This window comes from Populus trichocarpa, chromosome 2 (assembly GCF_000002775.5).
Source record: "Populus trichocarpa isolate Nisqually-1 chromosome 2, P.trichocarpa_v4.1, whole genome shotgun sequence".
NCBI classification, from domain to species: Eukaryota; Viridiplantae; Streptophyta; class Magnoliopsida; order Malpighiales; family Salicaceae; genus Populus; species Populus trichocarpa.
The window spans coordinates 20,050,347-20,122,435 of NC_037286.2; the positions used below are offsets into that span (position 1 = coordinate 20,050,347).

The 72,089-nt window shown below is 32.5% G+C and overlaps 6 protein-coding genes across 10 annotated transcripts in view; 2 read left to right on the top strand and 4 right to left on the bottom strand.

Moving 5' to 3' along the window:
• The window catches only part of LOC112326476 (WD repeat-containing protein LWD1), a 2,587-nt gene extending 511 nt beyond the window's left edge, over window positions 1–2,076 (top strand). Inside the window, exons 1-3 of one of the 4 annotated variants that reach the window (XR_008058639.1) lie at window positions 1–661; window positions 1,313–1,362; window positions 1,851–2,076. The exon at window positions 1–661 is cut by the window's left edge and continues 511 nt beyond it. Coding sequence is in view for 2 of the 4 variants with exons in the window: in XM_052450870.1 (XP_052306830.1) it covers window positions 1–648 (648 nt within the window). In the remaining 2 variants the exon portion in view is untranslated. Of the gene's footprint in view, window positions 662–1,312; window positions 1,530–1,794 lie in introns of those variants that run through there. The other 3 variants (XR_008058640.1, XM_052450870.1, XM_024594281.2) reach the window with 3 other exon arrangements.
• Window positions 2,077–15,444: 13,368 nt separating this feature from the next.
• Window positions 15,445–18,172, top strand: LOC112326437 (glyceraldehyde-3-phosphate dehydrogenase A, chloroplastic-like). The gene is made up of 5 exons (XM_052450693.1): window positions 15,445–15,711; window positions 15,836–15,949; window positions 16,557–16,864; window positions 16,998–17,242; window positions 17,543–18,172. The coding sequence occupies exons 1-5, from the start codon at window positions 15,670–15,672 to the stop codon at window positions 18,043–18,045; spliced, it is 1,212 nt and encodes a 403-aa protein (XP_052306653.1). The 5' UTR covers window positions 15,445–15,669; the 3' UTR covers window positions 18,046–18,172.
• Window positions 18,173–23,703: 5,531 nt separating this feature from the next.
• LOC112326648 (pentatricopeptide repeat-containing protein At3g26782, mitochondrial) lies at window positions 23,704–26,466 on the bottom strand. Its single transcript, XM_024595916.2, has one exon. It carries the CDS (start codon window positions 26,341–26,343, stop codon window positions 24,181–24,183), a length of 2,163 nt encoding a protein of 720 aa, XP_024451684.2. The 5' UTR covers window positions 26,344–26,466; the 3' UTR covers window positions 23,704–24,180.
• Window positions 26,467–30,089: 3,623 nt separating this feature from the next.
• Window positions 30,090–30,961, bottom strand: LOC112326557 (ATP-dependent zinc metalloprotease FTSH 2, chloroplastic-like). The gene is made up of 2 exons (XM_052450397.1): window positions 30,434–30,961; window positions 30,090–30,356 (listed from the first exon to the last, which is right to left on the bottom strand). The coding sequence occupies exons 1-2, from the start codon at window positions 30,959–30,961 to the stop codon at window positions 30,090–30,092; spliced, it is 795 nt and encodes a 264-aa protein (XP_052306357.1).
• Window positions 30,962–49,095: 18,134 nt separating this feature from the next.
• On the bottom strand, window positions 49,096–52,618 carry LOC18096512 (ATP-dependent zinc metalloprotease FTSH 2, chloroplastic). 2 transcript variants are annotated; one of them, XM_006386761.3, is made up of 5 exons: window positions 52,449–52,618; window positions 50,869–52,059; window positions 50,478–50,791; window positions 49,824–50,064; window positions 49,096–49,655 (listed from the first exon to the last, which is right to left on the bottom strand). In XM_006386761.3, the coding sequence occupies exons 2-5, from the start codon at window positions 52,057–52,059 to the stop codon at window positions 49,314–49,316; spliced, it is 2,088 nt and encodes a 695-aa protein (XP_006386823.2). In that variant the 5' UTR covers window positions 52,449–52,618; the 3' UTR covers window positions 49,096–49,313. The 2 variants fall into 2 exon arrangements, with proteins under 2 accessions (XP_006386823.2, XP_052306375.1); XM_052450415.1 differs by lacking the exon at window positions 52,449–52,618 and having other exon boundaries at window positions 50,869–52,098.
• A 14,881-nt stretch (window positions 52,619–67,499) lies between these two features.
• Window positions 67,500–67,919, bottom strand: LOC7458247 (uncharacterized). The gene has a single exon (XM_002302790.3). The coding sequence runs from the start codon at window positions 67,917–67,919 to the stop codon at window positions 67,500–67,502; it is 420 nt and encodes a 139-aa protein (XP_002302826.1).
• Between the last annotated feature and the right edge of the window lie 4,170 nt (window positions 67,920–72,089).

Below are 72,089 nucleotides of genomic sequence, written 5' to 3' on the forward strand. Positions count from 1 at the left end.
AGCGAATTTTGCGGGCCTTTGACTTCCTTTGACTGGAACGAAGCAGAGCCAAGGCGAATTGGGACATCCAGCATTGACACGACTTGCACCATCTGGGATATCGAGAGGGAGACTGTTGATACACAGTTAATCGCCCACGACAAGGAGGTATACGACATCGCATGGGGCGGTGTTGGGGTTTTCGCTTCTGTTTCAGCCGACGGGTCGGTTAGGGTTTTCGATTTACGGGATAAGGAGCATTCAACGATAATCTACGAGAGTTCGGAGCCCGACACGCCTTTGGTTAGGCTGGGGTGGAACAAGCAGGATCCGAGGTACATGGCCACGATAATCATGGACAGTGCTAAGGTTGTGGTGTTGGATATTCGCTTCCCAACTCTTCCAGTGGTGGAATTGCAGAGGCATCATGCTAGTGTTAATGCCGTTGCTTGGGCCCCGCATAGTTCATGCCATATTTGTACTGCTGGGGATGATTCACAGGCGTTAATTTGGGACCTCTCTTCCATGGGTCAGCCTGTTGAGGGTGGATTGGACCCCATTCTTGCTTATACTGCTGGTGCTGAAATCGAGCAGTTGCAGTGGTCGTCTTCTCAGCCTGATTGGGTTGCCATTGCTTTCTCTACCAAGCTGCAGATTCTCAGGGTTTGATTGAATTTGCTAGGTAGGGATTTAATTTTTCTGCATAGAAGCTTTAATGTGGTTAAAAAAAGAGCTTAATTTTTTTTTTTACTGTTCTTTAAAAATCAAACTTTTTAATCTTTTTTGGTGTACTGCTTGTAGTTTGTGTAGCTTACCCTGTAGTATTTTTGTGTCTTGCCCCTTTGATTTGCTAAAATAGGAAACTGAACTCCTTCATTAATCTAAAGTAACTTGGACTAATAGCTTTAAAGCTGGTTCATGGTTCAACCATCAATTTTAGGATCTCGATAGGAAGATTTGAGAAATTGTTATATTGAAATGCTGTTCTTACCTGAGACTTTTGTAGAGTAGGTACGCATTATGGGCCTCTCTGCATTATAGTTTACATATCCTCCATTATGGTTTTTATGTCCCTTCCTCTCTGTTATCTTTCTGTATAAGAGACGAAATTTTGTGGGATACTACCATTATGATTTATGATTGTTATTGAGGCTATTTGGGAATTGAAGAATTCAAGATTTTCTTTCTTGTGGAAAGATGGATATTGGTTGCCGTTTCAAATGTAGGAATAATTGCTTGAAACTTTGTGCAAAGAAGTGATTAAAGATCATAACAAAACATAAATTTGGTTATGCAATAAATTTAGCATTTGACAGTCTTCTGCAATTGGCAGAAGTGCAATTAGGTAATGGATTGGAGGCTTTTCAATGTTGAGCAGCAGCAGTAAGTGTCACCTTCATGCCATCTGTCATCTCACTTGTTTATTGTTTCTCAGCACAAAAGCTTTCTGAAATGCAGATGACATTGTGTATGTGTACATGAACTTGTGGGTTTTAGCTAAAATGAGGCGGTTCTATGGATGGCATAGGAAGAATATTGTTTTGGATCAAGGTGGTGCAGCAAATATTTTGCCACTTGCACAATAACATTGTGAAAGAACAACCTTGTGGTAGCATCAATAGCGAATTAGATGAGAGAAATAAGGTTTGTTGGATATTTGCACGTTAGTCTAGTAATTTACTGGTAGAAAGGGAGTATACTGTGTTTTTTTATGGCAATGGAAGGTTATTTTGGAAAGCGCAAGGACAGGTTTTAGAAAGAGAGGAAAAAAGGTAATTGGGCCACGAAATTTTGTTGGATTGAATTGTTTCCCAGGTTACATCTTCAATGGTTTTCGGTTGCTGTTGTGGTCACTGGTTAGAACTTCTCAGGTGTCTTATACGGAGGCAGGAGGAAAACTTCAAGACGTGTATGTTGTTGGAAATGTTCCTTAGAGTCCTGCAATTAATAATCTAGGGTTAAGTTTATCTGGACCTGATTGTGAATTGTTTCTTCCTTCAGTTGACAGTATAAAACTTTGTTACCATCAACATTATAATCTGTGCCGCTTCTGCTATTGCTCTTGGCACTTGTGGAGTTGTGGGTAATCTTACTCTAGATTCTCCGAGGTTTATATTTTCTTTTAGTTTTGTGTCGACATCTACCAAAGCTCTGTTTCCTGTCATTAATGTAGTGTAGAAAGGTAGTGTATAGATCCAAACCAGAATGCGTGTAGCCATGGCTTGACCTTGCCACACGGATATGAACTGTTTGCCCTCTTTCTTAGTCAAATCTAGGAATGGGTAATCAGAATGTTGGCATATCATATTTTATGGTTATCTAGTTTGGTTTGAATTGCAACTCGTTCTATATTCTTCTGTTCTGCACAAGCCCCAAGTGCCAGAATTTGTTCCATAGGCAGATTAGTGGTGGAAAATGACCAGCTTCGTTAGTTAGATTTGGTACTAGTATGGCCTTCCATCCTAGCTTGTGTGCCTGAGTTCGGCTTTTTTTTTTTTTCTTAAGGATGGATGATATGTTGTTAGCTCTATTTATTTATTTTTCAAAAAAAGACTAGATTGTCTTCTACTTTTTCTAGAATCTGGCAATCCCTAGAAAAAGCAACGTTTTAGTTTGTTCTTTTAATTTCAAATTGATTTTTCAACTTATTTTTTTTTTGACTTGAAACACCTAGAAAACACCCTAAACATCTTGATAAATCTATATATGGCCACCACAAGCCTAAAAGAACATCTAAAAAAAAAACGTAATCAACTCGTCAAGATCATTCTCATAGTCAGATTTACCTTTTCGGCAAGGAGAATGAAAAAAAAAAACACTTAGGTTAAACTCTTATTGTTAAATGCAACTTAATGACACAAAAATAACTTAATGACATAAAAATCAATTATTTTAGTGGTTAGAATTATCACAATAAATAATTGTTTTTTTTATGTTGGAATCCGTCAATTTTCTCTCTCTCTTTCCTTTAACCAAAAAATGATTGAAAAATAAATTTTGGTACTAAAAATAGATTTTTAAAAATTAAAGGGACCGGATATCTAATAATTAAAAAAAATAGAGGGCTAAAATAAGCTTTTAACATGAAATTTAAAACTGTCATTTATTTTACCTGTTTTTAACTTCAATTTTCTTTCTTTTAATTCAATATTTTTTTTAAAAAAAAAATCCTGCAATTAGATGCTAATTTGATTTAAAATAACTTAATTATACTAAAAAAAACAAATTAAAGATCAAAACAAAAATTTTAAGAAATTACTATTATAATCAATACAGAATGATGTGATGATGAATAATAAAAAAAGCAAGAGTATTTAACCTTTAACCTCCATGTTCTAGTTTTTGTTAATTTGTTTATGTGGTAAAGCACCCATGGGGAACTTGAGCTAATAAAAAGATGGAATGTTGAGTGGAACTTGGGATGCCTCTAGCTGTTGTCTATACTCTATACTCTATACCAAAGGAATCCTCGATTAGTGTAAACCTCTCTGAAAGGACGGCCTCAAGTTCGTACAAATCCTGAACAAGTCATCTGTTATGTGCATGTATTACTTACTACAGAATGGTCTTGGGGGCTCGTGGGAGTGGAGCAGACAAGAGCTTGGTGATGATATGAAGTTCTGATAAAGCATGTAAAAATGTCATTCAAGAAAATAAGTAACAAAATATGGTAATAGACACATTCTGAACAAGTCATCTGTTGTGAATATGGTTGGAGAGACTCTCGGCTGAGGAGGAAAAGGTGACCTACTGGCTGCTGTGAACGGAGAAGAAGAAGTGGCTGCTGTTCGGTTACTGTGGTGCTTGCGGCGGTGGTGAATGGCCGTCGGTGAAGATGAGTTTTGGGAGAATGAGGAAGAGAATGAATGTGAGGTGACGACTTGTTTTGAAAGATACTATAACGCCACAAGACCAACGTCATAGAGCATAAGCATTTATTAATCTATAAAAAGATATAAACAATTTCCTAGTGTGTTGATTCATACGAAAATTCATTCAACTAAGATGCTAAATCAAGAGATAAAATAAATAAATTATTTTAGCTGTTTATTTTATATGATTTAAGAGAAGTGTTAAATAAAATGCTATTTTATCAAAAAAAATTTTTGCAAAAATGCTATTTCTACATGTTTTGTAAAAATGCTAAATCAGTATTCATTGTAATAATATTTTTTTTTCATTAGTTTTTTTTAATTTATGTTTTTTTTATTTGTTTTTTTATGAGATTAGTCTGGTTTTATGATCCATTTTATGAGTTTAATGAGTTCTCAAGTTATTGACTTACTCAGTTGATTGAGAATTGTCCTGATTATTTTTAGATTTATAAAATCAATTGAATTATACCAGATTGTTAAAATAGTTATGTATTAAATATATTAAAATATAATTAACTCTTTTAAATAACTTTTTATTAAGGGTGGTATATAAGCAAAAATATAAAACTATATATTAATTTAGCTCTTCTAAGTAGCATATGCCATTCAAGAAGCTTTTAATCTCCTGTTCAAGTTCCATCCACCCAATGAGTGTTTTGAAGATATGATATATATTTCCTATTAATTTCACCAACAAAAGTATGGTATGCCTCTGCTCTAAGATAGGTGCAGTCATCTAGAAAACAATTATACGTCTTGTAGTTTGTGTGTCGTCAACTTACTCATGTCAATTTAAGAGAAAAAAGAGAATTTAATTTGAAAAAAAATATTAAGTTAAAATTTCAATTTTTTTAAAAATATCTTTTTATGGTTTAATATAGTGAGTATAAAAATACTTTTAATTTTATGTGTGAAAATAAAACCTATATTGCAAGCATTCCCTTCTCGAGAAAGTGTATGTTTTTTTGGCTTGAAACTAATATGTATATCCACAGATAGGAGGAGGGATTTTTAATTTTAAAAAGGAAGAAAAAAAATATTTAAACAAGGATCTAATAAGAAATAAAATTTAAGAGGCAGGGAAAAAAATTAAATACTTTAGAAATTACATGGGCATAAATGTATATACAATTGAAAAAAAAAATATGATAATGGAGTCTGTTGCCCTTCCCAATCTCTAAGAGAATTTGCTCGTATTGCAAATTGATATTATGATAGTGATTAATTAAATATTCATATCAATATTTCCCTTTTTTTTAGCCAAAGAAATATAAAATTGATGATAGAAATCTTGTCCCAGCAAAATAGTTTTTATTAATGGGACTTAAAGATCATTCGATAATTAAATCAATAATTTTAAGTGGAAATGGTAATAAATAAAATAAAGAGTCTTAAATTCTAAAAACAAGAGTATTTGTTCTTGTTTCTATGCGATTAATGCTCTAAGGACTTGGCTTGTTTGAGAGTGTAGTAGAAGTTGATTTTCAAAGTGTTTTTTTATTTAAAAAAGTATCAAAATAATTTATTTTTGATATTAGCACATTAAAACGATCCAAAAATACAAAAATAATAATTTAAAGCTATAAAAAATTCAAAAATCTTCAAAAGCGTGGTTGGATCACAATGCTAAATAAAGTCTAAGAGATATAAATTTAGAGAGTAGAAAAAAAAAGTGAACCTTTTATCTAAATAACTCAAGGGGTATTTATACTCCCTAAACCTTGTCGTTCTGAGGGAATGGAGAGGTTGATGAGTTATTTTCTCCATATGACATTAATGAGAGATAACAATCTTTTACATATGATTAATAAGATAAAAATATGGGAGGCCTTTGGAAGACCTTTCAAATACATACATGTGTAAGGAGATGATTATTTCTGACCTTTTATATATCTAAAGGTATAGGAAGATGATTATTTTGACAAGAAAATGTCATGTCAATAATCTTAAGATAAAACCTTATAATCCTAACATGGATCTCTAAGGCCAATTGAGTCTAGCATGTAGCCAAACCTAGGAGAAATGACTTTGATAGTTCATCAAACTTATGATATCTTTGGCTCAGCCAACAATTGAATCCAAGGATATTGGATTTGAAAACTCGCTACACCCACGGTGACTTGGATTCAACTCGCGGCTGAACCCAAGCATATCAGGTCTAGCAACTTGCCAAACTCACCGTGATGTCTTTAGCTTAGCTCATGACAAATCCCAAGTATATTAGGTCTAGCATCTTGCCAAACACAGGGTGGCTTAGACTCAGCTCATAGTTGAACCTAAGCATATTAAGTCTGGCATCTTGTTAGATCCATGGTGACTTGGGCTTAGTTAATGGATGAGTCCATACATTCAATTAGGTTAACACCTTATTATATGTTTGTGTCTGACATCCTGCTAAACGCACATTCAATTAGGTTAACACCTTATTATATGTTTGGGCTCTTTCAAAGTATAAAAATATTGAGTCCAAAATACCAACTCATCATATATTACCTTATACTCTAAATTGCATGGGTTTTTCACTATTCATCCTCTCATATTTGTTGAGGATGGACTATGCAAAATTTTATATTTTTTCAATTTGGTCCTCAAACTTTTTTTAGGCGAATTAGTCCTATTTAAGAATCAATTGATTAGGAATTCTTATGAAAGGGTGGGATTGGAAGAGGGGGGGACCAAAATGAAAAACACGGCAAACATGGTGGCATACCATAAGTTTTGAAGAAGATGCATTTTGATCCTACAATTAAAACAATCACGCAAATTATACAATTTCGGTCATTCAAAATTGTTCCAATTTCATTTTGGTATAAAAGTTTATTTTTGTTATTTTTTAGCCCCTGGTTGATAGAGGAGAGAGAGAGATCGCTAGATTATAGTGGTAGAGAGAGAAACATGTCGTTGACACCGATTTAGGCCACCAAAATGGAGAATATTTGTGTCAAATTGTTCTATTTAATGAAGGAAGTTCATATTAGGTGTTTTTGCACCTTAAAATTTTATGAAAAAATAGATCCCAGCTTGGGTTGATTTTTGGTTTTGGGTTGATTTTTGGTTTTTGAGGCGGTTTTTTTTTTTTAGATCATGTATAGGTTTATCATGATTTCTAAGTTGTTTTATAGGTATTTTAGGTAAAAAAAAACGTGTTGAAAAAGAGGTCTTTGGGTAAAAAAAATATAAACCTTGATTTTCCGGCCACCACAGTAGCCGGAATCTAGGCAAAATAGGTGACACGTCATCTATTTTTTTTTTAAAAAAAAGGGGTGGACGTCATGTTGTCCGTCCCAAATGCAGATAAAAAAAGGGGTTAGTTGGGCGGGCTTGCCCTGGTGAAATGGGCCAGGCGAGCTGGCTTGGCTTGCTAGGCCTAACATCACCTAGCCCCTTTTTTTCTCTATTTGTTTTTATTTCAATTAAAACTTCTTTTATTTTTTAAAATAATTAATTATATTAATATTAATATCCCTTCTCTCTTTTATTTTGTTTTGAAAATTTCTTTTAAAAATTGGTGATTTGTTTTTTGTTATCCTTTTAATTATACTTTTATGATTTTTTTTTATCTTTTATATAGATGAACTATGTTTTTGAAAATAAAAAAAATTATTTCAGATGATATTTCTAATATGTGTAGCCTTATATATTATTTTTTTTCCTTTTATTTTATTCAATCAATTTAATATTTTTTTTCTATTTCTATTATCGTTTGATTAAATAAAAAAAATATTTTAATGCACAAAAATTAACAAACAGGACTAGGTAAATATCTTATCTTGTGAGATTAAATATCTTAATTTATATTTATCTCTTATTTTTTTAACTTTTATTTTTAGTTGTCATTAATGATTTCTTATTTATTTATTAGCGCACATGGTTCTTAGTTTATTTAATTACATGTGTTTCAAACCTGTATATATAATTTTTTATGAAAAAAAAATATATTTGACATGCGACAGCGTGAGTCACATAACTAGTGTCTGTATGTTTTTTATGATTGATAAGTGGATATGTTCTCGTGCTATTCTCCAATTTTTATATTCTACAAATTCCAGAAAAGATTGTAAAAAAAATAAAAATTGGTTCAGATATTTGATTTATTTAAAACTTGATTTGTTAAAAACTTGGGTATCAATACATGAAAAGCTTAGAGAAATAAAAAAAATCAATAGCTCCGGGTGACTGGATCGCCCTGGCGGGGCCGAGGTTGAGAAAACAAAAATAAAATAAAAGGAAACAATTATGATTAAAATGAAAAGAAGAGTATCATGTGATTCTTCTCACTCCAACGTAGGGGTGAGCAAAAAAACCGAGTAAATCGAGAAAAAAAACAAAAAAAAATCGAACCGAAAAAAAAACAGATTATTTTTTTTGTAAAACTTTTCGGTTCGGTTCGGTTTCTGTTTACGAAACCGGAAACCAACAAAACCCCAACCGAACCGAACCGGTTCGGTTTAAGGGGTACTATAAATATGAAAAAAAAAAAACACTTTCTAATTTCTAAAACCTAATTAACCCTAGATACTCTCCAGCGACTCCTTGCAGCCGCTCCCTCAATCCTCACGGCCGCACCTCACAGGCTCACACTTTCACTCACTCTGTAACAAAATCAAGTTAATCCATCTTTGATTCTTCATCCATATCCCTCTCTGGCTCTCCCATACCATCTTCATCTTCAAAACAAACAACCTAGCCAGTCAGCCACATCCCTCTCCCACACAACCACGAGTCGCATGACACACACCACACCGGCACACCGAACCTCCAGAGTCCAAATCTAGCAAACCAGTCCCTCCCTCTTTCACACCCGAACTTGAATCGTGTCCCAACTCACACCAGGTATGATTTATTTTTTCTGTCAATCTTTGTTTTTATTTTTTTCCTTTTTATTTAGTTTCTTGGTTCTTTTAGTTTGTTTTTGTATTTTGTTCCCCTGTTTTCGTGTCCCAATTCTTTGGATAATTGTCCTGATAATATGTTATTTAGTTTCGTGTCCCAATTTTTTGGATAATTTTCTGGATAATATGTTATAGAAATAACGAAGCTATTTCTTTATTTATAATTTAGATAATGTTTCATTATGTAGACTGTATTTAAGAATTGCTTTTTTTAGTTACTGTATTTGTTTTGTTGTTGCCTTTACTGTATTTAGTGTGCAGGAACTTGTCAGCCAAACTTTATATTGGTTGTATTCATGGAACTTATATTGTTATTGGCTTGCATTATTATTGGGTGAGAACTTTAGGTGAGAATAATAAAGTTTGAAAGTTTGCAATTGTAATAACTAATGATCAATATAGTTTACATATGCTTGTATTTTTATATAAATTATTGTTTCATGGATGATTACAATGTCGCTTCCAAAGTTTTTATTTCTTATTCATAAGTCAAACATTTAGAGGTTTAATATGATATTCTATTTTTTGAGCAAGAAAGTTTGCCTTTATTTAATGAATTATAATTGATAACTATGTTAACTATGTTGGGTTGTTTACTGCTGCAGTGTATTACTTTGTTTTATGTGTATTTATTATTTTTTTCTTCATAATTAGGGTGTATTAGTATCTGGGAGTTGCATAAAGTTTTTCTTTTGTTGCTGTTTCCCGATTGTTTGTTGATTTCTCATCCTATGTCTCTTCACAACATTGAAACTATTATTGGATTTTTTTGGTTGCCATCTTTGTTATTTTTTAAGGTAGATGCTATTTTCTTCATGCTGTTGTTTACAGTTCAAGTTCTGGAAAAGTATTGTGTGATTTCCTCTTTCGTTTTGATGTTGGTTGGAAGGAAGAGATATAGATGTTGTGAAATTGGTTATGTTTGGCAGCATGTTTCATTGTGCACAGATATTGTTAGGATTGTCCTCAAAACTGGTTTCTATGACTAAGAATCTGTTGCTTTTATAATATAGGATGTAAATTTGTTCTTATTACATCTCGAAATAGACTGTTAATCAGAATTTCAAGGACAATTTGATGCTGTGAAATGTGTATTTGAGACTTAGGCTTGGCAGATGGCAGTGAACTTAGGATTGGTTGGCAGTGAACTTAGGCTTGACAGATGTTTTGGCTGATATTACTTTCCATTTTGTTTTTTGTTTTTGCCTGACATTTAAGTTTCTATTAGTTTGATAGTTTCTTTGAATTTTAATACATTTAAGTCTATTATAAATTATGGGTTTTTAACATGTTTTCATTATGTAATAATAGATGGAAACTACTCAAATTCAAAATGCTTCATCCACGGGCACTGCACCAACATCAACCACTTCTCCAACTTCAAAAACTAACACAGAGTCAACCAATGCAGGATCCACCACAGATACAAAAGGTAAACAACCTCAAGTCTTTGCATCTAGGAAAAGAAATGCTGAAGATAGAAAAAAATCATAAATTTGGGATCACTTTACAAAAGCCCCTAGAGCTGAATGTAATTATTGTGGAAAACATTATGCATGTCATACTATTGTTAATGACACAAGTAATATGTGGAGTCATTTAAAAGTGTGCAAGAAGTTTCCTTTTGTGGTTGATAAGAAACAAAAGGTTTTGGTATTAGAACCTAAGATAGAGAATGGTGAATTGGGAGAACAAAATACGGGAAGTCTTAAGACAATAGGTTATAATTATGATGAATGTAGATAAACACTAGCAAAGATGGTTATAATTGATGAGTTGCCTTTTAATTTTGTGGAGGGTTGGGGATTTAAATTGTTTGCTAGGACTATGCAACCTAGATTTGACATTCCTTCTCGTTTTACAATTATGAGAGATTGTTTGAAACTTTATGTTGAAGAGAATGATAGATTGAGGATAGCTCTTAGGGGTCAACGATTGTGCTTAACAACAGATACATGGACATCAATCCAAAATATTAACTATATGTGTTTAACAGCTTATTGGATTGATAATGACTGGAATTTGCATAAAAGAATTCTTAATTTTTGTCAAGTTTCCAATCATATGGGTGAGACAATTGGCCAAGTTATTAAGAATTGTTTGTTGGAGTGGAGGATTGATAAACTGTTGACTATTACATTAGACAATGCAAGCTCTAATAATATGACCATTTCATATTTAAAGAATGTGATGAAAGATTGACCAACTAATATATTGTCAAATGAGCACTTGCATGTTAGATGTTGTGCACACATTGTAAACCTCATTGTGTGTGATGGCTTGAAAGAGATTAATGTTTCAGTAGTTAAGATTCGAAATGCAATTAGGTTTGTGAGATCTTCACCGTCGAGGCATCTTGCATTTAAGAAGTGTGCTGAAAAGTTGCATATAAAGTGTAAGAAATCATTGTGTTTAGATGTTGCAACTCGATGGAATTCAACTTATCTTATGCTAGAAGCTGTTGAAAAGTTTGAAAAGGTGTTTGTGAGATTAGGTGAAAAAGAACCTAGGTATATGAGTTACTTTTTGGAGGTTGATTCAAAGGGGAATAAAAAAAACATAGGGCCACCTGGTTTGGAGGATTGGGAAAATGCAAGAACTTTGGTTAAGTTCTTAAAGATCTTTTATATGGTTACATTGAGATTTTCTGGCTCATTGCATGTCACATCAAATGCTTTCTTCAATGAATTGATTTACATGCATACAAACTTGTTGCAATTGTGTAAAAATAAAGGTAGTATTTTAAGTGGAATGGCGATGAATATGATGTTAAAGTTTGAGAAATATTGGGGTTGTGAAGTAAATCAGAATTTTTTGTTATATGTGGCTAAAGTCTTAGATCCATGTTTGAAGTTGAAATATATGAAATTTTGTTTTGGTGATTTGTATGATTATGACAAAGCACAATTGCTAACAAATAAGGTGAAAGATACTTTGGTGAGCTTGTATGAGTTTTATTTGAAAATTGATGAAGTGGTGGATAATAATAGGCATAAACAGGATGTTAATGCTATTGATGATGTGGAGGTAGATGTTAACACTTTGGCTCGATTCAAAAGACATTTGCAAGAGGTGGATAATATGGAAAATAAAAAAGAGGTTGAGAGGTATTTGATTGATGGTTGTGAGGATCCTAATGATGATAAGTTAGATATTTTGGGTTGGTGGAAAAGTAATGCTTTGAAATATAAGACACTTTCAAAGGTTGCACAACATGTTCTAGCTATTCTTATATCCACAGTGGCTTTTGAATCAGCATTTAGCACAGGTGGTCGTGTACTTGATCAATTTCGAAGTTCTCTATCTCCAGCAACTGTTCAAGCACTCATATGTTGTCAAAATTGGTTGCATCATGGATCAATTTCAACTGATATTAGAAGCTTGATAAATGATCTTGAAACCTACGAAAACCTTGAGTCAGGTAATTTTTTTTTGAAACTTACACCTTTTATTTTGTAATTTATTAATTGAATTGTTTGCAATCATCTAACATGTCTAATTTTTTATTTTATAAAAATTTGGTGGAAAGTTACATATAGCATCGGATGATAATTAGTTCAGAAGTTACTTTGATGGTAAAATACTACATTTTATTTTTACATATTCTAATTTATTTTATCATGTTATAATTTTAGATCTTGATTTTCAGGTTTTGATGTCAATAGTATTACGGAATCAAAGTGCAATATTCTTGTCATCTTGATGTGCTTTTTGATTGGGATGATGTGCACAATGAAGATTTATATTTTTTGCATGAAGTGTTTTATTTTTTATGGCAATGTTATTTGTTGTTTCTTTTTAAGCCTTTTTGAAGGCAATGCTTTGTAATTTTAATTTTAATTTGGTGTGTGTGTTATTTAAACTTTGATGCAGGAGAGAAGTCCAAAACACAAATATTAGAAAGACTTGCAGCATATTAAACACAATATTAGCACTAATAATTTAATATAAGTGAATATTTAGTGACAAAAAATATTAAATATATTATAGAATTTTGTAAAAAATTTAGATAATATTTACATTAATTACAAGTCCATTAGAAAGCCCATCAGAAAACCCATTAGAAAGCCCAAAAAGCCTAAAAAAGCCCAAAAAAACAATAATACAGGTTTTCCGGTTTTTCTGTTAAAAAAACCGAACCGAACCGAAACCGGTCGGTTTGAACCGGTTCCGGTTCGAATTTTTCAGTTTTTCAAAATTTAATTTTTATTAGTTTTTTAGATAAAAACCGAACCGAACTGAATTTACACACACCTACTCCAGCGTCTTCTTTGTTTGTTTTCTTGGTTACTGTTCTCTCGTGTTCTTGTTTGTGTTGCTGGATTCGCTAATTAATGACCACAAGGATTCCACATTCGGTCCAAGACAATAATCAATCAAATTATATTCACTTAATTCCTCTTCGCTTTATGTCTTAATCATCGAATGATCATGAACGAGGGCCGTACACGTGGAATTATTGACCTAAAAATGAAGGAACAGATGAAGTCCAACTTCAATTTAATTATTCCCTAATAACTGCTCTGCCTGTCTCCATGATGTGAAATCTTCAATTGGTAAAATGAAATAATAGCATGCATAGAGTAAAAGGAAAACATAGAGGAAAAATAGAGCTTAAAATAAAAGGGAATAAGTTGAAAACCGAGGTGAAGAAGAGTGTAAAATATTCTATCATAATATATCCAGAAATACTATTCCTTTGGTTTTTTTTTTTTTTAATAAAGGATTTGGAATCAAAACTGATATAAAACTATCAAAATTAATTTATGCGATGATCAACCTTAATTACCCGTCACAAACCATAATTAGACTTGATATCTAGGTTGAAGAAACTTTTCAGACTCTTTATTTATAGCTTGGACAAACTAATAGGCTGCCAAAATATTTTTTATGCATTAAAGAATCATAAACTCAAACCTAAACCCGAAAATAGATTGATAAAAAATAATTTTTTTATCGTCTAAAAATTATTTTATGATAAACCCAAATCTAAACCTAAGCCCAAACCCAGGCTTAGGCTCGAGCACAGACCAAACATGTGTGTGTGAGATTTTAAGTCCAAAACCCACTTTACTTAGGTTCTATTTTCTCTAAAAGCTTTGGTGTAATTCTTTATATTCCCATTATATAAACTATAAAAAAATCTTGTTTCTTTTCTATGTGAGATAAAGGGTTTTGAATTTTTCAAATTGAACCTTTCTTAGTGAAATATTATTGAATTTACTATGCCAAATGGTGAACGTAATGTTTTTAACTATTCAACCTTTTATATAAACTAAGATAATAATATTCATATAGTTCTCTAAACAGAGATTTTATTTTGTTATCGTGGTTGTGTTTATTTGGCCTAAAACAACTTTAGGCTTCACAAGAGCTTTAGAAAAGTCAAACTTTTTAAAATCCTTAAAGAAATAATTATATTTCTTGCTCATATAGGTGATTTTTTCACTATAAGTATTCTGTTGTATTCCACTTGATATATCAAGATATGAAAATCATTAATAGTGTACAACTCATCTTCTATCACAGCACAACTAACACGTTTTTATCATAAGAATATGCAAGAAATAATAAATTGAAAATGTTATACAACTTAATTTTTCTATTTGAAGTTTGATAGTCTTCATTTAAATAAAAGTATTTTAAATTCATAAAGAAAGAAAAATATAATTACATGTTACTAATACCATCATCTTACTATTACTATCATGCCATCATAACTTTACTATCACTTCAACTACTAGCATAATCATATAGCTAGTATTACAACCATCATAATTAATATTATTATTTTTATAATTATATCCAACATTACTACTACTATTATTTCTAGTACTACCTAGTAATTTCAATAGAGATTTTTTTTAAAATATTTTTCTTAATCCTATAAAGAGATCATTGAAATATTAATTTATATTTCATTATATCATTATTGTTTCTTTCTTTATATATATTTGATATTGTGATAGCTTTTACAATTACGGTTGAAATTAGTAGATTTAAAAAGAAAAACACTTTTAGTTGTAGTTTTTTAAAAAATAGGTTTTTTTTTAAAATATATTTAGTTAAAATTTCTACATGCAAAATAAATGAAAGAAATGTCATTTTAGTTTTTATAAAATTAAAATTTGAAATACAATATGTATAGGGTCAATATAAAAAATATAAAATATTTACCGAACTAAATAATTTTTTCTTTATAGATAAATAAATAATAAAAACTAGCACAATACTGATCGATATCTTCGTGGTGATGGCATTCTTATACTCATCAACCATTCCCAAATCCCAATAGTACGAGGAAAAAGCCACACGCGGGGTGGGTCGATAATGGCCGTTCTGTAAATCATACAAGAGCAGAAGGAAATGACAACGCTGGCCATTAAAAGCGGCAGATGAGAACATGGCTGTAATTCATCTGGGAAGATAGCAATGGCTCAGAAAGATCATGCCATGCCAAACAAACACAGGCCATTCATCCCTTTCCCCTCCACTCTATCCAAAATTCTTTCCCCGTAATGAATATTCTATTGCAAGTGCCAATGCGACCTCGTTTGAAGAATGCAAGAGCTAGCTAGTTTGGCCCACTTACAAGAAATCAAAGGTGGAGGCCCAAAGATTGAAAACCAGATGCTGTAGAGAGTCTCAAGACTCTACAGTCTACACACGATTATGCAATTTTACATGATTGGAAAATGGAATGGTAGAGATTTGGAGACACAAACGCAAAGCATAACCACAGCCATACATTGAATGAGAGGCTATCCATAATCTAATCCTCTCTTATTTTTTCTCCAGTCTGTCTTCTCTCAAACCACCCTTCTCTACTTGTAGTGCTGCTACACCAACACAAACACTACTACTACTACTACTAGTAGTTCGAAGAGAATTTCTGCTTTTGTCAGTGTGTTTATCCTACCATAATGGCCTCGGCTACCTTTTCTGTAGCCAAACCATCTCTTCAGGTCCATTGCTCGCAACTCTTATGCTTCTTTACACGCTAAGCTTTATTAACCTGTTCTTGTACTTGGTGTGTTTTTGGTTTCCGGTTTATGTTAAAGTTTCTTAATTTCTTCGGTTATGATACAGGCAAGTGGAAAGGGATTTACAGATTTCTCAGGCCTCCGCAGTTCATCAGCTTTCCTTCCCTTTACGAAAAAGACATCAGATGACTTTGTTTCTGTCGTTGCTTTCCAGACCTCTGTAAGCTTCGTTACATCAATTTCCCATTTGTAGTCGTAGTAGTAGTAGCGGACGTAGACAAATAAACAAATGACAGGCTATCAATCATCAACCAAGCATTGTAGTTTAATCACAACAGTTTATTCATACTGTAGGAAATATTGTAATAGACATGAACTATGTCTAGCTGCATTAAAAGCTGGATGTACTGGGAAACTACATGAAATAGGCCTAATATATATGACGGATCCTTTCTGACAAAATAGTGGAAGAATGGAAATCTTTAAACGTGTAAGAAAGAAGAGAAGGGTCACTTTGAAGTTAAACATTAGAAAAAAGGGAAAAAAAGCAAAGGTCAGTAGCTAAGGTTCTTGGATCTTAGTAATTCAATAGTCTGACGTACAGACTGAAGTTTGTTATGCAAGTTCACATTTTAAAATTTTAATTTTGATCCAAATTGTAGATAGTATATCTTTAGCAATAATTTGCTCACAATTTTTTTTTTTTTTTTTTTTTTTGTCTAGTGTTTTAAATGTGGTAGGAAACAAACATATGCTACACATTCCAGTTAACTGCTATTCATTGATTTTGTTTTTTGTTTTTTCCTTATTCTGATGTGACTGTGAAGATGGGAAACAGCAGTGGAGGATACAGAAAAAGTGCCGCAGAGGCAAAGATAAAAGTGGCCATAAACGGGTTCGGCAGGATCGGCAGGAACTTCTTGAGGTGCTGGCATGGACGCAAGGATTCCCCTCTTGACGTCATTGCCATCAACGACACTGGTGGTGTTAAGCAGGCCTCCCACCTTCTCAAGTATGACTCCACCCTTGGCATCTTCGATGCTGACGTTAAGCCTGTTGGTGATAATGCCATCTCTGTTGATGGCAAGGTCATCAAGGTCGTTTCTAGCCGCAACCCTCTCGACCTTCCCTGGAAGTAAGAGTCTCTTTCGCTTTTGTTGTCTACTCCGATGAAGACTTGAATTACACATGATGTTCACATATTAGATAGTTGATCGTATGAAATATGTGTGCTAATGATGGGCTGGCCAATTCGTTTGATGTTATAGGGACATGGAGGTCGACCTGGTGATAGAAGGTACGGGGGTTTTCGTCGACAGGGAAGGTGCAGGGAAGCACATTACGGCAGGGGCCAAGAAGGTGATCATCACAGCCCCTGGAAAGGGTGATATACCAACCTACGTTGTTGGAGTCAATGCTGACGCCTACAACCCTGATGAACCTATCATCAGCAATGCTTCTTGCACCACTAACTGCCTTGCTCCCTTCGTCAAGGTCCTAGACCAGAAGTTTGGTAATTAAATCTATTGACACTTTCCCTTTCCTCATTAATCTGTCTCTTTGCCACTTTCCTGTCAATCGAAAAGCTCTAGCGTTCCATGTATGTTAAGAGCTGCAAACTTTAAATCCTGAGCTTTTGAGCAAACACAACTTCGCAGTTGTAATTGAGAGCTAGTAGGCAATATGTAGTAGCTGAAAAGAAGAACAGTCACAGACACAGCAAACCTTGTAATAAATTTGGTTGCGCATTTCTAGTAATTAACGAAACAAAAATGCCTTAATAACATGGAAATTGAATGACAACCTGTGACAGGCATCATCAAGGGCACCATGACTACCACTCACTCATACACTGGAGATCAGAGACTGCTTGATGCTAGCCACCGTGATCTCAGACGTGCAAGAGCTGCAGCTCTTAACATTGTTCCAACATCAACCGGTGCAGCAAAGGCAGTGGCCCTCGTCCTTCCCACTCTTAAGGGTAAACTCAACGGCATTGCCCTGCGTGTTCCCACCCCAAACGTCTCGGTGGTCGACCTTGTTGTCCAGGTCTCCAAGAAGACCTTTGCTGAAGAGGTGAATGAAGGTTTTAGAGAGAGTGCTGAGAAGGAGCTCAAGGGTATCCTATCAGTCTGTGATGAGCCACTTGTTTCAGTTGACTTCAGGTGCAGCGATGTGTCCTCAACAGTCGATTCATCACTAACAATGGTGATGGGAGACGACATGGTTAAGGTGATTGCTTGGTATGATAACGAGTGGGGTTACTCCCAAAGGGTCGTGGATTTGGCTCACATTGTTGCCGATCAATGGAAGTAGCGATGTAATGTGATTTCTGATTTTTGTATAATTAATTATAATTACTATATATATTTATATATATAATTGTGGAACCATTTTCTCCTTGCGGTTAAGCATCAATAAGAATCTCATTTTGAACATGGAAGCCACATGCATCCTGGATTCCTCATTTCCATTATTATTTATGGTGGATTAATAACGTTAATCTTTCTTGTTGATGTTCGTCGTTATTACTCATGTTTGTAGTAGTAGTAGCAAGTCTCAATTTTCCAGCAGATTAGAAATAAAAACATTTCACCACACTCATACAAGTTTTAAAGGGATTTGAGGCTTGACAATGAGAAATCCTCATGTCTTGTGAAGGGATGAAATCCCTCCATTTATACGTGTTGAACATGCAAAAGAGGAAAACAAAAAACAATAACCAGCAGGTAGAAGTCCCACAATGTATCTGTAATTATAACTACACCAATTTTAAAGAATTTTCCAACCGTTAAAATGATGTAGAAGGTTTTTTTGTTGTTGAAAAACTCCCTCAGCTCCTAAATATATAGCTTTAATTAACCCTTTTACTCATTGGTGGAAAATTCTTAAAATTGTTTTATTAACAAAAAAAAAAATAAAGAATTTTTATTGTACTCCTCACAAAGCACTACTTCTTACATAGCACTATTTATAAAATAGTGCTTTTTTTGTTTGAATTTTTTTCCAATCAATGCTTTTTTGTTTAATTTTTTCATTTAATATTATATTTATTTTTTATCAGGTTATCCCACTCTTTTGACATAAATCATAAGTTTGATGAATTAAATCGGTTGACTCAAGGTTTTTTTTAATTGCCTTTTTTATTTCAATTTCATCATTTAAAATTGGATTAATTGAGAATTAAGTTGCGTGATTATTTTATTTGTTTTTTAGTAAGTTATTCTGATCTCATGATTTGAGAATAATGCTTAATGGGTTAGCCCAAGTTAACTTGGGTAGTTTTTTGTGTCTTTTTTTAATTGATTTTTTTTTTAATTTCATCATTCAACATTAGGTCGGTTGGGAATTGAACATCATAATCTATTTTAATTTGCTTTATATAGGGGAATATTGTCTCATGATCAGGGTCGCAAGTTTTGGTATTTTAACCCCGGTTAAATCATGTTATTTTTTTTTTTTAAAAAATTTCTTTTTTAGAGGTTATTTCGGTCTCGTGACTAGAGTTACCGGTCCTTCAACATCATAATTTGTTTTGATTTTTTTTTATCGCATTGTCCCCGTCTTATGACTCGGGTCGCGAGTTTGACAAGTTAACCCATTTGACTCAGTTTTTTTTAATTGATTTTTTTTTTTCAATTTTATCATTTAATATTGTGTTTGATTGAGAATTAAACTTCATGATTTATTTAGTTTGCTTTTCATGAGGTTATCCTGATCTTATGACTCATGAATAATGCTTTTTTTAATTGATTTTCTTAATTTATTCCTTCAATATTGGGTTGATTGGAAATTAAGTTTTATAATTTGTTTTGATTTGTTTTCTATAGGGTTATTATAGTTTTATAACCCGGGTCACGAATTTAACATGTTAACCTGAATTGACGCAAGTCAATCCAATATGTTGTTATAAAAAAAAAGATGTCATCTTGAAAATCGTTTTGAGTCAAACTATGTCTTTACGTGTCATCCATGTTGTTTTTGGACCAGCAAAGTCATCCGAGTCACATCAAGTCAATCCCTATACGGTTTCATTTTTTTTCCACTTAAAAAAATATTAGCAACATTTGAACATTTTTTTTTACGTTTAAGAAAACTTTGACCCAACCCGCAGTGTAGTGCAGGTCAATGATCTAGTTAGAAACTAAACGTAGAGGTTATATACATATTACTTTTATTAAGCATATTTCTTTTAGATTTTAAAGGTTCTCATCAAATTCTTAATAAAAATTGAATGTGATCTAGGCTTTAGTTATTTTTAAATAAATTATATTTAGTTTTTAAAAGTAAATTTCATGTAGTATATTGAGAAGTTTCCTTCTTAATTAGTAAAAAGTTTTAATTCTTAAAAGCTTTGAGAAAAAAAAAGAGTTAAAATTAGTGACTCCACAATTAAAATTATATTATTCTCTCTCTCTCTCTCTATATATATATATATATATATATAATTTTAATTTTGAAATAATTTTGAGTTAATTGAGATTATATTCCTTTCTTAAACAATATCAAAAGCATGTATCCTTTTATACCATTCTCATATATTTAGGAAGTGATGGTTGTAAGATTATATGAAGAGCTGAACAAATATAAGCCTCAGATTTAGCCTGATTGAAGTGAGTATGGTACAGGATTTCACATTGAACTAAATGAAATTGATTAGGTAGGAAGGCTGGGTTTTTTTAACCTAAAATGTGGTTTAGGGTTTCTCACTTGTGGTCCTATTACCTATTTTACCCCAAATTCAAAAGATCATAAATAGTAGAAAGACATGTCGTACCCAACAAAGGAAAAAAGGCGAATCCCCTCAAAGCCTAGAGCCGATTTAAAGTAAATATGGTCTTGGTAAAATTATAAATAAATTTTTTTAAAATATCTAACAAATATCTTTTTATTACTTTTTATGTATATTTAACAAGTAAAGCCTTGTGCAATCTTCATTTCTTACTTGAAATCTTTTGTGAAGTGGAGATAATTTTTATTTTATAATATATAATTTAAAGTTTTTTTTTGTTAAGTAAGAGAGCCTTGGATCATTGTCCAAGTAGCTCTTAAATTAAGACAGTTTTGCCAAAGCCATAGCGGCAGTGATTGCTGTTGTTGAATGAGAATTGCTCTCCTCTTTTCAAAGCAGAATCTTCTTCTTTTCATTTTCAAATTGTAGCATAAGCTACACAAACCCATCATCAATGAGAATCCTATTTTCATCCCTACAAGTTGTGTAATCCCCAAAAAAAAATGATAATAATGATGAAAATATTCCACGGTAATAAAAAAAAGGGGAATAAATAAAAAAAGAAGAGGAAGGTTAGTTTTATGAGTTAATTGGAATAAAAATTTAAAGTGGGGTTAATTGGAAAGTAAGTTTGAGGTGTCTTGAATGCAAGTTTGATGTTATTACAATTGTTGTTTATTATGTTAGTTGATTGTTGTGATATTAACAATAATGTTTGGAAGTTCAATTTGGTTTTTGGATTTGATTTTAATTGTATGACGGTTATTAAAATTATGACTATCAATTGATTTTCTAGGTAAATTGTTGGTTCTTCAATAAGCAATGTTCATGTTTGGTTTAATTGGAAACAATTTTAGTCTAATGTATCAGTGTTAGAGTTCAAGAATATGCATTTGACGTTATGTATTAAAGTTGATTTAATTGGTTGCATTGTTTCCTTTCATTTTTTTCTTGGGTTTTCTATGCTTCAAGCAAGTTGTAATAAGCATGTTTGAGCTGTGGATGCAAGGTTTAGATCACCATTCTAGATCTTTTGTTATTTTTGAGTTTATGTTGTTTTCTGGGTTTTTTATTGAGTTTCTGGGTTTTCCTTTGAATGTTCCTAAGATTTGATTTTATTTTATTTCTCATTAATTGATTTCCTAGCTTTTTTTATGAGCTCAATCCGAATCAATTTTGAATGCCTAGGTTTAGGTTAAAGGTTATCAAGATCAATTCATTCATTTTATAGCCTACTTTTCCTATTTTATGCCTCATTATACTTTGATTTTTTATGTTCTATCTATCTCTGCCTCTGATTTGATGCAATTTAGCCTGAAAATTCGATTTGGTTTTTGGGTTCATGTGAGTGTTTATTGTGTTATTGAAACAGATTCAAACAAAAATCCCTTTTTGATCTTCATTTTTTTTGTTTGTGAGGTTGGGCTGTGTTTTTTGGTTGGGAAGTCCAGTCCATGTGGTTGGGTTGAGACTGCTAAAACTTAAGGGCATGTTTGGTGTGCCAAGAATTTTCAAAAAAAAAATGTTTTTTTTGTTCTTAAGGTATATTTGGCAAACATGCCTTTAAAGAAATTTTAAAGGCTGTGATTTTTAGCCAAGAGTGTGTTTGCCAAACACGTCTTAACATTGTTTAAAAGCCTTGTATTTCTAATTTTTATTTTATTTTTTTGCTAAACGCTGCCTTAATCAATTCCCAATTAAATTTCAAATTGTTATGAGACTATTTTGCAATTAATTTTTGATTTCTTACATCTTTTTACCCTTTCATATGTAATATTTGGGCTTGTGAACTTATTTGTAAGGTGTTTTCCAGTATTAAATAAACTAGTTTTTGTTTTAAAAAAAAATACAAAAACAACAACAATAAAAAAAAAACTTTCTTTTAACAAAAATATATTTATGTTTTGAATTACATATGACCAAGTTTCTAGAAAAAAAATCTTGTTCTCATTTATAATACAAAAATATAAAAGAACATAAAAGAAATAAAATACATTGCATGATTTAACATTTCTTGAAAATACCAAATATATATATATATTTTGCATGCATCATAGGTTTAATAACAAGTTTATTAAAGCTAATGGAGACTTGACCTAAATTTCAAAAACATCAAAAAATTTATTTGTTTATTTTCAATATCAAAAAGTATGAACTTATAAGTAAGATGTATTCCTGGTATTGAAAGAAATAAAATACAAAAAATATATTTCAGCTCTAGAATGTCTAAGCTTAACCTGTAAACCCATGGTTCACTTTACTCAGGTAGACCTATTTTAACCAATAGATTGATCAATGGTTAGAAAAACACAACAATATCATAGTAATAATCAGACAAATAAAAAAAATATAACTTACCTTAGACAGGAAATAGTAGAGATGATATTGTCATCCATATACACAACTAGTTCTCTTATTTATACTCTGAAGACCGGTTAAAATTTCTAATGACTAAGATACTAGGTGACGACTCTAAATCTTGGTAACTTATAAAGAACAAGACTTTCTTGTTCTTTTCTCTCATACCAAAATCCTGATACAGAAAAATAATTGCCGCGACACTTACGTGTGATATATACCATAAAGTTGTCTTGCTGCCAAGAACATGTTAGTAGTGATTGCTGCTTGCATATTCTAGTAATTGCTAAAACTTAACTATTTCAATAAAAAGGCTATTTACTAAGTACACAATTATTAGAACGAGCTTACGTGGGGTTAAGCTTAAAGAATATCTTACTCATTGTTTTAGCATTTTATAATTGAGTCCATTTTACTTAGCAAATGTAATGCGTAAGGATTTTAACTATTTCAATTAGTGAATAAAAATGTTAGTTCGAGGATTTAAAGTGTGTGAGAGTTCTTGGCCACGGATCAAACAAATGGTTAGCAGATCGGTGATATACCAAGAGTTATTGTTGTGATTTGTAGAAACAATGCTCCACCAATCAAGAATATTAGCAGAGAGAGACATATAGAAGGAAGAGCAAGCACTTCTAGCAAAATGTAAGAGCAAACAAGCGTGCAGTGAACAAACCAAACAGATGGTTGAGCTTTAATGGTTGTCTAATGTGAGAATGGGGGAGCTCGGAGAGATTGATATTTATAGTGAAAAGAGGATCTCCTTAATCACTGGAATCGGGCCACATCATCCCTTTTTAAGATAAATTGCTTCAACTTATTGTAAAAGGCTAAAGAGAAATAATCTTAATGAATTCATGTCACATGAAGAGAAATAATATGAATTAGTACATAATCAATTAATTAAATTATCCAATTAATTTCAGGGACATATCCACAAGGAGAATATTCCAAATTAATGTCTAATGTGGAATGTTTTAGTTCAGTGAAAATCAGCCTGTGATTTTGGTTAACTCCCTAGTTCCCTGTTCTAGATATAAAAATTGACAGAGCTAACAAACTGATCTTGTGAAGTGAAGTGTGAATTGTCACCTGTATTGTATCATATACTAACCTCGCAAAAGCTATCGAGTAATGGCACTAATGGCCTGTATAGTTAGACACAAAACAAAATTTGAGGTGGACTTCACATGTTATTTTGCAGCTTAGGAGAATGGATGCCACTAACAAATTCCTTTGAACTTGCCACCCCACACTGACCGGATCTTAAGTTCAAAAGCCCTTTGAATTTGATGGAAATAGTGACTAGCAACCAGTCATATATTCATCATCTACCGGCACTGATATCATACAGACACATTTCACCAATAATCCCTGCAAGAGCATGCTCCATTCTTGAAATGGTGGAATCTATGAGCATCTCTCACAACAATCTCCCTTCCAGTAACCTTAGAGATGAACTTGGTAGCAGTATGGCAATCCCCACATACCCTAAGATTTTTCCTAATCCTGATTACACTCCCGGGCCCCAAATTTAAGAGGCCAAACACAATGGCCAACTTCTCACTATGCAAGTAAAGCATGCTCTCCTTTGTCTCTTCATCCACATCATGCAATACAAAGTTAATATCTGGTGTGTACCCTTCTTGACGAATCCTGTCCATCAATCTTTCTAACTCTGAATAAATTAGATCTGTTTGTGGGTGTGACCTATCCCCAGCTACGAATGCATAGAGCTTGTTTTTAATCTCTATAACTGAGTACCCAGCAATTTTTTTCACCCCTCTGTTCTTCATAAGTGTTCTAATTGAATCAGCTTCTTTTCTTTTGCCAGTCAATGTGTAAATGTTATACAAGATGACATATCTCCCAGCGTTATGAGGATCCAAATCAAATAATGCTCTTGCTACCATTTCAGCAAGGTCTACATTTAAATGTATTCTACATGCCCCAAGAAGTGCCCCCCAGACAGCTGCATTAGGCCTTACTGGCATTCTCTCAATAAAATCGCAAGCTTCATCTAGCTTTCCAGCTCGGCCTAGAATATCAACCATACATGCATAGTGTTCGGGTCTTGGTGTGACTCCAAAATCTCTAGCCATGGAATTGAAGCACTCCCATCCTTCAGCAACTAAACCTGAATGACTACATGCTGACAATATTGATACAAATGTTATATGATCTGGCTTTACAGAAGCCTTCATTTGATCAAAGAGATTGAGAGCTTCTCTTCCCCAGCCATGCATCCCATAGCCTGAAATCATGGCACTCCATGTGATGATATTTCTCTCCTGCATCCCATCAAAAACTTTTCTAGCATAAGTTAAGCTTCCACATTTCACATAAAGATCAATCAGGGCAGTTTCTACTGCTAGTAATTGATTGTAGAAGAACCCAGTAGTTATGATCCCATGAACTATATGAGCGAGCTGGAAAGATGCTAGAGTAGAACAAGCTCGGATCACACCAAGAAGGGTGATAGCATCAGGGAATATCCCTTGCAACATCATTTGTTTTAAAAGGCCTAAAGCTTCAAGAGGCATATCAGCCTTGACATAAGCCTCGATCGTTGTTGCCCATGTCACCAAATCCTTACTCATAATGCCATCAAACAACTTTCTTGCAACTTCCACTCTCCCACATCGAGCGAACATTCCCGCGGCTGCACTCTGGACAGACTGATCTAAATCAAGTCCATTTTCTACAACTACTCTATAAACATCATCAGCTTCCTCATGACTACGAACACAGGCCATCGCATTCAAAATAGCACCCCTGCTGGGTCTAGATCCCTCACTTAGCATCTGCCGAAACAATGAAAAACCTTCTTTACAACGGTCATCCTGCAAGCAAGCACCGATTATAGCACTCCACGAAACAGCATTTTTGTCAGGCATTTCATCAAACACTTGGCGAGAAAGCTCATACTTGTCACATTTACCATACATGGTAATGAGAGAATTGGAAATAAAAACTTGAGACTGGTACCCAAATTTAACAACATCTTGATGAACCCGAATACCAAATTCAAAGTGGCGGAGACAGCTGCAGGCCTTGATAATAAAAGGGAAGGTAAAATTGTCGGGCTGAATGCCCAATCTCAGCATTTGCTTGTACAGAAGAATGGCATGATGGTAATGTGAATTATCTACAAGGCCACGAATCATGACATTCCAGAGGAAGAGATCGGCGGATGGGGTAGAAGAGAAGAGGGAGTAGGCGTAAGAAACGGAGCCCAAAGAGGCGTATTGGGCAATGAGGTTGGTGAGGAAGTGGAGGTTGCGGTGGAGGTGGGATTTGAGCATGGAGGCATGGAAAGTTTTGAGGGAAAGGAGGGACGTGCCGCATTGCTTGATGAGTGATGTGCATGTGTCTGCTTCTATTGGTGCTGATGTTTGTGTTTTTGCTTCTGCACAGACACAGCAGAAACCGCGACGAAACCAATGGTTTACCTTATTCATATTAAACAAACATGGAGGGAAATCTTCTTCTCTTACAAACCTGTATGATGGATGGATCATCATCCTCGGCTCGGTTGGCCATTTTCTGCATTGATCTTGGGCAAAAAGCCTAAAATTAGTGAGGGTACCGGCGCGACACTAGAGGTACTCCTTAAAATTAATTTTTAATGCGAAAGAAGAAAGCTTTTGCTAAATGCTTTCTCTAGTCTCATAAAGATTTTTTATTAACAAATAAGAAAATAATATATATATACACACACACACAATAAAAAATATTTAAATTAGTAAATTATAAAAAATAATTATTAACACTAATTAAAAACTATATTAAAATTTAATCTTTCTTATAATAGATAAAAAAAATAGATACAAATGTAAATAACTTTTTTTTTGCCATCAAGTACTTTTTGAATATTTTTTATTTAATTATATAAAAATCACAATAGATATTAAAAAAAACATTATTGATTTAAATTCTATAAAAAAAATATAATTTTTATTATAAATTATATTTTCTTATCAATGTATTTTTTTACAAAAATATGTTTTATTAGTAGCATGGTTTATTGAATAAAAACTAAAAACAATTAAAAGAAATTTTCAAAAAAAATCTAATGATTTGAAAAAATGAGAGAAAAAATACATGTCTTTAATAAAAAAAATTATGAGCTTTTTTTTCTTACAAAAACATGACTTTTTTTTATCAACATTATTGTTTTTTAAATAAAAACTTAATAAAAAAACATGAATTGATAATTTTGACATGAATATATAAAAAATATAAAAAAATTAAATAGAAAATTTACAATAAAGAAAATATAAAAATAGGTATTTCATTTGCATTGAATATTCATGTGCAAATTTTATAAAAACAATTCTACATATCAGGAGCATATATAATTATTTATAAAGTAATTTAATATTACCATAAAAAACTCTACTATTATTTAAAAACTATGAGATATTTGGATAATTATTAAAATATAATTTTAATAAATTTATTTAAAAAGAATCTTTTTATAAAATGAAAAAAAAATTAAGGGTTATTTTTTGTAAGAAAAAGCGAAGCATACTTGCTAGAAGTGTGGGCCGATGCGCTTGCCTATAATTAAAAAGTTGAGCATGCCTATGCTACTTAAATAACAAGCTTAATCTTTTCTCTATCCATCATAATATAATAGATGTGTGTGAGATGGTTAATTTTTTATCTTTTTAATATAGTTTTTAATCATTTTTTTTTTTATAAACCGAGTCGACCTGTCAAGCCGGAGCGGGTTTTAAAACTATGCTACCAATAAGATGGGCTGGAGAAAAAAGATAGGATACAAAGGAGAATTTGCTGAGCTTGTTGATGAAATTTCTTGGGCATTAATGAATATCCAAAAGACTTGAGAAAAAATGTTATTTCTTGAGGAGAGTGCTATCATTTGCAGTAGGCGCATGCCTCTGACTTGTACATTAGAGGTTAATTTTGCGGTGATTAACAATAAAAGAAGACACCTAACATTGTGAACTCGTGGAAAATATTCAACACCATTTCAAGTAATAGGTTTGCCTGCCACCATACATAACAAACACCCTTCTCTCCTAGATTAGCAAGCATAATCAGGTATGAAAAGGTCGTGGGTTAGCGGGGGAAGGGACTTGTTCTCTTTCTCTGTACCCGGGTTCGATTCTTTCTGTGCATACTTGTCACCTCCTCGGTGCTTTACCTATCCACTGGGCTTGTAGGGTGTTCAGTGGACCTTAGAATTAGTTGTGGTACGCGTAAACTAGCCCGGACACCCCGAATTATATATATAAAAAAAAAAAACTAATCTACGTATACTTAATTACTCAACCCATCAAAGATACTAAAACCCATGCTTATACTTTCTATTTTCTTGTTTCAATCCTCTCTCGTCAAACTCCCTTAAGAATCAGAGACTTTACTTTACAGCTGACACCGGCTTGTCTCCATCAGCAAGCCCATTATTAGCTGTAAAACTGATTTAAGAATCAGAGAATTTATTTTACAGGTGACACCAGCTTGTCTTCATCAGAAAACCCATTATTGGCTGAAAAGAGCCCAAATCAATCTGAAATTTTTTAGAAACTTCATCACCATCCAATCCACCCCTCATTTAAGATCAAGCCACCTATAAATGTTGAATTTAATTAAGCCCCAGTATATTTTGAAGCTCCTGTAATGATTGTCTAGAAATTTCTTAGGGACCAAATTGAGACTTTGCCCAAAACAATCCTCTTTACAAGCTGCCAGCAATTAAAAAAGAAAAGAAAAGAGGGAGTGTGCAACCGGCCAAGAGAAGAAAAATGGGAAAAAGAGGGTTTGTGTCATTTTTCATGGAAATTGCTTGAAAAATCAAAAACAAAGTGTAAGATAGAAAGAGTGTTAAGTAATTAAAGAGAGGGTTGATACATTAAGGAGACTACAAGGAGTTTGAAGATTTTAAGAGTGCTTTTAGGGAAAGAAAAAAAAATTGAGCTTAAAGGGAAGTGTGAAGGAAAAAACTTGATTCAACTTGTTTTGGCTTTTGATTCTTCATTCCTTAAGGGAGAGGTTGGAGGCTCCAGACAGCAGCAGAGAGTTACTAGTCAAGCATCACCAGTAGGTAGGTATCCGACATCTTGAATTTTTATAGAAAGATTAATTGAAAAACTTGTGTTAATTTTAATTAGAAATTCTGTAATTTATGTTTGATGTTAACGGATGAATTAATGTCCGGTAATTGGGCGGATAAATTAGTACTGGTAATTGGGCGGATGAATTAGTACCCGGTAATTGAGTGTGAATTAATGCCCGGTAATTGGGCGGATAACTTAGTACCGGTAATTGGACGGATAAATTAATGACCGGTAATTGAGAGTGAATTAGTACCGGTAATTTAACGGATGAATTAGTACTGGTAATTTAGCGGATGAACTAGTACCGGCAATTGAACGGATAAATTAGTACCGGTACTTAAGTGAATAAATTAGTGTCTCTAATGAGGGAGCAATACCCCGTGAAACGGCTAAGATTGGAATTTAATGGAATGAATATGGAGGTGTAAGATATTAATGTTTCATAATAAAGTATATAGAAAAAATATATATATTTATATGGGTATAGTGAAATGATACATTGTATTTATTGATAATTATGTTGATAAAATGTTAATCTTATTTTCAGGACCCTCGCAGCAGTAGAATAGATCCTGCTTGAATATATGCTACTTTTTGTGTATTTATTTTGATCAACATGTATTTTGAAAATTATGAATGACGTAAAAGAGTTTGAATGAACCTTTATATTTGTAGAACAAAACTTTTATATGTAATTAATGGGTATCCAATATTTAAGAATATCATTATGTTAAATTAAATATTTGTATTCTATCATAGTTGTTCATATGATTAGGAATGTTGGGATGATAAAATAATACGAGTGTTATATTAATAATCTAAGTTTTTATTATTTTTATATAATTATTATTAATTGCATCTTGATTATTGGACAATACCTTTTTTTTTGTGATGCGTTGTTTGGGAAAGAAGTCCAAGATGATTGGACCATGATTATGATATGAGTTGTGCCAGGAATGAAGATGTCGACAACTTGGTATAGTCCCGTTACAAGGGAAACTTTACCGAATTTGTTTTTAGAAAAAATAAATTACACCACATAAAATTTTACACTTTTAAATAATTATGTTTTTTTTTGGGTTGCGACAGTAACTGATACCAAATGTTTATCAAGGACTTCACTGCATTTTCTATTGAGTGATGAAGTTACTGAATTTGCCGCTGAAGTCACAGCAGGATGGTCATTACTGGGTTTCGAAGTAGTTTTTATTCCTTCTTCCACATAATCTATCAATTGAATCATCAATCTCTTTAGATGAAATTGCTGCCTTTCCACGCCGCCCAGCTAGAATAGCTGCCTCATTCAAGAGGTTTGCAAGATCAGCCCCACTGAAACCAGGTGTTCTCATGGCTACCACATCAAGAGACACATCAGCATCAAATTTCTTGTTGCTAGCATGAACTTTCAGTATCCCTGTTCTTCCCCGTACATCCGGGACATCAACAGTCACCTGCATTAAAGCTTCATAATGAGGACTGCCCCGAAGAACAATATGAAATCAATACGAACATGATAACATATTCTTACCTGTCTATCAAACCGTCCTGGCCTCAACAAGGCAGAGTCAAGAATGTCTGCCCTGTTAGTTGCTGCAACGACAATGATGCCAGTATTACCCTCAAAACCATCCATTTCTGTCAGAAGCTGGTTAAGGGTCTGCTCTCTTTCATCATTTCCTCCGCCAATTCCAGTTCCTCTTTGCCTTCCCACGGCATCAATTTCATCCACAAATACAATGCAAGGAACATTCTCTTTGGCCTTCTTGAAGAGATCCCGGACTCGAGAGGCACCAACACCAACACCAACAAACATCTCAACAAACTCCGAACCTGAAATGGAGAAAAACGGAACACCCGCTTCACCAGCAATTGCCTTGGCCAGAAGAGTCTTCCCAGTACCTGGAGGTCCAACAAGAAGAACACCTTTCGGAGTGCGAGCCCCTACTGCAGTGAATCTCTCAGGCTTCTTGAGAAACTCCACTACCTCCATGAAATCCTGCTTTGCTTCATCCACTCCAGCAACATCATCAAATGTCACCCCAGTGTTTGGTTCCATTTGGAACTTTGCCTTAGATTGCCGAAAGCTACAATAATTTCCTGTTCACTTTTTTTTTTTAGGGTTTTTAAAATTCTAAACTACCAAGCATGTCGGGCGTTGTGTCACTAATAAATGGTGTTGTCCATTGAGATGCATGATACAGGCAAGTGGCCGATGATGTCTATGTTTATTCTTGTGAAGTGATTTGCTTTTTGCTCTAATTATATATTTGAAAATATTTAATTAGTCAACCTATATCAGAGTTTTGTATACATTCTACTAAACCTCTCTTAAAACTCTAATTAAGAAGAAGCTAGAGTTTTTTCAAATTATGATTGCAGAACATGCTCAACACACACTATATTATATTATGTAATCTAGAAGGTACTGTTTGTTTTTGTGTTTCAAAAACGTTTTTGAAAAAATTTGAATTTATTTTATTTTTTTGCTTCAAATTAATAATTTTTTAGTATTTTTAGATTATTTTGATGCGTTGATATTAAAAATAATTTTTAAAAAATAAAAAAAATATTATTTTAATACATTTCCGAGTGAAAAGCACTTTAAAAAGCAACCGTAATCACACTTTTCTTTCTATTACCGAAGATGCAGGATGCATCAAATTGGTGACTTTTTTTTGTTTTTTTTTTTCAATGACTTTCTTTTTTCTTTAACAATAACTAGAAACTAAAATGTAAAACAAATAAAATTTTATAATTAAAATATACAAAATATGACCAAATTGATATCAAATAGCAAAAAATATAGCTTGAGGGACCAAATTGAATTTTCTTGTGCCTTTTAAATCGTGCAAGTGAGGAGAGGTTTTGATTTTTGAAAATATTATTTTTGATCTTTAATCTTTAAATTTTTATTTAAAAAACATCCAGTTTGTGAGAGTGTATACAACTAAAAATATATTTCAACATATAAAACCATGCCAACATTACTTATAGGGATGGGATTAAAAAAAAACAATTTCAGTGACCAAAGTGTAAAGGGAAGAAATTTCAAGGATCAAGAAAAAAATTGACTATAAATAGTGATGTGAAGAGAAAAATATGAGAGGACAAATAGTTGATCAACAGTAAAAACATCAAATGTATTAGTTTCTCTTGTAATGTAATTATAGGTTTGGGTCAATTATATTTCCATCTTGTGTTTTTTATTAGGTTGATTAACCTTTATATTATTTGAATTCATTCAATTAACCCATGTGTTTTTATGAATTTATTTAATTAACCCAATAAGGCAATAATTAATCTATATCAAGTCTTAATGTTAACCTTGTGTGCTAATTATATAGTATTTAAATATTTCTCACTACTGAGATAAAAAAAAAAATGTTTATGTATAAATAAGTTGTTTTAGAAAAAAATATTCAAAATGTTTTTTTAATAAAAACTCCATGATTAAACAATTACCTTTTCTTTTCAACTTGAGTAGTTTTGTTTCAATATTTATTTCCTTGGATTTTCATTAAAAATATTTATTACTTTTAAGTTTTTTTAGCTTTTAAGATGTATATGTCACAACTGCATCCCCACGGGATGGAGAATATTTTTTTTCTTTAACACAAAAAAGTAGGGCATTGTTAATATTTATTTTACCAACAAGAAAAAAACTGAAAAGTTTATATATTTATTTAATAAAATAAATTAAAAATTATATATTTAATAAATAATAATAAAAATGTTGATTTCAATCAATGATTGAGTTGGGAAAAAAATATTGAATATTTGTTTTAGTTTGAAATTGAGTTTCTAAAATTTTAATTGATTTGAGTTAATAATTTTCTTTTTCAAATCGAGCATTAACTCAACGTTAAAACTTATTTTTAACATCATGAGAGCATTATATAAACTCAACCAAAATAAAACATCAAATCCAATTACAAATCATCTTAACGTGAAATGATTAAATTGAGAAAAAAAAAGTTAAATTAAAAAAAAAGAAAAAAGAAAAAAAAAACATTATGGGTATTGCAACTTACACTAGATTATGTCTTTCTTATGTTGCATTTCAATCTCTCTTTTTTTTTTTTTTTGTTAATATTTCTTCCATCTTGCATTGCATCTCATAAGCATTAATTTTACAAAATCCAATTACAATTGTTAAATAGAAAAAAAAAAGATCTAATAAAAAAAGATGTGAATGAATAAAAATTGAAGGCGGTTAACTGTTTATATATTTCTTTATTTTTCATTGTTTTATTTGTTCATGATTTCAAATATTATTTCATGGCTTACCGAGCAAAAATGATCTAATAAAAAAAAAAACGAGTGGAAAAAATAAATTTGATATGGTTCACTATTATGATGATAATGTTTTCACTCCAAATGTTTCAAGGTTTATATATATACGAGATGACATGCCCGCGCGCTGCCGCGAGCTTATAAAATAAATGTACTTGATAGTGTTATAATTATGAACCAGCGCTAGATAAGTAATAGAAATTAAAGGTATGATGAAACAAATATTTCATGACAGAAAAAAAAAGTTGTGTTGGTGAACAAAAACTTAGAGACTGAACAAAATGATTTGTAGCAATCTATAGTGTTTTATGAGGAAAGATACAGTGCTTTCACCACATGATTTAGCTTTTCAGTTAATAAAAAGAAAAAAAAATTACAAAGCTAAATTCTCTACCAACTTAATATAAAAAAAAACCAACAAAGATAATTTTGGAAGGAAAAAAACCCATGAGAAAAAACGTTGCAGCAATTGACAATGTTTTGTGAGGAAAACTATAGTGCTTTTCCCAATAAAATAAAATAAAAAACCATTTAGAGAAATATTGTAGCAATCCACAGTGTTTTGTGAGAAAACTACAACGCTTTTCTCATATGATTTAACTTTATTGTAATTATAATTCTTAACCAACTCAATATTAAAAAAAAAATTGACAAAGATAATCATGGAAAAAATCATAAAAAAATCACATGGGAAAACACTGCAACAATTCACAGTGTTTTAAAGAAAAAAAATTACAAAGCTAAATTCTTAATCAACTCAATATTAAAAAAAAAATCGACAGAGAATTTTAGAAAAAAAAAAAAACAAAACAAACACCACAAAAAGGAAAAAAAAATCATGTTGGAAACACTGTAGCAATTCACAGTGTTTTGTGATGAAAGTTACAGTGCTTCCCCACATGATTTAACCTTATTTGTAATGACTTGTAATTGTAATTCACAAACAACTCAATATTAAAAAAATAAAATTTAAAAAGATAATTTGAACAAAATTATAACAAAAAAAACCCATGCGGAGAGACACTGTAGCAATCAACAATGTTTTATGAGCAAAGCTACAATACTTTCCCCACGTGATTAAGCTTTATTACAAAGTTAAATTCTAACCAACTCAATATTAAAAAAAATAAAATCGACGAAGATAATTTTGAAAAAAAATATTACAAAAAAGAAAACACAAAAGAAACTGGAAAAAAACCATGTGAGGAAAAGCTGTATCAATCCATAGTGTTTTGTGAGGAAAAACTTGTATTTACTTGTAATTGCAATTCTTAACCAGCTTAATATTTTAAAAATAAAATTGACAAAGACAATTTTAGGGAAAAACATAACAAAAACAGAAAAAAATCATGTGGGAAAAAACACTGTAGCAATCAACAGTAATTTTCGAGGAAAGTTACAGTACTTTCCTCACATATTGTAACTATAATTTTTAACCAGCTCAATATTAAAAAATAAAATAACAAAAGATAATTTCGTAGAAAACCATAAAAAAAAACCACGCGGAGAAACACTGTAGCAATCAACAATGTTTTAAAGAAAAAAAATTACAAAACTAAATTTTCAATCAGCTCCATATTAAAAAAAATCGACAAATATAATTTTGAAAAATAAAAAAATAAAATAGAAAAACTATGTGGAAAAACATCACAGCAATCCACAGTAGTTTAAAGAAAAAAATTACAAAGCAAAAATTTTAACCAGGTCAATATTTAAAAAGTAAAATCAACAAAAATAATTTTAAAAAAAACAAAAGAAAAAATAAATGAAAAAAAAATAGAAAAGTTGAAAAAAAAACAAAAAAAAAACAAAAAAAAAAGTTAGAAAAAAAAAAGAGAGGAAAGCACTGTGGATTACAAATCCACAGTGCTTTTGGGTGTGGGGGAACAGTGATTCCCCCACACCATTTAGAATATATATATATATAAACACACACACACATGACCTTCTTATACCCTATAACTATTAGTTACCACTGTGTCACCCTTGAAGTCACATAGCATCACAAAGAAAGAAAGAAATCAACCTGAAGAGTATAGTTTAATTGGTCAAGTCTTGAGTTTGCTCCCTAAAAGTCATCAATTCGAGTGCCATAAATTTCAGGGCCACTGAAAATTTACATGGTCGTTAACTTTAGGCATCGGGGGATTAATCAAGGTACGTATAGGCTGGCCCGGACACCCACATTTACCAAAAAAAAAAAAAAAAAAAAGGAAGAAAGAAATCTTATGCCAAGATGGCAAAGCAATTGCAATTATGCCCACGTTTCAAAAGAGCAATGCGTAACTTGTGTGGGTAATCCAAAAGAAATTACATCCTTTAATTTTCATCACCATTACTTGCTTGCTCGGGTGATCTAGGATCCATATTTTGTGCATCTTCAGATGAGATGACCAGCCTATATAAGATAAATATGCAACAAAAACCTGTGAAAACCAAGATAAAGACCACTATAGCGTGGCAAATAACATGTATATTGATATTCAATAATGGAACACACCAAAAACTAATCCCACTTAGCGGTATGCATACAGCTTGAAACCATGTCAGAACTTAAAACTTTCAGTCTAATTTGGTCAATTTGCACAGTGAATGGACAGAAACTGAAAGAAGTTTCAAACAAATTTTAAGAAGATTCTAAGTTCTAATCATACAAGTATCAAAGAGGATTCCTGTTGTTGTATCAAAGCCTCCCTTCCACAGTTATGAACTCAACAGAATATAGGAGTTCAGAACAAAATCTTCATCAATTTCTGAGAGTATCATTTCTACACAATATTTATGTACAGTACCTGTCTGTTTCGGTTGAAATGCTTGAAGACACAACTGAAACCAAAGATGCATTATCTTTGACCTCTCCACCTGGAAATATGCAATTAAGCTTAAATTTCTGTCCTCTCCAGACAAAGACTTTGTCAGAAACATTATCTAAACTGCCTTCTGACTAATCAGGTGCAAGAAAAGAAATTCCAATGAAAACAGATGTCATCCTTAGCATAATCATTGTCATCCTTAGAGCATCAAATACGTATTCCTAGTACAAATAAGTTTGCCAGTTGAACTAAATCCTACAATATAGGCTACATGGAACCAGTTCGATAAATAAGCCTCCAGTGATGGAGATATCAACATTCCATAAACATAAAAAACACAATGTATATTGACTAGCTAGCTGCGCGCAGATCAAACTCCCAGGCATTCTACAAATTAGGAGATGAGGGCAGACACCTTCTGTATCAGATCAGTGCCTTAAATGTAATAGATGGGACTTGTACCAATTGAAAGGTACTCAAAAAAGAAATAAAACCAAGATAAACAGGTTGATCAGTGTGCCAGGCAATGAAGGGAGGAAGGAGAAGATAATTATAACTCAATTCAACACTAGAATGCATAGAACAAAGTTTTTTTTTTTTACATCACAAAGGACAAGCTTTTCTAATGGTTGCCAAACTCTGTGAGGTCCACCCTTAATGGGAGCATCAATGGACAAATTGGATTAATTCAAACATGTCACCGAGATGTGTGTTCATGTGTGTGTGTGTTTGTTTATAGATAGATAGATAGATATAGAGAGAGACAGAGAGAGAGAGAGAGAACCTGATGTTCCTAAAAATATACAAATCCTGTACAAATGGAGAAGAAAGTCCAAACAATCTTAAACATTGGCACAATGAGAATTGCATCAAACAGTGCCAGCCCTTCATTCAACCTTGTCATCTGCATAAGCAGGAAGCAGCACAGGATTAGATGTTTGGCACATTGTTATCTCCACCATGTTACAAATAAGAAGAAACCATTTGACTTGTATTATCTTACCCAAAATCCAACTGTATTAAGAAATTAAAGAAGCATGGAGTAAGTAAACCAGCTGTGCAACTGATAATCACTATACATGGATAATCTTAACAGATTGGAGATGGAAGCATAACACTTGCCATAATAATAAAACACAAATGCCCAATTTTAGCAGTTCTCAGAAAGGCAAGGAAATGTTAAGCAGAAGCATACAGAGATTTGGCAAACAATACTGAGAATGATCCTACTGCACCCGAAACTACAACATACGAGAAAGGAAGAAGCATATGCCAATATGATCTAAGATCTTGTCCTGAAATGGCAAGCATAATTTCTCTTCTCTTGCATATTGTTGCTAAGGTCAAATGTGAAAACAGTGAGATTTTGACTTGAAGATGCATCCCCAAAACAAATGAGAAATGATAGCCAATCTCCAAACCTCACCTGTAAATGTAATGATGCAAGGCAACAAGAAGTATCAATATCAGACAGTAAAAGAGGAACGTCATGTTACTGTATTTCTCTGTCAACTGCTCTGTCGTGTATACTGATAAGATTCATATGAAACTCAACCTAAATGATCCTTCAACACTTTCTACACTCTCTAACAATTCCCCATCAAATTTTTTCACCCAATACCAAACTCAACCTAAATGATCCATTGTTTATGGATCTCAAAGGACAGAACTATAATAGCCCTTTCTGAGTTGTTATAGCTAATTATGCAACTCACAAGCTTTCCCTACAGCTTGTTCTCAGTGCTAAATACAATTTCAAAAACTCATGTCTCTTCCGAATTTTAAAGAACTTTCAAAAGTGCCTGTTATGTTACGCTAGCAAACGTGAACAGTGGCTCAGAAAGTAAAAAATAGGGCAAACAAGTGTAGCAAAGACAGTCGAGTACCAGGATACTAATGATTTCCAAAAGCAACTAGAAATGTACAATAAAGGCTGCGGCTACCAGGACTTTGAAAAAAACAAGGAAAATATCGATCAATTGGGATCAACTTAATAACAGTACCAATGTGATGAGTGGAATGTAAAATATATACTTCTATGATTCTTAAAATTTATGTCACTTCTTATTTCACATACTCCACAGTGACTATTTTGTTTAACTTTTTCATAACACTGTTTCAATCCACATTACAACTCTATGCGTTAAATGACCTATTATAAATTTTATAGATTGAATTAATCATAATCCTTTAGCAATATACTGCAAACATCGAATCTAAATTTTAAGAGATAAACAAAAGTCACCACGAACAAGTAAAGATTGCTGATAATCTTTAGAGTCTCATAGAATATCAAATTGAGATCTTAATTTGTATCACTATTACTATCAATTTGATTTTGTATGAGACTCTAAAGATTATTAGCAATCTTTACTTGTTCCCGATGACTTTTGTATTACTATTAATTATACGCATATGTGGTATACAACACACATAATGTTTAAATTTGAGTTCAATCATTTACAATATCATTTTGTTTTGTCTTAGATTTTATGTCTTTATCAATAATACCTTATAGATGATACTTCAAACATACTTAATGTTTAAATTTGAGTTCAATCATCTACTCATTCATTTTTTACTTATTATAACCCACATTTAGCGATAAGACAAATAAAGTCACATTTTAAATAATTACTTTGGGGTGAAAGTTATAACACATATTCCATTGACCTTTTTATATACTTTTTTTATTCAGATGACATATCATATATTAATTTTGACGCTCCTGTCCCACTCAAATAACAAGCTTAAAATTATCTTATCCTTATTCATTATAATATAATAGATTTGATTGTCTATGTGAGAAGGCCAATCTTTTATTTTTCCAATATAGTTCTTATAATTTGTTATTTTTAACATGCATATAAGTATAACATATAACTTATGTAATTAGGCATCAATAACATTATTATTATTATTAGAAATGTTCATGAACATTATTGGGAAAAAAATATTTTACATTAATACATCAATATCTATGTAATCCTAGTGACTTAACATGCCTATTGAAAACATCTATTGAAATAGGCTTTGTAAATGGACCTATAATCATTTTTTGCCTAGATATGTACTTCATATTCACTTATTTATGTGAAACCATATCCTTAACATAATTATACTTGATATCTATATGTTTGGTTTGTTCACGGTACTTAGGGTCTTTTATATATGTTATTACAACTTGACAATCATAATTCACTTATACTAGGTTAATAGCACTATTAGACACCCCTAAAATGAACTAGAAAAAGTCTCAACCAAATAACCTCTTGTACTACAATTGAAAGTGCCACAAATTTAGCTTTCATCGTAGATAAGACTATACAATATTATTTCTTACTACTCCATAATATGGTGTCATTATTCAAGAAGAAGAAAAAACTAGAGGTGTAAAACCCCCAACCTAAAAATTGGTAAATTAGTGTTAAATAGTGTAATTTTAATTGAAAAATAATAAATTATGAGAAAAAATTGATGCGAACACCTCCCAAGATACACTAAAATCATATTTGAATGGTTTGCAACTTGACCCAACACGAACCTGCCTTGAAAACTAAAGTAATACACAATGATCACTCTCATCCTATGTCTATAAAGAGATGCGAACAAGTAGTATAAAATCATAACAAAGTTTATCAATCCTTTAAGGATTTTGTAAGTTCAATCAAGAACTTAGTATTGGAATTACTTAACCACACAAAAAGATAGCAAAAATGATATGGTTCAGGTTTAGCCTTGGATTCCTTATAGTAAGCATTTGATTATGTGTTTGAGATTCGTTGTTAATATGGTTTAGATTTGGGTTTTCATGATGGGTTTTTTCCTAGAGATGCATTCGGTCAGATTGAGGTTTTTATGGATGATGGGTTCGACCCGATTCTTTTGGTGGGTAATTCTATCAGATTAGGACATGCTATGCATGAGATGTTTTTTGGGCATCAAATAAAGTTTATTTAGAGTGTATTTTGGGTCTGGTTTGGTCCATATTAATGAATATGAGTTTAGGCTACATGAGTCCAAAGTTGGCTTGGTCTAATTAAGATGCTGAGATTAGATTAGATTTGTTTAGGGCTGATTTCCTAATTCTACAAGGACTTAAATCAACAAAATATTCTTCTAAAAGTCAAAGAAATTTCATTTATTTAGGAGAATATTTAACAACAAAGAAGAAAGTTTCCTAGTCAACAAAGGATGTTAGGGGGCTGCTAAGCTAGAAAGGGTTAATTAATGATTCTTCTAGTGTAAGAAGGAAACTAAATTAACAAGTATAAAAGAAATAGATTTTCTTCATTAATTGTCCATGTAAAACAAAGAAACCAAGCATAATAAGGCAATAAGACTTCAGAATTAATTATATATTCAGATCACGTTTCCTAGTCTATTTGAGACTTTTTAGGGGTGACAAATTTGATTCTGGCATATCTAGGATATTAATTTTGGATTTTTATTATTTTTAGTCACACAATCCCAAATAAATCTGATCTGATTCCAACATCTTAATTAACTCAAGCCAAACTTATAATCATATGCATCATATCTTTAATTTCTAAATAATGTTGCAATTTAATCATATTAGCAATATCTCTACTTAAACCATTTAAAAATCTAGTCATTGTAGCTTTCTTATATTAAAAAACATTAGCTCTAATCATAGCTATGTTTTATCTCCTTAAAATACACATCAACACTTTAGAACCCTGAGATAAAGATTGCAATCTATTATAGACTTCCCTATAGTAATGATTAGGGACAAACCTTTTCCTCATGATTGCTTTCATCTCCTCGCATGTGTCAATGAGTCTTTCTTCATTACACCTTCTACTTGTAACAAATTGATCCCACCAAATAATAGCATAATTAATGAATTCAACTACAACTATCTAGTTTTACCTTGTATTCGTATGAATATCAATGGCAATCAAATACAAATTCTACCTTCTTTTCCTAATCTAAATAAGTATCTGGATCATTCTTTCCCTGATATACTAGAATTTTAAATTTTATGCTACCCAAATTACAATCTAAATCATTAAAATCCCTCCCTTGGCTAAAATTTGGTTAAAATCTATCACCAAACTCTCTCCTTCACCATGTCTCATGTAAAGGATTTTGATGTGTATGAGACTTTCTTCCATGATTAATTACATCATCCTCCTCCTCCTTATCAAAGTTTTTAGTTACACTATCATTTAGAGGGGAGAGTGCTCATCTAGTAGACCTTTTTAACATCTTTTTCTTTACGACTATAAACATCATGTCTATAAATCATATAAGTACTTAATTTATCCATCTTTCCCATCAAAACCTCTATCATTACCTCCAACCTATCTTGTTTCTCTATAAGATCCTTTGTCTTCGATTATGTCACACCTTTTGAGATTGTGAATACCTGCAATAAAGGTTAGTAGCAAAGATGAATTTCCTTACAGACATTCTATTTAATGTCACTCCACTCGTGTTTCACACAACTCAATCGAGATTTTCACTTTAATAATCTCATTATACCCTTTTACCTTACTATTCCCTTAGGTTCTTAAAGGTAACTTAACAACTTATCAAATAATCAATCAAAACAATATAATGATTTTATAATAATGAAGACTCAAGAATCAAGAAATATACGTAACTAATCGAAAATAAAACATAAGGATAAATTTACGAATAACAATGTAAATTAATGCGAAATATAATGAGAGTTTATGTTAAATATTCAAACAAAACTAACTAATTCAAGAAGTCAAGATTCAACTTCAAGAATTTCAAGAAAACAATTAAAATAAAGCAAGAAAGATCTATTCTAACTAATTTGTAATGAAATAAGACAAGAAAATCCAAGAAAAACAAGAATTTAATTCGGCAATTCCAAGATTTGGTATGTACCTATTCGGCAAAATCAAGAAAATACTCAAGAAACTTTTGGCCAACCCTAAAATTCAAAAGCTTGTATTCGATTATGCCGTAACTTGTCAATTCAATGAATTCTTGCCATTTTCCTTCAACTTTTTCTTTTTTTTATCCACACAATTTGGCAAGAACAAGATTTCTTTTCCTTTTTTTTTTACTCTAGGCCAAATCAAAAAGAACAAAAGTTATACACTAAAATCATAATTTTTCTTTGACGTGTTCAACAAAATCAAGAATCTAAGCAAGGTGATTTTTTTTAATACAGGGGTTGGCCAAACTTTGAAATAATAAGAGAGGAAAATATTTTTTTTAAAAGAAACAAGACCTTAACTGAACTAGAAAGGGAAAAAAAAAGCAAGAAAGAACACAAACTAAATATTAAAGGGATATAACTTGATAATAGCACAAGCTATGATATCAATTGATGTGAACACCTCCCAAGATACACTAAAATCATATTTGAATGGTTTGCAACTTGACCCAATAAGAACATGCCTTGGAGAACAAAGTTATATACAATGATCACTCCCATCCTATTCATATAAAGAGACGTGGACGAGTAATATAAAATCATAATAAAGTTAATCAATCCTTTAAAGAGTTTATAAGTTCAATCAAGAACATATTATGAGAACCACTCAACCACATAAAAGATAGCAAGAATGCCTATTTATTTATTAAAATTAGTCTTTTTTAAAAAAAAAGTCTCTGCAAAAAAGTATTTATATTAGAAAGAATCTTAAACCTAATGGAATATCCTTAATGAATATGGATAAACCTAATAAATAATAATAAAAGCTACGAATGTTTACTTTCCAATTCAACTAAAAGCATATTAACATTCCTTTTGTAACTCCATTTATGACCAAAATAGTAGTGAAAGGTCAAAATTGACAGTTTTGAATCTTTTTATTCCAATCTTTTTGTAATGTCTGAATGCCCAGCTATAAGCCCTTCTTAAACATGAATTAAAATAATCAAGACTTGTATTTCATTATTTAAGATCTTCTTGAAGCTCACCTTAGCCCATGTATCTTATATAAGTTAATTGAAAACATCTTCGAATCTTTTAGCCATAAGTCTTGTCACTAGACCAACTAGAACTTCTAATGAATGTCTTTGTGTTACTTAGATTGCATAACAAATTATTGTGATTTGGGATGAACATATCCATTAAATTAACTTAAATTTAAGATGAAATAAAGTAATAAAATAAGTACATGAAATGATAACTAGTGATAAATCGCGTAAACATCCCGATAAGATAAAATAATTATTTTAAATGAATAATTTTTATAAATTTAGGGTGAGAATATTTATAAAAATAAAAGGTAATGCTAAATAAATTAACGTTTGATTTTACATGTAAATATCGCTAACTGACAATCACATAGTTTTTAACCAAAAAGAAAGGAAATCTGAGTGAAACATTTTTATTATGATAAGGGATGAAATTATTCAATGAATTAGTTTGAGAATATTGATGATTTAAGTAAATGAAACAATATGGAAATTCAGTTTTTCGCGTAAAAAATACCTATTGTCCAAATTTACAATATCAAGCATAACTCTCAATCTGATTATTGAATCAAACAAAAATTTTACAAGGTATCTTCTCACATATTGTTCTATATTGGGTTAAAAGTTTAGGGTAGTTTGAGTTCGGGAAGGCCTTGAGAGAGTGCAGATGGTCGGAAACAAAATACAAAAAATAACATATAAACTCATTAATGACATTGTCATAATTTTAGCAAAACAATTCCCCCTAGCACTATTCATGTCGATAGCCCTTACAAGAGAAGAGAAGAGAAAGAACTGGATGTTGATATTTTTTACATAAGGGGAAGAAGAATAAGAAGAAGAAGAAGAAAGGAGGCCTGTTTGTTCTGAAATGAGGGATTCCATACTTTTTATTTGGGGGTTTTACTAATGGATAATTAAATATAAATATTTTTAATCATTCCGTCGGTGATATTTAATTTAAATTTTTAATTTAATAAAAAAATTTCAGAAACCGTCAAATATCACCGACGACTTTTCAATCCGTCGGTGATTCCGTTTGTAATATTTAATATAAAATTTTAATTTAATCAAAATTTTCAAAAAGCCGCCAAATAACACCGATGACTTTTCAATCCATCGATGATTTTGTCTGTAAAGAACAGTAATTAACAATGCAATTGGGAAGTAAACAGTTCTAGAGCTCTGTAGAAAACACTGATGGAATTTTTCGTTGATGATTTCCTTTGTAATTGACATGATGAACAGTGTCAGAGAGAAGTTAACAGTTTACCAATAGTTTTACTAACGAAATTAATTTTGTTAATATAAATGATACGTCATCATATTTTTTGGCTTTGTTTTAATTATTTTTTTTCCTACTATAATTCCCTCGGTATATACCGAGGGAATATTTTCGTCGGTAAAATTCATTGTAATTTACAAACAGAAATATTTCATTGGTATTTCCATTTGTATTTATTAATTTTCTAGTAGTGTGTAAAGTCACACTTACATGGCGGGAGGTTGGACGATTTCTCTGGCGGTTTACTATTCCAATGCTTCACTCTTTCTTTCTATCCTTGTAAGCCCTTCTCCTTTCAAAACTCCCATCTTTAAAACCCTCTCCTTTTAGAGAAATCATTAAGTAGACATGATGATTGCACCTGGATAAGAAATTTCCATGTATATATATACAGACACTTTCGGTTTTTTAAACTGATTACAACTTCCATGCACATCAAGGTGACAATTCATGTGTTTCTAGTGTATGAGACCGTAACTGATACCAAACATTTATGAAAGACTTCACTACAATTTCTTTTGAGTGATGAAGGTACTGAATTAGCCTCTGAAGTCACAACAAGATGGTCATTACTAGGTTTCGACGTAGTTTTTATTCCTTCTTCCACAAAATCAAAGATGCAAATTATACATTTAACTAGCTTTAAGATGTATGGTCAAAGTTACAGTGAACATATGGGGAGTTAAAAGAGTTTGATAGATTGTTTAATATGGCTGTAAAATCTCCTTAACGATGTGAGGAGAAGCCTTGGCATTATATACTAACATTATAGCTAAAGAATCCTATATAATAGGATTGGATAAGTACAAATAAACAAGTTGATAGTTACAAGGAATTCTATATGTTAATTAGAATGGAGATATCTTAGGGATAACTCTTATCACCCCCTGTAAGGTAAGCATGGGAGAGGGGAGGACGCGAAGCTTGCTTCGAAAAAGAAAGAACTGTGGTTTGGACACACCTCTAGTAAAGGAGTCAGCAAACTGCAAGGAAGAGGGAATAAATTGTAACTTCAAGAAGCCATTAGCAATAAGCTCGCATACAAAGTGGTAGTCAATGACAATATGTTTAGATCGTGGTCGAGTAACAGGATTAACAGCCATGAAAATATCACTTTGATTGTCACAACATAGAGTAGGTGAAGTTGATAGTGTAACATGAAGGTCTCTAAGTAATTGAACAAGCCAAGCAATGTTAGCGGTGGCGACCGCTAAGGAGCGATATTCAGCTTCTACACTCGATCACGAGATAATACTTTGTTTCTTAGAGGACCATGAAATTAAATTGGAACCAAGAAAGATTGCATAACCAGTGGTAGATTGACATGTGTTAGGACGACCAGCCCAGTCAGTATCAGAATAAGCAAGAAGTTCATAAGTGGACTGTTGTTACAGCTGAAGACCATAATGAACTCTACCTTTAATGTATCGTAAAATACGTTTAAGTGCATGAAAATGATCCTCTGTTGGAGCATGCATAAATTGGCAAATAAAATTAACACTAAATGACAAATCAGGCCTTGTGATTGTCAGGTATTATAGCGCATCAGCTAATGAACAAAACAAAGTAGGATTAGTATATAAAGGCCCTTCAGCTGTCAAATGTTGTCCCACAACAAAGGGTGTAGAGATTGGCTTAGCATCAACCATGGAAGCTTGCTGCAAGAGATCGAGGGCAAACTTTGTTTGACTGAGGAATAGACCTTGATCATTAGGCTGAACTTCAACACCAAGAAAATAATGAAGAACACCTAAGTTTTTCAGTGAGAACTCCTTGGAAAGTAAAGCAATAAATTGATGAATTAAATATGTGCTACTGCCAGGATAGATAGATTGTCCCTAGAGCAGAATGATGGACAAACAACGATGAATCAACTTTGGTGCTTTTTTCAAGCCATACAATGCTCGTTTAAGGCAACATACATGCTGAGGAAACAAAGGATCAATATAGCCTAGAGGTTGTTCCATGTGGACTTCATCATGAAGGAGGCCATGGAGAAAGGCATTATTGACATCAAGCTGATGTAAGTGCCAATGAGAGAATCAGTCAAACAGTAATTGGGCGAACAACATGACTAAATGTGTCATCAAAATCAAGACACTAAATCTGAGAGAACCCTTGAGCCACAAGGCATGTTTTATGACATTTAATGGACCCATCAGATCGAAGTTTGATCTTAAAATTCATCGGCAACCAACCATATTATAAGATGTAGAACGAGGGACCAGAGTCCAAGTGTTATTCTTCTGCAAGGCTTGAATTTCAGAGTTCATTGCGGACAACCATTCAGGGTGTTTGACAGCTGATTTAAAACCCTGTGGCTCTTTAAAAGCAAGAAGAGCCTGAAGAGGTTGTGAAGAAGAGAAAACAGTTATAACATATTATGTCCATGGTTTAAAAACACCAGTCTTCCCTCTAGTAACCATGGGATGTCTGTTAGTGAGCAGAGAAGGTTGGGAAGACTCGAGAGATGTTGAGGCTACAATGGAAGAGGAGGGAACAAACAGAGATGGTTATTGAGTGGAGGAGTCTGCAGATATAGGAAGTATTTAGGTTGGACTGTCACTACAGGGTAAACATAGAGAACTGGACAATTATGGTGAGATGACAGAGTCAGAAGGAACGGAAACAGAAGGATTAGACACACATTCTGCACATTCAGAGAAAATATTATAATCATTGGTGGACGACATGTTAAGGACTGAACCATCAATATAAGGAAAAACAATTTCAAAAAATTTTACGTGATGAGAAACATAGACACGACGTGTCTGTCGATCAAAACATCGAAATCCTTTATGAAGAGTACTGTAACCTAAAAAGACACATGGAGCGGATTTTGGAAATAATTTATGTGGTGAATCGCGTAAATAAGGAAAACAAAGACACATAAAGGTATGAAGCATGGAATAATCAGGTTTCTGACCAAATAATAGAACATAAGGAGTCTTACCACTAAGAGACGGTGAAGGGAGTCGGTTTATGAGAAATACTGCAATGAAGAATGCCTCAACCCAAAAGAATATTGGCATCACCAATTTCTTTTGTTAATGGTTATCGCTACTACGTTGTTTTTATCGATGACTGTACTCGATTTAGTTGGATGTTTACTTTGAAACATAAATTTGTTTTTTTATATATACATTCATCAATTTCCAAAATACATTACAACGCAATTTTCAGCAAAAATAAAATCATTTCAATGTGATGGTGGGACTGAATTTACAAATACTAAATTTTGAAATCATTTACAATCTCATAATATTGTTCTTCGTCTAGCATATGCATACACTCCTAGTTAAAATGGCATTGCCGAACGCAAACATCATCATGTTATGGAAACAAGTCTTACTCTTATGTTATCACAATGTAAAGGATCAAAATGAATGTCACAACGTTTATCATTAAAAGAAAAGGGTAAACGATGGCTTTTACCAAGCTGACAACCATTGCAAAGAGAATAATCTATTTGTATCAATTTATCACTACAAGAAATAGATCATATTCTAGAGAGAGAGGCAACAAGATGAAAATGTGGATGACATAGTCGTGCATGTCATAAACGAACTGTGGCTCGTGGCTTATTGGAAGAGACAATTGAAGCAAGAGCACAATGATGCTTATCAAGAACATATAGACCATTCTCATATCGACCGACTCCCAGTACCGTTATGGTAGCTTGATCCTGTATAGCAAAGCTAAAAGAATCAAAGATAACCCGACAATTAAGTTGTTTTGTGACTTGACTAATAAAAATAAGGTTTTTCATAATGTCAGAAACAACAAGAATATTAGATAAAACAAGGGAGCTTTAGGGAACAATATTAGAAACAGAACCTTTGTGAGAAATAGAAAGAGATTGTCCATTACCAATCAGGACACGTTCATTGCTAGTGTATATAATGGACACATCTAAATTGTCTAAGTTGTTTGTTATGTGTGAGGTGGCACCAGAATCAAGAAACCACTCAGGATTATTGAAGTCTTGGACAGTGCATGCAGAAAAGGTTTCAGCTATGTTAGCGGACTGTTTCTTTTTAAGTTTCAAGAAACTCCAGCAACGTTTGGCCAAGTGGCCCTTTTTGTCACACAATTGACAATAAACAGTAGTGTTGGATGGTGTTTTAACATTGTCAGAGTATGCAGAAGTCGTGGAGAACCGTGACTTTCCTCTCTTTGGTTTTGACTTACGTTATGTCTATTGTGTATAATAAACAAAAGTGGATGGCGATTGGGAAACAAACTTGGCAAATATCTCATGACTCAAAGCTTTTGGAACAATCTTTGAGAATGAGGGTAATGGAAGTTATGAGATCATTGTGGTGGAGAAAATCTTGTAGTCTAGTCCTAATGCTCATAAATACTAATGGACTTTATTTGTGTCATCAACAGGATGACTAATAGCAACCAGTTGATCACAAAGTCCCTTGAAAACTCGGGAGAACTCAACAATGGATTGAGATCCTCGTTGCATTAGTTGGAGTTCATCCTTGAGATGCAATTCACGAGTATTTGATCAGTGTGAGAAGGAAACTTCAAGAACTTGCCAAGCCTCAAGTGAGTGTCATAAACCCAGTACCTCACTCATGGATTCCTTTGTAAGAGAAGAAAACAACAAACTCAGAAGCATTTGGCCTATATGCAGCCAAGAATTGTGCTCAGGATTTGGCTTTGTGACTCCACTAGAATAAGTAATCACAACACATGGAGCAACGATGCTCCCATCCAACAAACCGAAGAGTTATGGACTAGTTAACAAGGGAATAACCTGATTTCTCCACAACAGATAATTGAAAGAGGTCAGTTTAATGGTGAGCATGTACACCATTGTGTTGAGCAAAAGAGTAGGGCATGAAGAAGATGAATCTGCCATGATTACAATCTCCATCCGGGCTTTGATACCATAAAAGAGTTTGACAAATTGTTTAACAAGCCCTGGCATTATATACTAACATTACAGCTAAAGAATCGTATATAATAGGATTCGATTCGATAAGTACAAGTAAACAAACTAGTTACAAGGAATTCTATGTTAATTAGAATGTAGATATCTTAGGGATAACTCTTATAGGAGTAATAGCATACAATAATTACACAGCCACCGGGGAGGATACTGAGGAAGGGACCCGATTCTCAGCTGGAATCTCAACAAATTCAGAGAGGATTGCTCGGAACTCATCACCAGTCATAGTTTCCTTCTCGAGGAGGACTTCCACAATCTTATCAATGGCCTCACGGTTGTACCTTATGTGGCTCAATGCAATTTCATATGCACTGTCTGATATCCTCTTCACGGCAGAATCAATGTCTTCCGCTAGCTTTTCTGACATTGAGTTCCTTGCCATCATTCTCATGATGACGTCACCACTTTGAGCTGATGCGTCCATGAGTGACCATGGGCCAATTTCAGACATTCCAAACGTGGTTACCATCTGTAACAGGCCAGATTAATCATACTCCTCATTTCAATTAAATTGCTCCGATAAAATATACAAAAGGAAGTGTAGAACCACATACAAAAAACGAAAGATAGAGATACCACACGCATCACTCAAGGAGCAAGGAAAAGACAGCAAATGTCACTTCAAATGTTTAGTTACCTGTTTAGCCAAACCGGTGACCTGCTGCAAATCACCAGCTGCCCCAGTAGTCACCTCCGACTCACCAAAGATCACTTCTTCAGCAGCTCTGCCACCTAAGCCACCAACTATTCTTGCAAAAAGTTGCTGCTTGGAGATCAATGTGGGATCATCTGCAGGAATAAACCAGGTGAGACCCCGTGCCTGGCCTCGCGGAACGAGGGTGACTTTCTGAACTGCATCATGCCCTGGAGTCAAAGTTCTGAATAGAACAGTAAGGAGCGTTATGCTCTTTTCCAACAAAGTATCTCCACGAGAACAAGTGATGATAACCTAGGTAGAGAGATAATTTCGGACTCACAAACATACAGGTGAAGGGACAATCAGGTGTCTTCATTAAAGCGACAATACAGACAAGTTTTTAGTGATGCATTTCATCACTGCCAAGTAAACTAGGAATGCATGCAAGATAGAGATGGAGCATCTGAAGTCACCAATAACAGGGCCACTATTTCTCTAATTCCGCTTCTCAACATGAGATAACCATCAAATTGAGTTCCTAGCATTACTACTCAGTTCTATTCAGATTTACTCAATGACATATTTTATAAAATAAGTTAGAAATTTAATGAGTTGAATTTCCATGAGACAGAAACGGGCTATTATCTCACTTACCCGCAAATGGCATGGCCAACTTCATGGTATGCAACAAGACTTTTACTCTTTCCATCTGTCATAACGGTTCCTTCCATTCCAGCGACAATCCTATCAATTGAATCATCAATCTCTTTAGATGAAATTGCTGTCTTTCCACGCCGCCCAGCTAGGATAGCTGCCTCATTCAAGAGGTTTGCAAGATCAGCCCCACTGAAACCAGGTGTTCTCATGGCTACCACATCAAGAGACACATCAGCATCAAATTTCTTGTTGCTAGCATGAACTTTCAGTATCTCTGTTCTTCCCCGTACATCCGGGACATCAACAGTCACCTGCATTAAAGCTTCATAATGAGGACTGCCCCGAAGAACAATATGAAACCAATACGAACATGATAACATATTCTTACCTGTCTATCAAACCGTCCTGGCCTCAACAAGGCAGAGTCAAGAATGTCTGCCCTGTTAGTTGCTGCAACGACAATGATGCCAGTATTACCCTCAAAACCATCCATTTCTGTCAGAAGCTGGTTAAGGGTCTGCTCTCTTTCATCATTTCCTCCGCCAATTCCAGTTCCTCTTTGCCTTCCCACGGCATCAATTTCATCCACAAACACAATGCAAGGAGCATTCTCTTTGGCCTTCTTGAAGAGATCCCGGACTCGAGAGGCACCAACACCAACAAACATCTCAACAAACTCCGAACCTGAAATGGAGAAAAACGGAACACCCGCTTCACCAGCAATTGCCTTGGCCAGAAGAGTCTTCCCAGTACCTGGAGGTCCAACAAGAAGAACACCTTTCGGAATGCGAGCCCCTACTGCAGTAAATCTCTCAGGCTTCTTGAGAAACTCCACTACCTCCATGAAATCCTGCTTTGCTTCATCCACTCCAGCAACATCATCAAATGTCACCCCAGTGTTTGGTTCCATTTGGAACTTTGCCTTAGATTGGCCGAAAGATAAGGGGAAACCAGGACCACCAGGCCCACCCATTCCTCCTGATGAGCGTCGAGAAAGGAGGAACAGACCTCCAATTAAGATTAAAGGAAAAGCCAGGTTTCCAATCAGGTTGAATAGCAGAGAACCAGAGTCCTCTTGAGCATTATGTGCTGCAAAGTCAATGTTCTTCTCTCTAAACTTCTGAAGCAGCTCTTGGCTGAGTCCTGGAAGTTGCACACGAACTCGCTGGACCCGGTTACCCAACTCAGGGGAAACAGCCTCTACAATAGCGATGGTTCCATTCTCATACAAGTCAACCTTATTCACCCTACCCTTATCCAAATACTCCAAGAATCTAGAATAAGACATCCTGGAGGAAGAAACACCTTGTTCATCGGCGTATGCTCTCCCACCTCCCAGTAAAGCGGATCCACTGATTCCCCCAAGCAAAACCTTCAGAAAACCCCTTCTTGCATCATGCCGTCTCTTGTCCAAAGCTTCCTTTGCAATAACATTTCTTGAGGTCTTAGATGAAGGAAGGAGATTGGTAGAAACGAAAAGGTGACCGCCACAGAAGAACTCCTTGGTCGAATTCTGCTTGGCATTACCGGTGGCTGACAAACCGTTTCCAACTAGACACGCTGCCGAGGACGCTGCCATCTGGAAGCATGCGAAAGCAAACATTTAGTGCAATAACAGTAGTAATATTAGATAAACAGCAGTCACTTCTTCTTTATCCATGCTTTGACGTGAATATTGTTTCTTAAGAGTTTTTTCAACTTCAAAATAATTCTTTTAAAAATCTTTATTTGTAATATTAAAATCATAAAAATAAAAACACTTGAGAAACACTAATCTAATAAACTTTTTTATATAAATAAAAAATCCCATTTCAGGCAGGATTTATTTAAACCATTAGAATAAGATTCATATCATAATTCGATCGAATAATAAATTAACAAATAAAATACCGAAATTAATTTAAGAACAAACGTAACTAGAAAAGGAAGGAAATGGAGAAGAAGCAGGAATAGCGTAGCATAGCATACCTTGACAGAAACAAAGGAGAGGAGAGGAGAGGAGAGGATTACTTGTGAATGGAACTCACTAATGGCTGTCAGGGTTCCTTTATATATGTCTACTCGGAGGGGAGGGGGAGTCGTTACCTGTTGTCGTGGATTTTTCACGCTCTTGAGTTCACAGACAAAAATAAAGTTTGGATGTGGATGAGGAATGGCGTACGTGGCGCTTTTCTCGTGGCGGAATCCCAGATAATTCTTTTCTTTCTTCCGGTTCTTTGATTTTGCGCGCGCGAACAAATGTGAGATATTTAATTCGATAAAGTAATTTAATTCTGAGATTTTTTTTTCTTTTAAAATCTATTTTTTTCCATCTCTTCTTCTTCAATTGAGAAACTTCGTCTCTAGTCACTTGTAATTTCATAGTTTTTAAAGTCTTCTCACCCAAAATAATTAACAAATAAATATATATAGCTGAGTCTAGAATTAAATAACCTCTTGCTTATCTACAAAATTGCATGTTTTAAAATCAACCAGTGGAGAAACATCCTACATAAACAAATATATTTATATATTTACAACCAATATCTTGCAAATATTTAATAAGTGATTAATATGAGATATATCTATTTATAAATTCTTTAAAATATCTAAATTCTATGTTATTTTGAATAAATATAAAGGTCTTTGTAAAAAAAATAAAATAATTTTGAATAAATATAAAGGACTTAACCATTTAAACTCGAGACTTGGGTCATAGACTCTACTGAATTTAATAACTTTATTTTTTAAAATTATTTTTTTAATTATATGATTACAAAAATAGACGCTCGTAAAATTCCAGCATTAACCCAATACCGAGACATTTATTTGTGACCGTGATATCCTCATAAAAAACAAACTTAAACAAATTATGAAACTCAATTTTCAATCAATCTAAGTACCTGTCAAATAAGTGATCATGAACTCAATTCTTAGGTGACTTTCTCTCTTCCATCTCAAACTCAAGGATAAAATGTTAAGAAAATAAACATTTAGATCAAAATTAAAATTATAAATATTATAAGGACTGTAATGGAAGAAAAAAGGAAAGTAGGTATTTTCTATTGAATTTGAGATTGATAATGAGATTTCTTCTATTTTTACATTTTTATCTTCTTTTGCTAAATTATTTCTTTCCATAATAAATATTCATAAATTGATCATTAATTTGGGTGTAGAAAACTGCAATTAAAAAAAAAAGTTTAAGGATGAATGAAATTTATAACCGCCAATAGCTCTATCCCCCCTTTTTCTCCCCCCCGGTGCCTATTGCAACACAACTCTAGGTCGTATCCTCACATATTAGGCCACCCCCAACACTCAGTAGTGTCAGCATTACTATCTTTGTTCAGTTATTTCTAAATATTCCCTACACCAAGTAAGCAAACCTACTCATTTATGTTTTAGGTTAATTTATTGATGTTTTTGTGTAGTAGTTTGCTTGTATATTTTTCATAGAGAATTTTGTTATATTAAAATATGATTTATATGTTAGGATTTGTTTGGAATTTGGAGAAATTTGATTTTGTTTATAATTTGATGAAATTGGGTTTAATTTTGTGACTTAGGTGTATTATACATGAATAAATAATGAGTTATTTAATGGGTACCAATTATATTTTGTTAATTTTATTGCTAAGTTAGAAATTTTAAGAAAATTGATTTTTTTTATGGAATTGATAATAATTAATTGGTATTAATTTAAATTAAATAAGTTTGAATTAAAAAAATGATAGATAATTATTTGGGTACCGAATACTTGTTTTTAATTTGATTTATTTTGTTTATATTTTGATGCGACATTGAATTTTTATACAAATAAAAATTGGTTATTGGATTGTGAATTCATTTTTATTTACCAAAGTTGAATTTTGAATTGAAGGTTATATTATTAATAAATGTTGTCATTACTATTCTATACAGGTTTCATAAGCAATGGATGATCATTCTTAGATGTATCGAGATTCACCCTAATAGTTATATAGGGATGATTATTATAAAAGGGGTTAAGGGTTTTATTAATTTTGTACTTTCAAAAAAGTTCTACCAATTAGATGCAATGATGATGCATCTTCTAAAAAAAACATTTCGCAGAAAAATACTTGTGTTGATTTGCATATAGAGAACCCTTTGTTTCTTATATGACCATGTTAGATATGATTGTTAGCTCAACATCTAGCTCTAGCAACATACATGAAATTGTAGATGATAATAGCAATTATTATAGGAGTATGGTGATGGATGCAATGAGAATGAATCATGATTATTTATGTGAAGGTTCACGTGTAGATGAAGAACTAAATATAGATATAGCACGAGTTTTCACCATTAAGTCAGATTATAGGTTGTCTAGGGCTGATTATGATAACATCATTGAATGGGCAAAAAACATTTTACCTTAAAGAAATATGTTGAAAGAGAACTTTTATGTTGTAAAATCTATAATGGTTTGGCCTAAAATACAAAAAATATTGGTATGCCCAAACATTTACATGTTGTACTATGATAAAGATGCAAATTTAACTGAGTGAAAAACATATAGGCATGCTCAATATAAACCCAATACCGATAAAGGAAGGACACTAATCGCATACAAAAAACTATTTGATCGAGACGTTAAGTTTTTGAGTTACTTTTGGAAGGTTTTGTGGGGTAAGTTAGGAACTAAACTTTTATATTCTACTACTTGTCATCCACAAACAGATGACCAAACTGAAGTTGTTAACCGGACTTTGATTCAATTGTTAAGGGCTATCATTCAAAAGAATCTTAAAAATTAGGAAGATTATTTGTCATTCATTGAATTTACATATAATCGTAGTGTGCATTCTACTACTGATTATTCACCATTTGAGATTGTTTATGGTTTTAAGCTTTTGACACCATTAGATTTGATTTCTTTACCTGCTGATGAAAATGTTAGTCTTAATGGTAATAAAAAAGCACAGGTGGTGAAAGATCTTCATGCAAAGATTCGACAACAAATAGAAAAGAAGAATGAAAAATATGCAAACAAAACCAATAGGGGATGAAAATTGGTGAGATTTGAACCAGGTGATTAAGCTTGGATGCATATGAGGAAGGAAAGGTTTCCTAAATAAATAAGATCAAAGTTGATGCCTCGAGGAGATGGTCCTTATCAGATCATAGAAAGGATTAATGATAATGCTTACAAAGTGGATCTACCAAGTGAGTATGGTGTTAGTGATACATTCAATATTTCTAATCTTTCTTTGTTTGATGTAGGTGATGATTCAAGGTTGAATCCTTTTGAGGAGAAAAGGGATGATGCGATCTAACCATCAAAGGATCCATTGGAGGTTCCATTTGGTCTAGTTGCTAGGCTTAGGGCTAAGAAGTTCAAATAAGCTTTCAATAGACTTCTTCAAGATACATGGGCTAAGGTGGACTTCAAGAGGATTTCTAATAATAAACAGCAAGCCTTGATTAAACTGATTCATGTTCAAGAGGGGCTTGTTGGTGGAACAAAGACCATTACACAAGGATTGGGAGAAGAAGACTAGATTCAGATAGTTTGACCTTTCGTTACTCTTTTGGTCATAACTCGAGCTACAGAACATATTTGGATGTGATTTCCATTGTGCTGGAAACTAGACTTTCATACATTTCCAACGGTATATGGCACGCCTTCTAATTTATTAAGACAAGAGAGAACCATCCATTTTAAGTTGGGCTTTGCTGTTGCCAAACAGAATGCAGAAACAACGAACTTGTCTTATTTAATTAGTTGGGCTATCAAACTTTATTTATTTTGAGAAGAGACATTTTGTTTGGGTTTTAGACTTGTTTATCTTGTTTATTTTGGGCTAGTTTTAGCTTGGGTTAGTTTTAGCTTGAGTTGATTATTATTTAAATTGAGTTTATGTGAAGCCCATAAGGGAAACTAGAGTTTTGGCTTGGAGTTTAAATACTCTTTAGGAATAATTTCATATTAGAATTTTATAATAATTTCAGTATTGTAGCCGAGTTTTTGGTTACTCAATCTTGGTTCTTGATTGAACTTTCAATTCTTTAAAGAATTGATCATTATTTTTTGTAAATTTATACTTCATTTGCTCGTCTCCAGGTGTAGGTGTTGTGATTGAGTTGGTTTATAATCTTGTTGCCTTGGAGCAAGTCTTTCATTGTGATTAGCTCATTCAAATCTCAACAAACTTGGATTAGATTGATCTTGGGGTCGGGAATTCTATTAAATTCCGCTAAGGTTCGCATCTAGGGCAATCTTAACTTTTCCCTTATTTCCCTAACTATTCTTCATTTCCTCTCCTCTCTCCCCCCCCTCTCTCTCTCTCTTAAGTATAAATGGCCAACATTCTCTCTCTATAATCTGGGGTGGTGCTCTCTCTCTCTTTTACACAATAATAATGTGCTCTTTCTTTCTCTCTCCACCACTTAAGGTTTGGTATTAATGGTTTGATGATTTTTTCTTAGATTCATTGGTTTGTTCTTGTTTGTTTAACTTATAATGCATGTTTTAAGTACTATATCCATGTTTATTTGCAATTAATATCATTATTCTACTTAAATTTTGGTGGAGAAATGAAAATCCCTAAATTTTAGGTTTGATAGGGTTTGCAATCTGAATATGGAAACATTGGTTTGAGTTATCCTTAGTGATTTTGTGTAGAAATAACATGATTAAAATGCAAATTGAAGAAATTAAAGCCATGGATGATTTTTATATTGTCATTCTATTTATTTATTTTTATTATTTATGAATTTGAAATGAGTTTATAGAAATAGTGAAACTTATGCTTGTGGGTGATGATTTGGTTGGAGAATGTGGTTTTCATCATTTCTAAAAAAAAATTAGTTGGACCCATATAAAGGAGGTGCTACTAAAATCTTGTTAAAAACAAATAGACACAGTAATACAAAAACGTATAAACCATATATATATATATATTGTTTAGATACCGAGAAAAAGTTTAGTGTCGAGAAGTATCACTTCTTCTTCTTCTTCTTCAAGAGTAGTGTTGTTAAGCCTACGATGCATTTAGGTGTTGATTTTAAAGAGACATTTGTTGCACACGCTACCAACACATCCTCATTGAATACAGGTTGCAAATCTGATGTCCAATCCGCTAGAGAACCATTTTCTACCAAGCTTATAGCAAAATGAAAGTCGGATTACAACATATAATAAAAAAAATTATCGAAGATAATATTAACGACTTGATATAGTTTGTTTATATATCATTAAAGTATTTATATAGTTTTTCATTAATTAATTTATTTTCAGGTTCACAAATATAAAAGTTCTCATATGAAAACGTCGACGATAAAAGTGTTGATGGTAGTGCATTTGTTTCAATGAGCCAACTTAAAAGCATCCTAAATGGATACCTATGGTTGAGGCTTGATGAGGGAAGTTTAAGGCAAGTACGTATGTAATCAATACTTTAAGTTAATATGTAATCTTTTAAATTTAGAAACTAATTATTTTACAAAAATTATTATAAGGAAAGATTTTGGTGGGACTAGGTAAACTCTTGGGTGGCCATGCAAGTCTAGAAAAAGTTTTAATGTATGAAATAGTTTTTGTAAGATTTTAATATTTTTTGTTATATTTTTTTTGTTTAATTTTTGAACTAGTTTGCATGATTTTTAGTATGACCCACACCTATACAAAGAGATATGACGAGTGAGATGACTTTGAGGAGTGGAAGAATTGTTGACCACCCCACATCACTCAGAGTAATTGGGAGAGATATCTAAAGTTCTTTACATCAGAGGGTTTTAAGAGGCAATCATAAAGTGGATCCTCAAACAGAAACAAAGGGATTTATGGTTCAATTAGCAAGCATACCGACAGATTGCTTCCTTTTATTAACCATGCAAAGCACTTGGTAAAAGTCTTTTTTTGATTTTTAATTATTTTTCTTAAAATGTTAGTGATTATTTACGACAATGTTAACTAATGATTTATTTTGCAGGCTACACAACTTGGACACGAGCCAACTTCGATGGAGTTATATGTGGAAACACATATAGAAGAAGGATTGACAAAAAGGGGTGATATAGTTCATGGACAGTCGAGTCAAGGCGTTTGTTGTATGTAAAATTTGAAACCTTTTGAATATTTTTTGGACTAATATTTTTTGTTGATATCTTTGACTTTTTTTATATAGGAAACATATAACTTTAACATGCATACCAAACAAGGAAAGGACCCTTCAACCCATCTGAAATATGATATGAAGTTGTGGTTACCTATTGGATCATATGGTAGACCTAATATGAATCAAGTTTATGATATCTCTATGACTATAACTTAGGAAATGAGAGCGGGTTGTAATGTCTTGATCGTAGGCACCCTATAATCCCGCCCGAGGCAGCCATTATCAACCGTTTAGGAGTTGGTTCAAGAACAAATTGTTGTTGGGACAACCGATCTGAGGGTCAAACTAGAGGCGCAATATGAAGAAAAAAGTAGGAAGCAATGAGAGCAGATGATGGCATACTTGTTGAAATATTATCCTCTCACTCATGGACCTCTAGTAGATTGTCCTCCCCCTCCGCCTCCACCTACAACTTCGGCTTCTTTCTAATGTAAAAAGACATTTGTAATTGATTTTACAATTAAATTAATAATATAAAATATGTTTTTCAATTTAAATTAGCTTGTTTAATGTTATCTAATGTCAAATTGTTTGATCCAAATAAGCATGTATTAAAACAAAAAAAATTACTTAAATACCAATAGAATCACCGATAAACAAAAAGAATTCTATTTGTGATTTTGTCAGTAATATAGACCTATTTTCCTCGAAGAATTATAGAGTTGTGAACTATTTTGATATACACCAACAAATTCACTGATATACTTTTTATATCGATGATTTCCTTAGGGAATTCATTAGCTATACGTGATATATTATAGATACTTTGTCCATCAACGATCCATCAATAATATTTACTAATGTATTGGCCGATAGAAAAACGATCGGAAACTATTTTTTTATGAGAATATTCTGTCGGTGTTTCTGTTGGTAAGTAACTTTACCAATTGAATTACCTATGGACTAGAAATCCCCAACTAGACATTTATCGATGACATGTTTTCATTTGTAAATTTATCGGTAATTAATCCATGAACAAGATCTATATCTATATAGACATATAAACTCATAGAGCCATACATCTCAATTAGAAAAGAATCAATAGAAAAAGAAAGAATCAGAATTGATCACTATATTTCTTGAAACAAACGAAATGGAAACGAAGGATGAAACATAAATAATGGATCAAGTCCTCTCGGAGACTTTCTTAAGAATAAAAAAGAGGTAAATACCATGGAATAAGGTTTGATCCTATTTATGAGGGTTTCATAAATATTCCATTCCAAAAAAAAAAAAGCAAGTTTGAAACAATTGGGATTTTTTTTAGAGTGGATGCAGTTGCTTATTCATTATCTGGCAAGTAAAAATAAAAACTTCATTATCAATTCTACGATAATTTTTTTGAAAGCCTTTCATTTAGTTCTCTTTGATGAAAGTTTTATTTTCCCAAAACGTATCCTAATTTCTGGCCTATTTTTTTTTGTAATGATTGATTCAACCTTTGATAAAATAGATATGCATTGATTATATTTCTTCTCTTCAACAAGTTAGTAATGAGTATAACGACACTATTATTCTAATAGAGATAAGAACCTATGATTAGATTTTCAGGAAATTCCCATCACTCTAAATTAGTTCTCATTGAATTACCAGCTAAATAATTTATTTAAAAAGAATAAATCATCCTCACACAGTCAAACGACTTGTTACATTGTAAAATAAAAGTAACCAAATAATGGAATCAAAGCTAGGGTGTGTGTGCAAAATTCCTTATGCTAACAAAAAAAATTAAATTGATTAAGTGGTAAACTCACTACCATTATCTGTTTGTAATTATTTAATGAAGGTGGAAAAGAGATTTTCTGCAATTGTTTTAAAATTAATAAAGGTTGCAAACACGTCAGATTTTTGTTGCAAAGGATATAACCATGAATAATATGAATAATCATCAACAAATAAAACATAGTAGTTATATCCACCAATTGACTTAACAAGGGAAACCCAAACATTAGAATGGATTAAAGCTGAAGGAACTAAGGATTGACAACTAGATTATGAGAAAAGGAGTTGCTTAGCTTTGCCTAGTTGGCAAGCTGAATAAAAATTTAAATTATTGGAATGGCTTTTGATAAAGAGTTTTTTTGAAAGTTGGGGAACATTCTAAAATAAATTCATGTTTAATTAGTATCAATATTTTTTTTTTTCATTTGGAAGCATTATTTGTCCCTAAATTACAAAATAAAGCTTTTATGCAATAGGGATAGACATGCTCGCTTAATATCACCTTACTTATATATGAGGGAACTTGTTTCTACATTAAGTTAAATCACTTTGAAATCAAGGACCACATATTAATCAAGGTATAGCATAAGTGTTGAGATGACCAAACTCTGATGATTATACATGGAACTGAAATCACATATAAGTGGTACATGTGCTCCATCTTATCTCCTCTCCCGGTCCCCGCGAAGACCCACCTGCTTCTCCTTCTTCAGCCCCTCTCTTCTAGATTAATTGTATTTGAACTGATAAATTTTTAAATCTATAATAAATATTTTTATTTTATCTTAATTTAATTTATTTTAATTATTTTCTACTTTGTTTATTACATTTTTTTAAGAAAAATATTTTAATAAATTATTGACGATCTTACCAATGGATTATGTTAATTGGTATATTTTAGAGAATTAGAAAAGAATTACTAGAAATGCCACTAACACTATTTAATCACCAACAATTTAATTTTGTTGGTAATATTAAAAAAATCACCAATGAAATTACAATCTGTCTTTTTTGTCGATGATATGTCATATTCACCAAGGGATATACTGATGTAATAAAATGACTAATTTGTTTTGGCACACTTTTCCATCTGTAAATTCAATTGTGATTATATTACTAACCAACTGACTAGTAGAACATAAATCACCGACAATAAGTTTTTTGATGACCAGTAACTGTTTGTGAGCCCATGGGTTTAAAGTCATGCTGACGAAATCAATATCTAACTACTAACCAAATATTTCATTGGTACATTACAAAATTCTTGTAGTGGTGGTGTGCGTTGTGTTTCCTATGAAAAGGATGAGGTGTTACATATTAATTGTGAATGCTTTGCTAAAACGATTTCTAAATGAGTGAAATTTGAATAAATATTTGATTATATTAATAATTGGATTGTGTGGTTATTGAGATGTTGTATTAGGTTGAAAATTTTAGTATTGAAATATAAAAGTAACAATAATTAGATAAAATGATATAAATAGATAAGGAAATAGATAAAATGGAACTTAGAGATTTTATGATTAGTCGATTGATAGTCATATATGAATAGTAAAAGGATGTTCTAAATTTTATTTAAGTACTAAATGGGATTGTGTATGTCTAGTTGCTTGTTTTAATGTTATGCTTAGGTATGGGTTGAAAAGGTTGAAAATTATGAGTGTTGTTTCAAATTGACCAAATGATTAAATTTTTGAAATTTTTTAGAAATATAAATAAAAGTTTTGTTGATTTATGTTATTTCTACGTTGTTGGGTATGTTGACAAGAGTAGAAATTAGGACTATGTGAAATTGTATGTGCATAGAAAAGCTTGGTTTAAATTGTTATGAGATGTTGTGTTTATGTTTAAGGGTGAGCATAAGATATTGTATTGGGATAAATTCTTGGTTTAAAAAAATAAACAAAAATAAACATAATTTGATAACATAGAATGCTTATAATATATGGAAGCCTTAGGAGGTGAATTGAAGGGTTGGCATATATGGAAATGGAAAAGTGTTTTATTGGAATGTGAAATCATTGTAGTGGACTTTGAATGGTTTTTAAATGTTGGAAGACATGTTTGAAAAACAAATATGAAAATTATAATAAAATTATGGATGTTGTTAAAATTAGCCAAAGCATTAGTTGTAAATTTTTGGAAATTTGAGAAAGTTGATCTTGATTGTTTGATTTAATTTTGTTGATAATTATGTTCAAATGCTAAGTGTAAGATAGTTTAAATTCAATTCCCACCATGTGGTTGATAAAATGTTAAACATTAAAATTCACTAATGAAAAACTAAGTTATATAAACATTGAAAATTCATCGACAAAAAACAAGGTCTTTTGAACATTGAAATTCGTTGGTGAAAAATTAAGTCATTTAGACATTGAAACTCATCAATGAAAAACTAAGTTATTTTGAACATTAAAAATTCATTGATGAAAAACTAGATCTTTTATACATTGAGATTCATTAACGAAAAATTAAGTCATTTAGACATTAAAATTCATTGATTAAAAACTATGTTATTTGGACATTGAAAATTCATTATGAAAAACTAGGTCTTTTGGACATTGAAATTTGTTGACAAAAAATTAAGCCATTTGGACATTGATAAGTTACTATTGAAAAGTTAAGACATTTAGACATTGGATGTTAGTATAAATGGATGCTAATGTCAATGAATGGAAGGGATAAACAAAAATAGTATATCCATAAATTTATTTACAAAAATATTTGAGTATGTAAATTAGTAAATGTGATAAATGGTCCAGGAAAGTTTAAGTAATGATTTGGGATGTTCTATTGGAATGTAGGAAAAGTGTTTGGAGTGGAACTTGACTTTTCAAGAGCATGTATAACACGAATACAAGGTAAGAGAATGCCTTTTCTTGCTAGTTTTAATTATTTAAAAATGTTTTGATAGTTGTTAAATTGTTTTAAATGAATTTTAAATTGTATTGCGTAAAATTTAAAGCTATTTACGTTTTGTAATTGACCACAAAGATAGTAATGTTATGTGTTAAATGTGATAAACTACAATGACAATAATCAATAGATAATTATGATAAGTTGTAATGGCAATAACCAATAGATAATGGTGATAAACCGTAACAACAGTAACTAATAGATACATGTAATACACCACCCTGGTGGTAGTTAGTGGACAATTGTAATCGACCGCAATGATGAAAATCAATATTTGATTATGTCTATCCCAGTAGCATATATATATATATATATATATATATATATATATATATATATATATGAACAACCGCAACGACAAATATCCACTTATAAATTGTAAATGATTGTAACGAGATATACCAATGTATGAACCTTAAATAGACCACAATGTTGAAAACATTAAAGATACATAGTTGGTCATGTAACAAGATTAAGGTTATGAATATGACTAAGGTATTAGATACTTAGTCGGCCATGTAACAGGACTAAGGTTATGGTATTGGATATTTAACTGGCCATGTAACGAGATTAAGATTATGAATATGTTAAAGAAATATGATTTATGGAAGGAGTTTAATATGAGAAAATTAAATTGATCACCATATCATAATTTAATACGAGTACCACGACAATGAGAATTTAATTAAATATACCACAATGACGGAATTTAATATGTGAAATGTTAAATTATCACAACACTAAGATTGAATTATGGAATGTAACGATGAAAGTTAATACAAGAAATGTGAATGTGAAAGGTATAGATGGACCACTAATGGGTCAAATAAATATTATGAATGTAAAAGGTGTAGATGGGCCATAAATGGGCCAAATAAATATTTTGAATATAATTTTATAGTTGAGTCATAAATGGGCCAAACAATTATTGGTTAATATAAATGTATAGGTGGGCTATATATAGGCCAAATAAATATTGTGAAAGTAAAAGGTATAGATGGACCATAAATGAACCAAATAAATATTGGTGAATATAAAAGATATAGGCAGGACATAAATGAGCCAATTGAATATTTGTTATTGAAAAATATATAGATGGGTTATAAAATGGAATATTGAATAATTAAGGATGAAAATCTAACAAATGAGCTATGAGTGGGCATGAATAATAATGGAGAATGAAATTCTAAGATAATTTTGGACCATGAACTAAGAGTATTGTGAAGATTTTATAGAAGTGATTGAGTTCAAATATAAGAGATGATTGTAATGGGAATCATGAATTGATAGAAAATATGATGAAAAAGTACTTGGGTTATGTTATTCCTAGATTTGATAAAGTAATTTATTGAAATGAATAATTGTATACTGAAAATCTTATTTTATATTTTTTTTTATGTTCTACAAGTGTTTTATATTCATTTAATGTATCTCGAGATTATGTTCACACCTTCAAATTTTATTTTGATTTTGGGAAAAATTTGCAAAATTAGTTAGTATTACAGAATAAATGATTAGATGTCTACCAAGCCAAAAATAATATATACATTGTAATGATAATAAAAAGGAAGGAGATAAATACATAAATACCTTTTATGGAAATTATATATTCAAGGAAATGTCATAAATTTATTATCTTGTATTTAATATTGTGTATCTTTATTATATGTTGACGAAAGTGGGAGGGGGTAAGCTCAAAGCTACCTTTTATATATATATATATATATATATATATATATATATTTTACATACACGATAATTGAAAAGAAAATAATTACATAAAATATTTGTGGATGATAAGTAGTAGAAGATAACAATTTTATTACTTATTTTCCCCACAAAACCTTTTAAAAGTAGCTAAGAAATTTAACATCAAGGTCAAACACAATGCATTTAGATACCCTATAGAGCCAAACTATCTTAGTTAAAGGTACGACTGGAATATTGAAATCCTTAACAAATCTTCTATAAAAACTAGCTGCACTATGAAAACTTTTTACCTTAATGATTTACTTAGGTGTGAGCCATTCTTGGATAGCCCTAACTTTTTTCTTGTCCATCTCAATACATTTTGTACTAGCAACATATCCAAAAAATACAATTTTTTCCATGCAAAAGTTATACTTTTTTATATTAGCATATAAACATTCTTTTGCAAAATAACCAATACATTTCTTCAATTCTCAACATGCTCCTCTAAATTTTTTTTATAAATCAAAATATCATCAAAATAAACTACAACAAACTTACCTATAAAATTACACAAAACATGGTTCATTAATCTCATGAAAGTACTAGGAGCATTAGTAAGTCCAAAATACATAATCAACCACTCATAAAAACTATATTTAATTTTATAGACAATTTTTTATTCATCTCCGTTTTTCATTCTTATTTGATGATTTCTACTTTTTAAATAAATCTTAGAAAGCATACAAGACTCATGTAATTCATCTAACATATTATGAAATCTAAGAATTGGGTGTTTATAATTTATCATAATATTGTTGATGGCTTGAAAATCAACACACATCATCCAAGTCCTATTCTTTTTTAGTACTAATTAGGTTTCTAACTCATGCTTTCTCTTATACACTCTTCTATCATCAATTCTTCCGCTTGCCTTTGAAGTTCCCTTGTCTCATTACGATTACTTTTATAGGTTAGCTAATTAGATATAGATGCTCTAGGTAAAAGATAAATTTGGTGCTCAATTCTCTTAATAGGTGGCAACCTACTAGGAATCTCATCAGGAAAGATATTGTTAAAATTCTGTAATAAAAAGCACAAACACTAGAAAGATAATTATCAAGGTTATTAGTGTTAAAATATATCTCATTGTATATAAAAAAAATAATAGGCATGTCAAAAAAATAAGCATTCTTAATCTCACTCTCATTTGCATAAAAATTAATATATTTCTTTATTTTTTTTCACACTCTTGTTTTCTCACCCCTCTTTTCTTCTCTCCTATTTTTTTCTCTTCTTTCTTGGTCAAATCCTCATTAATTCCTATTTTGGCCAAATCTAACCTTCTTCTCTCTTGGATCTTTTTTTTTTCACTTTTCATCACATCCTCACATGGTTGATTTGTTTTCTTGAGCTTTGCTTTCACCTTACAATTTCAATTGGTTTTCATCATTTGTCTAGGGGAGAATGGTACAAATATGAATATCTTCACAAATATGAATATCTTCACATCATTCTCAAAAGAATACTTATTATTAAACCTATCATGCTTGTTTTTTCTATCAAATTGTTAAGAGTCTCTCTAACAATAAATGAGTAGCATGTATAAGCATAACATCACACAACATCTCATCCTTATATTTTTCAACTGAAAAAGAAAGCAAAACCTGCTTAATAACTTTTACTTCTCCACAATCATTCAATCATATATTTTTCAACTGAAAAAGAAAGCAAAACCTGCTTAATAACTTTTACTTCTCCACAATCATTCAATCATTGAAGTTATTTCATATTTAATAGTGTTTAGATTTAATTTTCTAACAAGTGTAGTACTAGCAATATTAGCACAACTCTTACTATCAAAATTCACACTATATATCTTATTATTTATATAGCATATAGCATGAAATATGTTCTTCATTTGTTACTTTATATCATTCTCATTAATCTGATACCAAAGTCTTTACATCAACTGAATATTGAACATCACTGTAATTTTTAAGTGGTGATATCTCATTCTGCATGATGTTTGAGGCAAGGGTGTGTTTGTTTGGGATTGTGCCTTGAGGAGTGTTTTCCCCAAGCTGGTGCTCTCAGGTATGTTTGCTTCTCTACCCGAGTGTGTGACCTAAACATTCTAGCTCAACTCAGTCTAGAGACTAGTGTATTGTGAGTCAGCTGGGTTAACTGAGTTTTGCGAGTATTTTGTCACCCTTACTGGTCTAAAAGAGCAATGAGCTTTATGATGTGACTGGATCCAAGGAGGTATAATTTACACTTGGGCTTTGAACTTCCGAGTACGCTTCGCAACCCATTAGATTTTTAGACTGTTTCTTTGAATTTTCCCTCACACTCTGCATCATACGCCTTGTGATTATAGGTTTAAATCTTCAACCCATCAATTACATTTTATTTCCAAGAGAGATTAATGCAAAATACATGGAAGTACGAAAACGTAAAACTTGCAATAAAGGAAAACATCTTAGCTGAATATTTGCTTATATCACCGAATTCCAAAGAAAATCTACCCGCAATATGTAGGTAGTATAAGACAAGCAACAATTACTAATCACGTAAATCCACAAGTGTACGAAACACTGCAAGAGTCATCAATCTTGATAGTGTATTCATGGCGAGTCCTTGAAAGGAAGGGTGGCAAGCGGACCAGTAATTGACAGACACATTCGTCATCCACATCATTAAGCCACCGGCAACAAGTATCTTCTTGCGTTCCTCCATGGCCATGCCTGTGTCCGTTCCTATGCCCGTGGTTATTATCATCATCTGCAGGGAAGACAACGGTGGAGGGAATAAGGGAGGTGGTGGCTGGTGGCGCTAGAAGTAAACTTCCACACGCATAGTTCACCAGTGCAAGTTGGGAGACACACAGTGGGCGTTGAGGCATAGGATTCAGCTGGCCATTAGCGTCGAACACAAGTAATAAGAAGACAGCGAAAAATGTAAGCACAAGAACCTTGAGATTCTCCATATGTAACTACAGTATATGTATATCTCTCTATTTGCAAGTATACATGCACCAGTACAAATTGAATGTTTCTGAATCTGATATAAATCCTAGCTAGCCTTGCGTTCCTTATATACGGATGTTCTGCAGTCATAACCTTTTTGTTTCTAGTAGTTGAAGTTTTGATGCTTTGGAAGATGATTCAAGTGGTGATCAGGAGCGAGGCTGATATGTTTAGGTATACATTAGAGAAGAGAACAGTTTCTGAATAGTTACAGAAAGGGCATTCGTTTTGCGTGCTAAACAGTTAGGTCGCCTATTGTACAAGCATGGAAGTTCATCTGGGCTATTTGACTAGCAATTTTTTTTTATTTTATTTTATTAATGTGGGTGTTTGGACTAGCTTATACGCATCTTGATTAATCACACAGATTCTAAAATTAACAACCATATAAGTCTCAAGTAACCTTAAAATTTATGGAACTCGAATTGATAACTTTTAAGAAATAAACTCAAAACATAGTGGGCTTTTAATGGGCTTCGTAATGGGCTTTTAGTGGATTTCTGATGGGCTTATAAATGATATTAATAATATCTAATTTTCTTTAAAAATTCCAAAGTATATTTAATTTTTTTGCCACTAAATATTCATTTATATTAAGTTGTTATTGTCAATCTTGTGTTCAATATATTTTTTGCCTTTCTAATTTTTTTCTCCTGCTTCAAAAACATTTAAATAACACATAGTCACACATCAATAAGTTAAAATCCAAATTAATCCAAATTACAAACCAATGCCTTCAAAGGGCTTAAAGAAAAAACAACAAATAACATTATAATAAAACAATATTGTATACTTGTAGGAGGAATTTTGACTTGGTCGACAACCTGAGGCAAGATTGAAGTTTCATTAACGATAAATATCAAAGATTTGAATAAGAATTTGCCATATAAATAAAGAGCACAAATCCAGCAGTAGTATAGCTTATTAAGACCAGAAATAAACTGGCATCATCATTCATGAAGCCCAATATTGTCAACATAATTATCTATCATAAATCAAGCCACACTTAACATCAGCACTAAAATCAAAATTGTGCATTACCAATACCTTTTTCTTTATAATCAATCTTACCAAACCCGACTTGCAGAGGAAAGAACTAGTTGCACCTACTCTAGCAACAATAACCAAGAAACAGAATTATATCTTGGGTTCCATCAGTTCCATTCAGAATTGATGTAGATCAAACAATCAAATCTAGAACCCAACAGAAAGCAAGAAAACAGTACCTTATCTGTGCCATAATATTGAGCTATGTTTTCATGTTCAAACCGACTTAAAAGAACAATCTCCTGAAAACGACAGGGAAAGTAAATGATCAGGAAAATAAAAACAAAGTTGTTGGTAAAAGATCAAATCCAGTTATATACCTCAGGATAAATTATTTTTTGTTAGCAAAGGGTAGAGAATATTGACACACCATAAAATAAGATAAAGATTATCTCACCTGCTCAAGTTGATAAATACTTTGTTTTCCCTGACTTCCCTGATCAAGCAGTGAAACCTCTTTGACAGCAAAAAAGAATCCATCGCTGAAGGAGATAAACAACCAATAAAGCACAGTTTACATGAAATCATTTCTTTTGATAAGCAAAGACACAAAGCATAGCATGAGTTTCTTCAGAAATTCTCCCTTCCAAGCCACACTCAAAGAGATTTGAAAACTATTTTCCCAGCAATCGGCTAATCCATCTTTGTCAGACTATGTTTCAAGTTTCAACTCATATAAACTAATTCATAATCATGCAATATCTCAAAGCTTAAGCCACAGTAAATAATGGGGTCAATTTTCAAAAAGCTAACTTCAAATACAAACTTTTGTTGGCAGTTCCAAATTCCAATCTACCAGTGAGAAAGAAAAGAAGGAAAAAAAAATGAGGACATATTGTTTGCGATTGATTGTCTTCTGAGAATCTGAGACAGGGACAACGATTCCAATTTCCTTTGCAAATTGTGTTCTTTTGTCCACCTTCATTTTTACATTGTTCAAAATAATTAACACATCAAAATAGAAAAATAGAAACAATATAAAATCAACAAGCAACAATTAATTAAATCTGTAATTACATGACAAGATTACCTGAGCGATGTAATCGGCTTTGATAGAAGCAATAGATTGAAGAAGATCTGGAAGTGGTAACAGTTTCGCCACCTCACACGCACGACGGTTTCTTTCGAGATTCGAAGAATGGTCGTCCGAGAATAGCCTAAGCTCGTTGACTGGTGAAGAGGAGGCGGCTGTTAATGGGAGTAGGGGTGATTGGAGGGGGCGGCTGTGTCTGTGAAGTGTGAAGGGTGAAGTGTGAATGAAGATTGAAAGGGTTGGAGGGGAGGGGGCGGCTGTATGAAAGGGAAAGCAAATAAATGGTCTGCTAGGGTTATTGAAAGGGAAAGTAATGGGAGGAGGCGGCCCGCTTGGTTTATATTTTTTTTTTTCATTCCTAACCCGAACCGGTTCGGTTCGGTTCGGGTTGGCCGGTTCAGGCACACCAAAACCGGAAACCGAACCGAACCGGACATTTTCCTAAATATTTTAACCGGTTCAATCGGTTTTTTTTACCGGTTCGGTTTTTTCGGTTAATTTTTTTCCGGTTTTCTCGGTTAAATCGGTTTTCTGGTTTTTTTGCTCACCCCTAGTAGGAGGCTGCAAGCGTTTTTTCCATGTAACTCAACTCAAAGGCAAGACCTTGTGCTTGGTCCTTTAGCGTGGTATATGCCACCTCAATGCTTTGTAGCTCGGCCTCCATGACAATTTTTTTCCCCTTGCAGTTATTCAAATGCAGCTTGATTTTTCTTGTTCGTAGCTACGATCACCCTTAAATAACTTCTTTCAGTTGCCTAATGCCTCCGGGAATGGGCACACATTATAAAGGTTTGCTAGGGATAAATGTTTAAAGAGGTAATCATCAAACCAAAGAAAAAATTAAGAAACAGGGGTTTATTTTTCCTTACATTAAGAGTGTGTTTGTTTTTTAGGTAGTTTTTGTGGTTGTGGTTTAAAAAAAGTAAGTTAAAAAAAAGTGTGGTTAGTTGTGGTTAGTTGGATTTAGATACGTGTTTGGTAAAAATTGTGGTTGAAGTTTATGTGTAGCAAAAAACATATTAAAATGTTTGGTGAAAGTGTGATTATGGTTGCTTTTCAAAGTGCTTTTTACTTGGAAATGCATCAAAATAATATATTTTTTTATTTTTTTAATTATTTTTGATATCAGCACATCAAAATGATCTGAAAACATCAAAAAAAAATTAATTTGAAGCAAAGAAAAAAATAAAAAAATCTCAAATATTTTCAAAAGCTCTTTTGAAAAGCAAAAATAAACAGGGTTTTACGAAACTCAGTTAAAAAGGCATGTAAAAACTGCTTTACAAAAACTGTGTTTCAAACTCAATTTTTTTGTTGGTCTCGCGGTATAAAACACAGTTTGGTTTGTTACCAAACACCTTGCTGTGTTTGTTACACCGCAAACACAAAAGCAGGTGTAAAACAAACGTAGCCTCAAAGCCATTTGGCTAGTTAAACACAAATGTTGATAAAAGCTTTCATCAAACATCACAAAGATATCTGATGGGATGGTAAGGACCCTCTTTAGTGTTCTCACCGCCTCAAGGTTGTCCTTATTAAGGCCCATTCTCTTTCTAACCATAGCCTCTATCAATTGCCTCTCCTCATCCATTAGGGTTGGGAAATTGAATAGATTACAGCCTAGAGCCAAATCAAAGAAAATGTCCTTAAACTAATTAATGCTAACTCCGGTGGAGGTCCTAATTCTCACTTTCTCAGATGGTAATGCAAGAAGTTGAGGCAAAGGGAACACCGCTATAAGAGCATTTATCAATAGGACTAGAGCACAAGTTTCTACCGTAGCAAAGATTTTTCTCTTATTGAAATAGATGGTCGCACTCGCAATCACTACAAGGGGAGTTAGGTTTACTTCTTCCCTAGAAAAGGGAAGATCACAATCCTTAGCTTCAAGGGGGCTATAGCCCGCACTATTGTCTCTATGGAGGCAGAACCCTTAAGAATAAGGAGTTTCCCAACGAGGATGGAGAAGTCTCCCCTCCTCTCTTCACCTCTGCCTCCACCAATGGCACAAGACAAAGACCTCTAGGGCAAGCTCTTTACAGGATGATCC

Excerpts from the sequence above, each read along its gene's own strand:
- LOC112326437 (XM_052450693.1), top strand. The coding sequence starts at position 15,670 with ATGGCCTCGGCTACCTTTTCTGTAGCCAAACCATCTCTTCAG. Across the intron at positions 16,865-16,997 it reads CCTCTCGACCTTCCCTGGAA|GGACATGGAGGTCGACCTGG; the intron begins GTAAGAGTCTCT and ends TTGATGTTATAG. Across the intron at positions 17,243-17,542 it reads GGTCCTAGACCAGAAGTTTG|GCATCATCAAGGGCACCATG; the intron begins GTAATTAAATCT and ends AACCTGTGACAG.
- LOC112326648 (XM_024595916.2), bottom strand. The coding sequence starts at position 26,343 with ATGATGATCCATCCATCATACAGGTTTGTAAGAGAAGAAGATTTCCCT.
- LOC112326557 (XM_052450397.1), bottom strand. The coding sequence starts at position 30,961 with ATGGAACCAAACACTGGGGTGACATTTGATGATGTTGCTGGAGTGGAT. Across the intron at positions 30,357-30,433 it reads CAGGACGGTTTGATAGACAG|GTGACTGTTGATGTCCCGGA; the intron begins GTAAGAATATGT and ends GCTTTAATGCAG.
- LOC18096512 (XM_052450415.1), bottom strand. The coding sequence starts at position 52,083 with ATGTTTGCTTTCGCATGCTTCCAGATGGCAGCGTCCTCGGCAGCGTGT. Across the intron at positions 50,065-50,477 it reads GTTGGCCATGCCATTTGCGG|AACTTTGACTCCAGGGCATG; the intron begins GTAAGTGAGATA and ends TGTTCTATTCAG. Across the intron at positions 49,656-49,823 it reads TCACCGGTTTGGCTAAACAG|ATGGTAACCACGTTTGGAAT; the intron begins GTAACTAAACAT and ends GGCCTGTTACAG.
- LOC7458247 (XM_002302790.3), bottom strand. The coding sequence starts at position 67,919 with ATGGAGAATCTCAAGGTTCTTGTGCTTACATTTTTCGCTGTCTTCTTA.